This window comes from Microchirus variegatus (assembly GCF_963457635.1).
Source record: "Microchirus variegatus genome assembly, chromosome: 1".
Classification (NCBI taxonomy): Eukaryota; Metazoa; Chordata; class Actinopteri; order Pleuronectiformes; family Soleidae; genus Microchirus; species Microchirus variegatus.
In genome coordinates, this window is record NC_139802.1 from 37,758,598 (window position 1) to 37,820,595 (window position 61,998).

The 61,998-nt window shown below is 42.3% G+C and overlaps 1 protein-coding gene across 2 annotated transcripts; it reads right to left on the reverse strand.

The window, feature by feature from the left end:
• Nucleotides 1-2,436: 2,436 nt before the first annotated feature.
• col5a1 (procollagen, type V, alpha 1) lies at nucleotides 2,437-55,725 on the reverse strand. Of its 2 annotated transcripts, none has more exons than XM_083890626.1 (64): nucleotides 55,549-55,725; nucleotides 54,381-54,543; nucleotides 45,046-45,177; nucleotides 43,701-43,808; nucleotides 43,192-43,617; nucleotides 42,194-42,901; nucleotides 42,045-42,101; nucleotides 39,925-39,966; nucleotides 39,310-39,372; nucleotides 39,146-39,220; nucleotides 37,438-37,530; nucleotides 37,038-37,094; nucleotides 36,866-36,919; nucleotides 36,636-36,689; nucleotides 36,434-36,487; nucleotides 36,266-36,319; nucleotides 36,130-36,183; nucleotides 35,720-35,764; nucleotides 35,039-35,092; nucleotides 34,620-34,664; nucleotides 33,331-33,384; nucleotides 33,198-33,242; nucleotides 31,840-31,893; nucleotides 30,936-30,980; nucleotides 30,597-30,650; nucleotides 29,732-29,776; nucleotides 29,312-29,365; nucleotides 27,108-27,215; nucleotides 25,573-25,626; nucleotides 24,844-24,897; nucleotides 24,020-24,064; nucleotides 23,807-23,860; nucleotides 23,128-23,172; nucleotides 22,978-23,031; nucleotides 22,834-22,887; nucleotides 22,673-22,726; nucleotides 21,845-21,952; nucleotides 21,255-21,344; nucleotides 20,687-20,740; nucleotides 19,942-20,049; nucleotides 19,745-19,852; nucleotides 18,307-18,360; nucleotides 18,141-18,194; nucleotides 17,945-18,052; nucleotides 17,792-17,845; nucleotides 17,526-17,633; nucleotides 13,958-14,011; nucleotides 13,638-13,745; nucleotides 13,467-13,520; nucleotides 13,318-13,371; nucleotides 13,185-13,238; nucleotides 13,019-13,072; nucleotides 12,819-12,926; nucleotides 12,347-12,400; nucleotides 12,206-12,259; nucleotides 11,860-11,967; nucleotides 11,538-11,591; nucleotides 11,411-11,446; nucleotides 11,234-11,287; nucleotides 10,843-11,110; nucleotides 10,368-10,480; nucleotides 8,091-8,159; nucleotides 4,550-4,783; nucleotides 2,437-3,553 (listed from the first exon to the last, which is right to left on the reverse strand). In XM_083890626.1, exons 3-64 carry the CDS (start codon nucleotides 45,157-45,159, stop codon nucleotides 3,407-3,409), a joined length of 5,553 nt encoding a protein of 1,850 aa, XP_083746752.1. In that variant the 5' UTR covers nucleotides 45,160-45,177; nucleotides 54,381-54,543; nucleotides 55,549-55,725; the 3' UTR covers nucleotides 2,437-3,406. The 2 variants fall into 2 exon arrangements, with proteins under 2 accessions (XP_083746752.1, XP_083746751.1); XM_083890625.1 differs by lacking the exon at nucleotides 8,091-8,159 and adding an exon at nucleotides 8,219-8,287.
• Nucleotides 55,726-61,998: the final 6,273 nt, after the last annotated feature.

Below are 61,998 nucleotides of genomic sequence, written 5' to 3' on the forward strand. Positions count from 1 at the left end.
ATATTGATCACAATATAGTCCAAAAAAAAAAAAACATTTTCCCTGTCCTCAACTCCACTACGCCCTGAGCAAGGTTTTTTTTTTTTTTTTTCAAATAACGAGACGCATGACGTGCGGGACGAGTCATCTGCACCACTTCTCATTTGATCAAAGCTTTGGAGGTTTACAGATCGTAAGTATGTTAACGTGAGGGAAGGTTAAAACAACAACAACAACAAAAAAGTCTTTATCATTATATATCATCATCATGTCATGCAGAAATGCATATTTAAGTCACTATATCGCATTGAAAAATGCATCAAGCTGAACTCACTTTATATGTTTATTATGAACAGACGTCTCAACCGTTTGGTAGAGGCCTGTATCTGAAATAATGTAGGGTCTAATTAAAAAAAAATATATATATATATATATATTGACAATAGATTGTCGTTATCGTTATCATAAGGAAATAAAAGGGTTACAAAAAAACAAAAATAAAAATAAATAATTTTTCTTTGCTTTATTCTTGGTGCGTACCTTAAAGGGTTAAGCGGCTCTCCTCAGTGAAGTCTGATCATGAAATGCAGCCGTGGAGCTTCTTCCTCGTGACTGTGGAGCTGAAATTGTTTTGACATTGACACATTTAGGAGTCTTACCTGTTATGCGGCACAAACAACAGTTTATTTAGCATTTTCAAATGTTGTAAAATCCCGTCCTCGGCACACACACACACGCGCAGCTCTCTCAGACTCGAACACAATCAATCTATGTGATGTTAATTACATGATGACATGTTTAACATGACCAAGTGAGAGACTCCATTAAATGTTTTGACCTCTTTTGTTTTTACCTGTGTGCACGTAAAGAGGGGTTCTCTTACACTTACACTATGGTGTCATTTAACATTTATTTTAAATAATACAATAAATATACTACAAATGAACATTGGCTTCGATAGAGTTACAAGTTCATCACTTTTCTCTCTCCACTTTTTTCACAATTATGGACATGACCATTTTCTCCCCCCCCCTTATTTTTATTCATCTGTAGCATTAATAAAACGTGGACCAGAGATCATGTCGCTCTACAAAAAATCATAACAAGAGAAAAAACTTTACAATTTCATGCATACAGATAGGTTTTAATGCTTCAAAAGACATACAAGAGTGGATGGCCACAGTAAACTTGAATTTATTGACATAAAAACCAATATATCTTCTATCCTCTTATCCTTACACAGGTTTGACAAAACTGTGAAAACAAAACAGACAGACAAACGGACAATCTACAAAATAAAACAAAAAAACAACGGCAGCATTACTGCTGGTTCTGGAAATGTACAAAAAAAAATAGTTTCCTACTTTGAGAGCAAGGTGTTTAAATTTGGGTGAAACTGCATCACGGTGACAAATCGAGCCAAAGATTCTACAAGCGTATTGACGTTATCGTAAAAAGAAATGGTTCAAGTCACATATTTGAAGATTTAAAATAAAATAAAATAAAATAATAAAAAAAAAAAAAAAAAAAAGGCAACAAGAGAAATCAATGTATGAAGGGCTGTAAAAATTCTGTGGTAGATACTAGTGGTCATAAGCATAGAGAGTGCATAGTTTGAACAAAGAGCATAATTACAATACGGGCAAAGATAGTAGACCAACAAGCCATGAGCAAACTCTTTAATCTGGCTAATTCGATTACCTGCCTCTACAGTGGACAAATCCATACAGGGGGGAAAAAAAAGAGAAGCCTCTGAAAAGCTAAATAAGTGTGATAACCTTTTTTGAAAGGGATCAAAAGGTTTGCATACACCAAACATGACACTGGACTGGAACCCATTCCTCAACTCCATCAGTTCGATGATCCAACAGCAAGAGCCAAAACAAAAAAAAACAAAAAAGCAGCAAAGCCAACAGCACCGTCTCAGTTTTTTTTTTTTTCCTTTTATCCCAACATTTGGTACAAGAGTCACACACGCGTACATAAACCCCCCCTACGTTTGTCGCCATGCTGCCGAGATCTGCGAGTGGATATGTAAGGAAAACGGCATGCAAACCCCCCTGCTGGACATTCGAGGGAAGCACAAGATCCACCTGCATCTGATGTGGTGGTTAGACAAGGGGGATAGTCAGGGGAGAGAGGGGGGAGGGGGGGCTGCTGGTGATGATGAAGTATTACTACCACAAATCTCCTTTCATTCAAACAACACAAACTAGAAAAAAAAAAAATACATAGCACCACAGAAGAGAGAAAAAAATAGCACCAGGGTTTCGATTGTTTTCCTTTAAACAAAGAATAAAAAAAATGTGACAGCTCCCATTGCATAGTTAGATAGTTCAGGAAGAAACAGAAGCTGTTTGTATTAAGTTAATGATTTTTTTTTTGTTCAGAGGGCACAACAAAAAAAAGGAGGAATGTATTTTTTTGTCTGTTATGCAAATCAACCGTCACATAATATCAGAGCTTGTTTTTGTCTTTTATTTCCATTCCGTTCTTAAATTACAACAAGATGTGCTCCACAACTGCAACAAGACAGGACTTCCCAATTTAGTTTTTTTTTTTTTTTCCCTACTTTTTTCTTTTTCAATTTACAAGTCGAATTTCCTCACTTGAAAAAAAAAATTCTTACCATTTTTAAGTTTTGTTATTCCCTGTATCATCTCTTACCTCACAATTCATTAAGTCACATGCACGTTTTGAAGCCAGAAAGCAATAAACATTATCAGGAAAAAAAATATACAGAATGTACTTACAAACATAAAAATTATTTTTTTTATATATTTATATATTTATATATAAGATCCATTCCGAGAGAATGGGAAGGGGGGGGGGCGGGGACAAGTATGCACAAACAGAGCTCCGGTAGTGGACGAGCAAACAACCCAACAAAAGACTGGAGAGTGGAGGGGAAAAAAGCCAAGGAGATGAAGGAAAAAAAACGTGAGATCAGAACCAAAGAGGAAAAAAAGAGCCCAATCAGATGGGAGTCCGTGACAAAAACTGACCGCCTGGAATGGCTGCAGCTCTCAGGATCGCCTTCGTTGTTTTGGATGGGAGAGTCTAAGTCGAGTCAGATGACATGGGGATAGGTGTGTGTGTGTTTATGTTTGTGTGTGTGTGTGTGGGGGGGGTGTGTTGTGTAGGGTTCAGGATCTGACATCCAGTTTCAAAACTTGCATGTGATGGAGAAGGCACACTGAGGTTATTTCGTTTTTTTTTTTTTTCTCCTCTATTCCTAAAGAATTTCACTGTGTTTCTCAACTTGATTTCATTTTACTCATACTTGTTGCTTTATGGAAAAAAAGTTGCTTTATTTATTTTTTTTACAAACAGAATTGTCCTATTCTCAATTTCTCAATTATTCTGAGAAAACAAACAAAAAAAATTTATTTTTTCTTTCTCCATTTGCTCAGTAAAAAAAAAAGTCTTAGCCAAGGAAACAGACGGGTCCCACTTCGAACCCAAACTTCTGCGTGGAACCGCCAAAATCGTTGAACATGAGGTCCACAAATGGCACCTGTTCCACCTTTGGTGTGTTGATCTCAAGTACCGTCTTTCCATAGCCCTTTTTCAGCTGCGGAGAAAAGACACAAGGGAGAGTTGCTGTGAGGAAACGAAAGCATCAAACTCTTGTAAGGCTTTGAGTGATTGAGAAAAACTTGTTCATTCAGATTACCAGCCACACTGACTGAAATCTAACCGATTACAGATCAAGTACAGTTAGAAATTAGGGTTCCAAAAGGGTCCTTCTACAAGGGTTGAGGTTCTACCTGGAACCATTTGCTTCTGAAAAACCCTTTCCCGAAGAAAGGGTTTTTCAAGGGTTCTTGGAAACACCAATGGTTCCAGTAAGAACCATTTTGATCCAGAGAACCCTTTTAATTTTCTCTGATTTATCACGCTACACCAGGCAGACAGCGGCTCATCAGCAGCAGCTGCGCTGTCTGGAGTGGGGAGGTGGGAGTGAAGAGGCTGTCCTCACGGTGGGTGAGACATTTTCAAACGGTCCACCGCAGAACATGTTATGTTATACTGAAACGACGAAGTCGGTGTCCATTCACCAATACGCGAGCACATATTTATTTTGCATTAGCATGCTACTATTTTGCCGCTAACTAGGCGAACCTGTTTCCAAAGGCAAGCTTGCGAGGCTACAATTAGCATTAGCGGAGGGGTAACGTAATACAAACACTGTGCAACCTCATTAGCCACTGGTGTAGCTGAGAGTCACAACAGCTAGCTACGCTAATGCTAATCGAAAATGAAAACATTTACGTTTATCTAATGAGGTTGCACAGTGTTTGTATTATTTTAGCCTTTACGTTCCTTATCATGCATTACCATAACTGACAAATATTCTTCAGCTCCCACTATAGGAATACATACTCCCTACAGGCACTGCACTAGTATATCTGATCAAAGACCACATACAAAAAAATTCAGCCCTGAAAAACCTGATCAATGGAAAACACTGAATAAGAACCACTTCAGTCCGGTAATCTGAATGTAGCCTACGACAACAAACACTATATTCTGACTGCATACTCCACGAACTCCCTCTCTGACTTACCGCACAGCCGTCGGCCACGGCGCGGATGTAGGGATTGTTGTCGTACGACATCTCCTCATCGTTGGAGCCCAGGAAGCGGATGGCCTTGTCGTAGCTGTCCTGGTCCTGGTCGTGCCAGGCCGTCGACTGGTAGCAGTTGTACGTGATGTTCTGTCTGGCCGCCGCACTCAGCAATCGCAAGAACGTCATCTGCACCACGCCGATCGGGTTGCCCTCGGCGTCGACGTAGGAGAGCTGCAAAAAAAAAAAAAAATGAAAAGGACCTCGGGTTGAGTTGAGCAGCAGGAGAAGGCCGCAGTGTTGAAGAGTGAGTGAGCCGAGGGGAAGGATGTCCTGGGGATACTGAGAAGATTTACTGAACACGTCTACGCTGTGCGGTGCTTCTGTGTCTTGGGAGTCATTTCGGGGGTTAATTTATGACGAGTCATTTCTTTTTCTCCTCTTTTACCGCCGTGTTGGGATTTCTTTCCGTTTTCATATTTGCGATGGTGTCGGAATAAGGCGGTGTCTTGGAAGGGCACACGATTTATACCCATGCTCTGTGGCAGCACAGACAAAACTACCAGAACTTGTGCATGTGGGATTGAAGTGGTATACAAACAGCACAACGCTGCAAATCAGAGCACAGCGTATATTCAACCAAATATGTTTTGTTTGTTTGTGAGCAGCATAACTCATTTGAATTTTCTGGAGATTTAAGTCGGGACCCGAGGAAGGAATTATTTGATTTTGGAGATATGAATGCAGATCCAGTTTCAGGAGTGTATTGACACTATGAAAAACTGAGCAGCCTTTTTTTGTGTGTTTTTACTTCTCCTTACTGTCAACATACTCGAAGGAAATCCCAAAACAGCAATGCTACAGTTCTCTCGGTTGTGTGGTTTCCTCCCACAGTCCAAAAACATGCAGATTTGGGAATTAGGGGGTTGGAAGGTCAGGCAAATTGGATGATTAGTTGTCCCTGTGATGGACTGGCGACATGCCCTGTCATCTGGGATTGGCACCAGCGCCTACCGGGACCCTCGTGGAGGATAAATCGGCAGAAGATGGACCTGTTCATTCATACTGAATGAACACTGTACCTTTTATTATACTTTAATAAACATACTTTACTCAAAAGGTATATGAACATATGATATTTATGTTGGTGTATGGAACGGTGTGGTATTTTTATTTTTTTTATAGCTCCGGTCTGTGGAAGTAATGCGTATTAGTATTCTATTCTATCCTGGAGACTTGTGGACAATATTGAATATTACCAAACTGCCTGTAGCATAGAGGATAAACATTGGCCAGTCTATATTTCTTATAACGGGGGAGGTGTTACATATCGAGCAGATGGAAAGCTGCAGATTATTGCTGAGGGCTAAAGCCTGTGAGCTGTACTGATGTGCATACATTAATGTGGTAAAAGCACAACTAAGGACCAAATTTAAACCCTGATTGTATAATTATGTAAATGTGTGAACAAATTAAAGTAAAATCACGAGATGTGATTATTGTAATAGGAGATATTTTGCAGTAATGACGCGCTAATTATGCGGTAATTAACATAATTGACCTAGTATTTTTTCGCATTTTGAGCTCATAAAAAAACGAGCTGTATCCCAGTGAAGTGATTATGACACTTGTACGTTTTGTGTGTAGCCCTGACTGATGGGGCGGCAGGTTCAGAAGCTAACCACGGTTGTGGGGTTTCGACGTCTATCCGCATACCAACCATCAGGAATCCGTGAGATCCGCACGGTCGCTCCGTCTTTCGGACAAACGGGGACTTACTCAGAGCAGAGCGCATGCAGCATCCACGCCATGCAGCCAGAGGAGCGTCTCGACTTTGTTGTCGTACAAAAAAACACACATGCATATACAAACCCATGTTTACCAGCACTCAAAACTCCGATTCTCCATGTCTGATTTTTTTTTTTTAGAATTAGCCAATTAATCACAGTTTCAGACATTCTTCTGTGCGCCATGTTTGAGTGTTGGCATTCTTAGAAGTTAAAACCCAATGACTGTGGAGTCCCATGCGTTTTCTCCTCAACTCCACCAGTGCCCATCTGCTCCCTCCCCTCCCCACTCCACACAGTGCATGGCTGTAGCCCGACGTCACCAAAGAAACATTACCTCTTTATCATCACAGCCGCAAATCAACAGAGACTGAGTTCCCAGAAGCCCCTGGGTGGTGACTGAGTGCCTGACCTGTTTTGACTCAAAAGCTTTTCTCTCTGCCAGATCTAAGCAGTGTTTGAGGGAGACAGCAGTAGGAATGTTGGTGTGTGAGTGTGTGTGTGTGTGTGTGTGTGTGTGTGTGTGTGTGTGTGTGTGTGTGTGTGTGTGTGTGTGTGTGTGTGTGTGTGTGTGTGTGTGTGTGTGTGTGTGTGTGTGTGAGTGCAGCTCAGTGGGAATTAGGTTAACAACTAAAAAAAAGTGTACAGGGGAATTGATGTATTCCCTTGGAGCTGATTTAAAGGTCCAGTGTGTAACATTTACGAGGGTTTACTGACGAATTGAATATGCCACACTGAAGTATTTTGATGTGTATAATCACTTGCATATGTATTTAAGGAAAGGGTTCTGATTTGACTAAGTCTGCCATTTGCATCAACATGTTACTCCTATATCTCAGTGTGTGACAAAAGGAGATGATGCCCGAACGCTCCTTATTGATCTTCGACAATTCCTATCCAAAGCTCCGTTTTAAATCATGTCATAAGCTTTTTTTTTTTTCTTTTATCAAAGGTTTTGGGAAATATGTGATAAGCACATTATTCATTTTAGTCAACTGCTTAATGGGTTTAAACCACTTTTGATTTGCTCCTTAACTACATGCACGGTTAAGAAAACTGCCCAAATGGACAGAAGCTTACTACTAATATATAATATACTAATACTTGCTATCACATGACTATAACGTAAGTTTTACAAACTGAAAAACAAATTAAACTCCCAGGCATCTCAAAATGCTTCTTGACGACAACATCCTGCCTGGCAGGCAAAGGCCACTGTAGTTCCCTAACATTTGGGTTGAGTGGAGTCCATTTGTTGCGATCTATAGTCTTACCATCACAAATGATTTCACACAGGACCTTTTTAATGGCATGAGCAAAAATGCCCTGTCTATGGATATGATGCTTCTGAGTCATGGGAGAGTTGAGGCAAACAGTCACTGTTAGAAGATGGTCTCTAAATGTAGCAGAGGTGCCGAAGAGTAGATAATACAGTCAGGAATTTCTGCAGCAAAACGGCAGTAAATTGTTTTTGCATTCATTAAAATCCATTAGTATGTCGAATCCTGCCTGCATGGTCCACAAACCTCTGCTCCATTTCCCGGCGAGAGCATCACCTGTGTTTCTGGACTGAGGTTGAGTGCAGCTCGTGCTGAATCATGCACCACAATAAGATAACGACCCAACAAGCAAAAGTGCCCGGTGCATATACCGTACATACTCTGTAGGGTAGAACCAGAACCATGCAGAGCCTGAGCCACACAGAGTCCTGGCCTTAAGCCAAGACTCTGGGACCACAGGCAGGGCGCACTTACCAGGGAACCTCTCTTGAAGTGACTATACCATGTGCCTGGCGAGTCTTTCGGCCATTTTGCCATTTTGCTCTGCAAAATATAAGAGGCATTCAGGGAAGGGAAAGGGAAAATCAGGAAGTCTGGCTTACCAGTTTACCACGTTTGAATTCACTGAACCAGGAGCCCGGATTCTCCTTTACCCAGGATGTGAGCCTAGTCTGGGGGCATGGATCAAAAAGAAGCAGAACAGGGGGAGGAAAAAACAGCAGTGTTAAAGAAAGGAGAATGATCTAAAGCAAATCCATCCCCACACTTTTTTTTTTTTGTCTTCCCGCTTGTCCTCTCTGGAGTCCTGAAAACCTGAAAAAGTATTCAGTGAGATCAGCAACACCAGGAACAAAAAAGGAAGAATCAGTAAGCCATTGTGTTATTTAGTGCAGCATAAACTGGAGCTGACAACAAATTGCTGCTGAAAAATTCATGAATACATAGTGATTATTTCTGCGATATACTCACAGTGGAACCTCTATCCCTGCTGTTTAGTGTTAGCGGTGTGTGGACTGTAGTGGACTGAACTTTGTTAAGCCATTAAGAGCTGTGGCAGGGCAAAGCTCCGGTCTGGTGCATGACAATGATGAATTTCATGATAAAGTAGTAGGGTTGGATAAAGAACTGTCATCAAGTGCTTAATGTGTTAATGAATGACTGATGGGGATGAGATCACTCATCGTTGGGTGGCATACATTAGACCCATGTCGCCTACAAGGTGACCTTTAGTTCTTTTTTTTAGAGGAGGAAATTTACCTTTGCAGTGACTTTCTTTTTTTTTTTGTTTAGAACTAATGATTTCATGTCTGGCAACCTAACTGTGCTTCTGTGCCGTACCTGAGCAGTGCAACTCTGTGCTCTTATAATAACCCAGCCAATCAAAACATAGGTGTTTTTTTTTTTTCAAACTGGCATATCTGAGAGCAGCCCACACTAAAAAGTCTGCTTCATTATTCTGAGCTTAACCAAACTCCTGCTCCTCTGCGGCTCAGTGAGAGGGATCATTAAAATGGCTCCAGTGCTGTGCTACTACACAACCCCCCCACCGACTTGTCAAAGACAGCGTTTCCAGTGTTTCACCACTGTGCTGCTCTCCTCTACTCCTGCCACACTCTTGCATAATGAACCCCCGAATTCCTCTCAATGTGCCTGTCACCTGCCCAACTGTAAAAAATGGCATTGAGACGATGGAGGCACGGATGAGTTGGGGGTGATTATGGTTGAATGAGCGAGTTGTCTCCACGCAGTGTCGGAGCTAAACGGAGATTTGCCTTACTGAGTGTGTGCATGTGTCAAGTAAAAAAAAAAAAAAACAGTCCTAGTGGGTGGGATATACAACAACACACCAGTTAATATTATGGAGTCTAAGTATAATATGGGGGAAAGAGTAGAATCCATTTTGAAAATCCCATTGAAAGTTATTTATACCATGTGCATGCATTAGCACCAGACATTAAAAATGAGTATTGACATTTATCCATAAAGCACTGTAATCTAATAACAAACTACATGAATATGTTTAACTGTTATGAGTAATGTCTGGGATGATTGGCAAAGAAAATGCATATTTGTGTTTTTAAAAGTGCTGTCCAACGAATATCGTAGTTTAACTTGATGACGTCAGCCAGTAATATTTGCTTCTTGCATTACGTTTAGCAATGTTGTGGTTTCCATATCAGCCCATGCGTGCCTCATCTGCTGTTTCTACAATTTCTCGTGAAATGTGGTTCTCTGAAGTGATGTTTCAGTCATTCAATTTCCAAACGTCATCCCGTATTTGCCGAATCTGATTGCATTGCACTTATTCACATTTAAATCTTATCGTTACGCTACCTTTTCCCATCTCCCTTTTAAAATAAAAGCAGATGGAAACTTGTCTACTGAGTAACTGAATAAATAAAACCTTTTATGCTGTGTGATGTCCTAAAGTCTGTAAAAATAAAATGTCACTCACCTGAGAGTCCTCCGTTAAACAGGAAGTTAACGGAGGATGATTGCTTGTTTTGTTTATGCAGACCTTGAAAACCTATCAATATGCATGGTGCTGCAAAGAACTGAGGGACTAGCAAACATATACTGTGTTGTACCATTTGGCACTTTATACTGTATATTTATGTAGCTGTTAGAAGTATAAGTCTCAGTCTTGCAGCTTACTGTTGCCTCAAATTGTATGTGTGTGTGTGTGTGTGTGTGTGTGTGTGTGTGTGTGTGTGTGTGTGTGTGTGTGTGTGTGTACATGACTAGACTTACCCCTTCAGACTTCTTATCTGGGAAGATGCAGCTCTCGCCACCTGCTGTGAAGTTGCAGTAAACCTTGAATGAATCCCGTGAGCAGCCCTGGTTTGGATCGACCCAGTATTCACCTGAAAACAGGGGGAGAGTACACTTTTACAGACTCCGTCAAGATCATGTCTGACATCGGGTGACCTGTGGTAAAGATTCAGGTCAAGATAACAAACTCCCTTTTTCTTTTTGCGTAACACAAAAGTGTTAAAGTAACACAGGTCAGAGGTATTTTAAGAAACACCCATCCTGTGTCCTGTTATAGTTATACATTACGACATCATACACAGAGATGGAAGAACTGTATCTAGTCCATTATGTAAACGACTGCGTATGGAAGGGAGACAGAACCTGACTATTTTCTCAAACTTTTGGGTCTATAAAATAGAGTGGACTAGACAACAGATATCATGCTTCATTTTAGATGGAATGTGATACAAACCATCTGGGAAATCAGGGTGGCAGAGCTGCAGGTCCTTGCAGGTACGTGCAGGGTTCATCTGTGTGCCCAGTGGGTGCTTCATCTGCTCGATCTCCAATTTCAGCGAGTTGAGCGAGCCAAAGATTTCCTCCATGCCATCGTCGTAGTCCTTGTAGTTGGCATCCACAGCGGCGGCGTCCATCATCTGGCTGGCGTCGATGTTCCTACGCATTCTGCCCTTCATGGACCCCTGGATGGGGAGTGGGTGGATGACATCGCCAGGAGGACCCTATTGTGGTGAGAAGAAAGGAGACAAATGGTGGTGATTGTGTCAATTTCCACACATAAAGACTGCCATTTAAGAGAACATGCAAAACCCATGACAACAATAACCATTCGGGTGTTAACTTACAGGAGGGCCAGGAGGTCCAGTTGTACCAGTCTCTCCCTTTGGTCCAGTTTGACCCTGATGAGAACAAATGAAAAATTTTTAATTTTAAATTTTAAACATCAAATTAATGTTTTTTTGAGTCATTTGAGACGTTAATCATCATTTAGGATGGGAAGTGTCTTTCACTGAAACACTTACCGATGAACCTTTAGCACCTTTGGGACCAGGAGGACCCTAAAGAGACAGAAGTTGACAGAATAATCAATGTTTGCTAATGCTACATGTTATTGAGTTAGACAAATTCAGACAATGAGCAAAGCCTTACAGGTAATCCAGGAGGACCAACGGGGCCAAGTGGACCTGAGGGACCAGCAATACCCTGAGGAAGAAAGAGGAGTGACTCGGTTAAGTGCTGGAAAAATAAAAGATGCATCGTATCGACGAGCATGAGTATTATTAACACCAGAGACTACATTTTTACCCTTTTTGCTTAAATTAAAGATCACAAACAGACAAAAGTAAAACATCAATAACTGCTGGTGGGGCACATTGTTGGCAAAAAAAGGTTTTAAACTGCTGCAGCACGTGCAGTCTGTTTGTGTACAGAATTGAAAATCCAGTGTTCGAGTAGGACATCTATTGCTTACGTTGTCTCCTTTGAGACCGGACGATCCTGAAGGACCAGGCAGACCCCTGTCTCCCTTTTCTCCCTGTTCACCTGGGGGCCCGATGAGACCAATAAGACCTGGATGACCCTATTGGCAGAGAGAAGAAGTCGATAAGTCAAAAAATATGCCCTCACAAACATTAGCCTCATATATCTCTCCGGCAACACCCTCTAATCATTTGAGTAATGATCTGGTTGCTGAAGGCAGAAAGCATTTCTAATCAATCTGTAAGTAAATAGGTTCATTAGTCTCTGTTAAGGTATTCACTGTAGCTTATGTTCCACAAAATATTGAGATGAGAGGAGAAGGTGCTGGAGTGTCTTACCTTTTCTCCCTTGACACCAGAGTCTCCTTTCAAACCAGGTAAACCAGGAGGACCCTAGATGAGTAACGGAAGAAAACATGGTCAGATCAGGTGTTTGAAATGATGGGAAATAATCCAAGCCAGAAAAGCCTGTCTACTCACCATAGGTCCAGGAGGTCCATCTGGGCCTGGAGAACCAGGAAGACCTTGCTCACCCTGCACAGAAAAAAAACAACCATCATCTTGCATGAAAATTCCAAGTTAAGATTATCTAGCTAGCATTATCTAACATACATTTGGTCTAGTGAAAGCTAGAATAGCTACTACAAATGTTTGTTTTTGGTTCCACTATCCTGATCTGCATGATTTTATTCAGTATTGACACCTTTTTTGTGAAGAAAACACTACAAAATCCTACTACTTGAATTAGAATGTTATAATTTCGACTTTCAATGTATTTATTTCAACAATCTACTTTAGTTAACTGGTGTTTTGAATTAGCGTTGCAGAACAGTGTCAATGTTAGCACTTTAACATAGTCAATGGGATATTTAACGTTAACATTGCACGTTTTCTCCAATATCATCCATGCGCACTTGTTTTTACATGAACAATTTAACAACATTTTACTTACAACTGGGCCAGGGATACCCCTGAGACCTTCAGAACCAGGCTTTCCAGGTGATCCTTGAGGGCCAACGGGACCAGTTTTTCCTTGGGAACCTTCCAAGCCAGACTCTCCCTTTCACACAAAAAACAAGGACCCACGCCATTTAATTCTTACTCTTAGTTTTCTTGTCTTTTTGACATTGTTATGTCTTGTAAAAGCATTACCTTGGCTCCCTTCTCCCCTTGTCTTCCCTCAGGTCCTGCTGCTCCAAGAGGGCCCTATTAAAAATAAAGACAAACAGGGATATAAATATTGTTAAAAAAAACAACAATTCTTGACATTGATTTAAAAAAAATCTATTTCGCGGAGCGAGAACAGGTTGGTACTCACTCTCTTTCCAGGTGGTCCAGGGGGACCAGACTCTCCGGTGGGTCCAGGTGAACCCTAGTTTAAAATTTCAGAGGGTTAGAGTTAAATCAAAATTATGACGAGTGGCACAAGGTACCAAGAGAAAGACACTTACAGGCTGACCAGCCTCTCCATCATCTCCCTTGTCACCAGATGGACCATCTAAACCCTGTATAAGAATTGAATAGAAAGTCAGTCACAATAAATGTAAAGTAAAACAAAAAAAGATATGTTTGCACAATTCATGACTCATGTCATACGTACAGCAGGACCAGGCTCCCCAGCAGGACCAGGGTCACCAGGGAAACCACTTGGACCCTGAAAATGATCAAAAGCTGTTATTTTTTATTTTTTTTACAGTGGATATGACATTTATATTGAGGTCAGTATGGTGCTGTGTGAAGAATGACTTCCTTAACATAGTAAAGAGCTTACTGGGCTGCCTTTAGGACCATCATCTCCAGGGGGACCCTTAGGACCAGGAGGTCCAGCAGCACCGGCTGGCCCAGACTCTCCCTTTTCACCTCGCTCTCCTCTTGGGCCCTGGAATAGCACACAGTTATAAACAAACAATCCCGAATCAGAGAAACTTCCTAGTTAAATATGGATACATTTAATAAAAAGAAACTAATTTTACTTTATGGTCAATATATTATAAGAATAATAACTCATTCTAGCTATTGGTCAAACATGATTCAGTAATTAGTGTTCTGCTGGTTCTTATGATTTAAAAATGTAGAAAAGAGAGAACTTACTGGAGGTCCGAGTTCTCCCTGAGGACCTGGCTCTCCGGTCTCACCAGCATCTCCCTGATAAGACAAACAGACAGAAGGAGGAGTGAGAGGCGGGAAAGATATTAGGGGTAAGACGGTCATACATTATCAGGTAGGTGATTTGTTGATCCAACGTGGTTCTAAAAATCCCATCATTTCCAGCAGCTATCACTGTGCCAATGCCCTTGTCACCCAAATGGGGTGGAAAAAAAAGATGACACAAGAGATTCCAATCCATCAAGTGCAGGTAGATTGGATGTTGTAGAGAAGAGGGCGCTGACCTCACTGTTCTCCCTGGGCCCCGCACATATATCTTGCCCTCTCTCGCTCGGCCTTATTGGATAGTGGCCCAGTTGACTCACCTATCGTTACTCACTGTCACATGAGCCTACCGTCGTTTCGTGTGTGTGTGTTTTTTTTTTTTTATACTGCAGATGCAACCCGCCGCAACTTGATAAAGGAACACCATGAGTATGTTTGGCCGCATGTTTAAAAGAGATGGCACCATATCTTTAAGTGACATTATCTCAAATTGTCTTGTTAGTTTTGGAGTTCCCTCAAATGCGAGATGGTTCATCTCAAGGAGCTTCTTCCAAAGCTTAGTCTAACAAAAGAAAACAAACTTTTAAAAGTATGTAATTAGTCCTCCTGAGAGTCGGACTTGCACTCCTCACATAATGGGAGGTAATGGGTTGGGGAGTCAAATTACTATTGCATGCATAAGCTGGTCTGGGCACTCTGCACATGCTCCATAGTTCCAACTTCCAGGCTCTGACCTGAAATTAAAAGAAGCCAATCCACAGAAGAGCAAGAAAAATCTAATAAAATCCAAGCTGGTACATTTTTTTGGTCTAATGAGACCAAAAATCCTCAGCTACCTCAAAGAATTGAATATTTCAAAGTTGATTGATGGTAAGAAGACTCAAAATGACACTCGATATGCTAAGAAGTTGCCGGCAGCTAAACTGGGATCCAACTAGTACTAACAGGCGTAAAAAGGGGCGTATCGCCACCTAATGTAACGGAGGCAGACGAACTTAATTCCAAAATAGCTTTGACAAACACAGGCAATATGCTGTAAAGTGACATAGAAAAGTGGTATCAAGCTATCCCTTATGAAGTCCTTATAAACTCTTGAATATGAAAATCTATCTATTCTAAATGAGTGTGGGTGTTTCCCAGAAAGTCTCTCACTACTGTCACTCCAAGCAGTTGTCTGTTTAACAGCATGACTGATTCTCCAGTATTATAAATGTACTCATTATGCAAAGTTGTATCTCAGAAGCTGTGAAAAGGCCGTGACTTTCTCCTTTATATAACAAGTTGTTCGTGTCCACCACAGGGGGGAGGCTGGGAGAATCTGCTGAGAAGCATGAAAGACAGCTGCTCATCACTGTTATACGTCCGATGAAAAGGCTTGAGCGACACCGCCTGCCAACTCCCTTCGGTGGACTAATAAAATTGCCAGATCAGCTGAGGCACAATTAGCCGAAGGAGTGCTGCGTTTGTTCTCACAGGAGAAGGACAGGCTATCTGCAGGGATATTATGAAGGAGCAAAAGGCGAGAAAAAAAACAAATCATAGCGTCACTTTGCATATGGAGAGTGAGCTGAAAGTGCACAGCACTGCAGTCCGGCAACTGCAGAAGCTGCCAAAGCAGGCCTTTCATAATGAAAGAGCAGCAACAAATAAGAGTGGGAGTTGATTTTTATGAGAGTCGCCTTTTAATGCTGCATTTATCATCTCAGAATTTGAAGAACGACGCCGCCGAGTATTTAGATTCTTTCTCCCCTCAGCAGCAGCAGCAGCACTCTTGGAGAGATAGAGAAGGCAGCCTGTCCATTAGATCTGCTGTACGTCTGTCACTCTGCAGGAAATACATATCATCATGTCCTTTTAAAAGGGTATCATAAATAAGTATGTGAAATATTAATGGCTGCATGAGTGATCCAGTGTCTTTACCACATAGCACTCAAACCGCTGGCAAGTGGAATCTGCCCGAATTGTTAAATAAAAACCAGTCTACTGGATAAAAACAGTCTCCCACCTGATGCTGAGGGAGTTTAGAATAATGTGCCGGCTGCTATTAGTTAGGATTCATGACACAAAGCTGACTTTTGATGTCAAATTTGCATTATAATCCTAACAATTGAAAAAAATGAATTCACACCTACGGAGTCCTTTCACTCTGCTTTTCTGGAACGGTTTTACTGATGCAACTTGGAAGCGGGATGAATACATTGTCAGCTGAATGAACACGCTTCAGAGTATGGAGTAGACGCACAATGGCCACACAACAGCTCCTCTCATCCATGATGGAATCACTGTGGCTGCATCCGAGTAGTCACGTTTTGCCCGGTGAGGTTTCTGAGCGACACGGGGCAGGAAGTATCTCGGCTAATAAGATCGGTTTCACATTCTCCAAAACACTAAGGAAAGGGAATTAATTGCTTCCTTTCATATTTCCTTTAGCAACGGATGCACAGGACCAACCACTGAAAGGAAAAGCTGGCTCTAATCCAACATGGCCTTATTTAAAGCAGTGGCCAGCCAGATGATAATCAGTATATTAACCACAGCAAAGTCTGTTTAAGGAATAAGAGATATGATGGATTTTGCGGTTGGGTGTTTTTCGAATAAACATGGTTAAAGGCTGATGCATGACCCATAGGATAAAGTTAATGTAGGAAATCATAGGTGTAAATAATCACATGGATAATTAGCTTCCTCAGTGTCAGGCTACATGCTGGTTTACTGTCAAACAACAAGCAGTTGTTGATGTGTTTCCTGCTAAAACATGTCACAAATGGCTGATATGCAAAAGAACCCATTAGCGTCACATGATCGTGATAAATAATATTTATTTATAGAGCACTGATCAAAGAAACAAAATGGAAAAAGGGGCTGTTGCAATAATCACGCAGGTCGTGTTTGTTTTTACGTTTGTGACTGGTGGCAAATCCCATTCGTTTTATTAAATCACTTTTATCCTCCGTAATGGATTGTTTTACTTTTATCCATTAGTGTGTCATCAGAGGAGACCCTTCATCGTTTAACGTCCACGTTGTGAAGTTAAATGGTCTAAGCGCGAGTGCGGATGAATTCTCTTGACACTATGGTTTTTGTTTTTTTTAGGACACGGATGGCATCTCCGGGAGAAAACATTTATCTGGATGAAAATCACAGATTTATACTTCAATCAACATGCAGTATTCACAAAAACGTCCTCGGAGACAATAAAATCATAATTTCAGTGGGTTATATGTGCAAATTGCTTTGGTAGACGGTGATATCATTTTTTTTGTTGGCTGTAGACTTGAAGTGAAATTTAAACCTGTTTACTAAAGTGATCAAAATCCATTTAGTTAATTGCCCATCAGTTACTAAGAAACAAAAAGTAAAGCGATTCTCTGTGACTTTACAAATGGCAGGCAGGAATTACAAAAAGAGGTGCAATGTCCTGCATAGGCTGCCTGAGGGGATTAGACAGAAATTCAAGCTGCGTCACACCCACGAGAGTGATGGTGTTACCAAAGAGACAGAGACGTACCTTTTCTCCAACAGCACCAGGGTTTCCAATACCACCAGGAGGTCCCTGAGGGCCATCAGCTCCTGGAGGTCCGGAGGGTCCTCTGGGACCAGGGGGGCCAGGTGGACCCTATGGGGGAAGAGAGAGAGTCAATTTCATGTGGGAACACAGCACTACACACTGAGTTTAATGTCGACTTCACACAGGTGCGGTTGGAGAAGAAAGAGCAACACATGTACTGTATTGAATAAAAGCAAAATTTGCTCAAAATAAAATGAGCCCCTCACCATTTGACCAACGTCTCCAGTTTCACCTTTCTCACCAGGTGGTCCAGGCAAACCCTGAGGAAACAGACAAGTGATTTAATGATATTGTCCCAAGTCTTTTTGATTAAAAAAAAAAAAAAAACATTTGACAACATTTTTCATCAAGGTCCACACCTGCAGCCCAACTGGGCCTGGAGGTCCGGGGAATCCTCTTGAGCCTTCATCTCCCTTCTGTCCGAACAGACCCTGCTGACCCCTGGGACCTGGCTCTCCATCTGCACCCTGTGGCCGATAAAGGGAGAACAATCAAGAGATGCACTCAAACACTAAATGATTTAAAAAAATATATATAAACGATCTTAATACTTACAGCAGGACCAGGAGCTCCAACAGGTCCTTGAGGACCAGTAGGACCAGGTGGACCCTGCAGAGAAGATGGAACAAATTTAAAATGATAGTAGATAGTTTCTTATATCATTTACAATTATTTATTCACAATCAAATTGCATGAACTATTGAAATGAATACAAACGTACATGTTCTCCTTTGTCTCCCTTGCTTCCTTTCTGGCCTGGTTCTCCAAGCTCTCCCTGAGGAAATAAATGATCACCATGTTAGATGAAAACAGAAACTGGGCAATACAATGTGGGCTTAATACATTTTTCCTAAATGAAATTTGAAAGAAGCAGTGCATTGTGGTTGTTGTTTATATTCACTATAGACACAAAGACAACAAGATTATCTAAATCCACATTAATCACATACTATTATGAACAAATAGTTTGATTTCAGCTTCTTCAATGTAAATGTGTTCTTGTTTCTTTGCTGCTCTTTGACAGTGAACTGAACTGTATTTCATTTGTGGACAAAAACATTTGAGAATGTGGTTATGCTGAGGTTTTGGAGAGCGCAATTAATGTTCCTTACAATTCTGACATTTTCTGGAGCAAACGATGAATTGATTAATACAAAATAATCAATTGCAGCCCTTAAGACTTGTCAACCAACCTGAGGTAAAAGTGATATCTCACCGTGTGTTATGCACAAACATACTGACATACTCTCTGTTGAACTCGTATTGCAATTATATTCAGATAATAGTCAGATAATTATAACAGAGCCTTGATAAACGATAGTCAAAGACGGAGTTGATTCTGCCTTTTGAAAAGACGACGTATTGCTCAGACTATGAATATTTCAATTACATCACTCCTCCCGACAAATATAGCTCACATGTGAAGGGGGCTTATTGGGATGATGAGTCACTGCTAGTAGGAGCCAAAAAAGAAGCAATAATCAGTCCCACGTCAACCGTCCACAGTTTCGTTCAGCGCCTCCACAAGATGTGGGTGTTTTGCAGAAATAACGCTTATATCTGCCAAAAACCAAACACATTTTACTTTTGGGGTTTTAGTCAGACAATGCTCTTTGTGAGGCAGCATTTGCGTCTTAAATAAAAGCCTTGGAGTAATTGTTTCCCTGTGGATGGGACTTACGATGAGAAAAAGGGTCTGAATGTGTGTAAATATTAGCATGCAAGATCCTTTTTTTGTGTTCTGTGTATTTGTCTGCAGCGCGGGGATATTTGTGAGCCCAGTGAAGAACTAAAGCATTTTTGAAAGGCGTAAGAAATGATCCTCAGAGAATCAGTTTGGCGGATCTTCCTGCAAATGTTTTTTTAACGGGGGGATGAGGAGTTATCCTTGCCTCTGAATACTAAAGGGTCACTTTGCTACACACTGTCACTGCCACCGAAGTCCTCCCCTTCCATCTCTCTGTTTATAAACAAGGATACGCAGCAGCACCGAGGCAGCTTTGCCGTTTGAAGATATACTAATCAGTGACAACAAATTCCCCTCAGAGCATTTAAGGCCACGAGGAAAGAAACAAGAGCATCTCTGACTCAGATCTCTGCTTAGTTAAGTGTCTTTGTAAAGTCCTAAGTGTGTGTGCTTGACAGAAATAAAAACACACCTTGTCACCATCCTCTCCAGGTGGTCCAGGAGGTCCTCCAGGTCCTGGCAGACCAACAGGTCCCTGAATACCATCTCTTCCAGCTGGGCCTTGAGGTCCTTTCTCTCCCTGTAATGTTTATTTTTTTGGTTGTCAGTCGTGCTAAACGTCCTCGTGTGTTCTAATCCACATTGTAATCTATGATGTGAGGTTCTTACCGGTCCGCCTTTCTCTCCAGCAGGTCCTGGAGGTCCCTGAGGGCCAGGGCGTCCAGGAAGACCTGTGGGTCCAGCTGGGCCAGCAGGACCACGTTCACCAGGAGAACCCTGCAGCACCACGGGCACAGCGGCATTTATCGTTATCAAAAATGAAAGAGCCAAAAATATCAAAGAGCTCTTTATTGTTATTATACCATTCTACAAAGAAATTAGATGCAATCCTACCAGTGCAAAATCTGCTTAAAATAACACTTAAACTCTAAATGCATTTAGTATCAGATAGAGGTTGACCAATTAGGGTGATCTCAATTTTTCAGGCTGTATTTTATTCCTGCTCAACTTCACTCATCAATTATTAAACCACACTCTTCCATGTACAACTCATTCTCACTGCAGCTCCCTTCTATATCTTCAAATCAACACAATGTATTAAGCGAAATACTGTTTTCAAGGAAAAACAGCATACAAACCAAACATTTACTACAATATATTAATAATGGATTTGTGGATACTTACGTCAAAATGCACTTTTGCAGCATTTATTAAAAATTAGAAAAACAATTGATGCAGATTATTATTTTAAAAAATGGCAAAAACTGACTTAATCTGTCAATCTCTATTGTCGGATATGTGATGCATTTCCTGTGTTTTATGTAAGTTGCAAACTACATATCATTATAGCTAGAGTCTGGAAAAAGAAAGGTGAGAGCATGAGTGACAGTCAGAAAGAGTCATTTGTACTCACAGCAGGGCCAGGTGGGCCATGAGGACCCTCATTCCCCTTCAGGCCGTGAGCCCCCTGCAAAACAACAACAACAACAACAAAAATAAAGGCTTTAGAATACAAACACATCTGTTGGAGTAGCACACATCCTGCCTTCCAGTGGACTCCCCATCTTCATACAGACGCAGCGTGGGATTGAAAACCCTCCTATAGTCCCCACAGTGGAGAGTGACAGCACACAGGATCAACAGTGATTTACCAAAGACTGCTGCTCAAACCATCCACTCACAAAGGAACGAGTGTATCGCATCATTTCAGCAGCCCTGAAGTTCAATTAAATGCCAACGAAATGAGTGTGGATTGCAGTTAACTAGGACACAACTTTGAAAAATAAATAAATGGCTTGCTGTTCCTTCACTGAAGCCCACACAAGGATCTGATATAACATGTCAGTTTCTTGAGGTTCACTGAAGTCATTTAAGCGTTTACTAACACAGAACAGTTATGCAATAACCAAGCTGTGAAAGATATCGCAACATTTGTGAGAAGCTATTATACTTTTGATTTGAAATGGGCAGACGATACTCACCCCAGGGCCAGGTAGACCTCTCTCTCCGGGGAAACCTCTTGGACCAGGAGGGCCGTCCTTACCGGCTGGGCCAAGAGGACCAGGGTCACCCTGTAGGGTAGAACACAATGACGTTAATTCTGAGTGCTTGTTAGGGACAGCGTCATTCAATGTAACACTAAGATGACACTAAGTGGGAAAACAATGGATATATTGTGATTTCTTTTTTTCTTTTTCTTTTGGGAAAGGCCATTTTCAAAATCATTTCCCCCTAGAAAACCAGTTTACCTCATAAAACATTGGTTCCATGAACACAGAGTAGACAAAGCTAAAAAACAACATTTCTTCTTGGCCTGATTGTATTGATTTCTTTAGCAAGGGCAGCTAAATGTGTAAAGAAATGTTGTGTACCACTGTCCTATTCAATGAAAAATAAAAATGACTATTGGATCTCAATACTTGGGAAATTGGCACACATGAATTGTGACAAAAGCATCACCCCAGCACTTTTATATCAACAAACACTTATTCATGTTAAAGTAATAGTACAGTAAAGTATTGTACTGGCTGATGTTAAAAAAAAAAAATAGAAACAGGGCTTCTGGTTTCACCTTGGCTCCTTCTTTCCCTGCAGCTCCAGGTAGACCCTGCTCACCAGGTGGGCCTGGGGGTCCAGGGTGGCCCCGATCTCCCATTGGTCCAGTCTCACCTGTTGGTCCCTACGATTGGGATTCAAAAAATATGAAACTTAAAATGATGGGTGCTACAACAACAACAACTTTACTGCAGAGGAGGTGTGAAGCTGCAAAGCTACAGTGAGATGGTGGCAGACGGGACACTGTGAGCAAAATCGGCAAAGTCAAATCCAAAAAGGATGTTCGAATTTCTCGTGCTACTGAAGAAAGAACATGGTCACGAATAATTCATTCAAATCCTATTTATGTGTTCAGCGTAAATACTGCACAGCTCTCAAACAAGATTGTTCTCCACATTGCCGATGTTTTTTTTGTTGTTGTTGGACATAGTGCACCAAACGGTAGTAGACATGGCCGACACCACAATCACCATCACTTAAGCAACATTAGGAACTCTCGCTTTGCAGTTAACCATGACGGAGACTGCTCTAATAGCGACCTCTGATAGCACCAAGCGTCAGGCTTGCCAACAATCAAGCATTACAGCCGACGCCTTGTGTGACTCCACTGTAAATCATATTTTATTCGCTGCATCTGCTTTCATTGCACTTGTATGCAAAAATGTATTCAAATTTTTAATTAGATTTCATATGCAATATTTCAAATTAAAACTCAACAAAACAGGTTGATGGAAACCCATCTAAGACAGAGATTTGAAATAACTCAAATGCTGATTTGCAACCAAATCTTTTCAACCGTCAGTCAAAAGCATTACTGATGCCTGTGAAGGGATGGTCGACTCACCTGAGGTCCCACAACACCTGGAGGACCAGGAGGTCCACTCTTGCCTTGGAATCCCTGTTTAATACAAAGGAGAGAAACGACAACAAAAAAAATATCAATCGACAATTCTTGTCGGTTGGGACAAAAAGTAAAGAGCTGGGTAATCGGAGCAGTTTACTCACGGTTTCTCCTCTCTGTCCGGGATGTCCTGGCAGTCCGTCTTTACCTGCAGGTCCCTGAGAGGAAAAAAATAAACGGCACATTTCCATGGTTAAACTGGATGGGATGCAGTACAAGTGTCGTGTATGTAGTGAGTTTAGACTTACGGGAGGACCCTTTGGTCCGGGGAAACCTGTTGGTCCCTGAGGTCCTGGCAAACCCTAGAGACGATTAGAGTCAATGATTAGACACAACGCTTATAGACACTGTCACATGTTAGCAGGCTAAAATGGCCATAGATGATCGATAATACGTACCCTCTCACCGGGAGGTCCTGGTGGGCCATCATTTCCTGAGTTACCCTACAGGTAGAAAAAGAGGATATAAAATGGTACACAATATATCTATAAAGCAAGTTGTGTCTGTGATGGGCATATCTCGCTGACCGTTAGTCAGATCGCCCTAAGACTTTGGATATGGGTTGAGCATGGCCCAATGGGAGAAATTGTAATTTTCCCTGATATATCACGCTACACCAGGCAGGCAGCGGCTCATCAGCAGCAGCTGCGCTGTCTGGAGCAGGGAGGTGGGAGTGAAAAGGCTGACCTCGCGGTGGGTGAGACATTTTTCACACGGTTCACCACAGAACATGGTGTTATATACTGACACAATGAGGTGTCCATTCACCGATACGCGAGCGCATACTTATTTTGCATTAGCATGCTATGCTACTACTTTGCGGCTAACTTGGCGAACCTGTTTCCAAAGGGGCTATGATTAGCATTAGCGTAGGGCTAACATAATACAAACACTGTGCAACTTCATTACGACGCAAATGTTGTCATTTTTTCGATTAGCATCGCTAGCTGTTGTGACTGTCAGCCAACTGAAACATCTTCTTCAGCTCCCACTATTAGAATACATTTTCCTACGGGCACTGCACTAGTATAGAAAAAAAATAAATATAAATAACTGTCAGTGAAATATTTCACTTACCTTTGGTCCAGCTTTGCCTGTTGGTCCTTTTGGCCCTCTCTCTCCTCGAGGACCCTTGGACGAAAAGAAAAAGGTGATTAAAATCACATAAAGTGAGAATTCAATTAAATTTGTGACCTAAAAAGAATTCCCAGGTTGAACCCTCCCCACTTTCAATCAGGTGCCAAGTTTTGCCATCTGTATATGAGCACGAGTCTGCTGAGTAAGACTAACCGTTGGTCCTCTCTGTCCGCGTGGGCCAGGCTTTCCTGCTGTTCCCTGTGGACACACAGAACACACACAGTGATCAAAGGAGTACCGCTCCCATCCTTACGAGGCTGCATCCTCGATCAGAGTTTAATATCACGTTAACAGACGGCAACATTTGAAGGACGATTCCTCCCGAATTGGGCCTTTTATCATCGATTACAAATTGCCTTTTCCAAAATGATCACTTCATCATCACTTAAGCTGCATCCATTACTCACTCTAAATGAGACAGTTTTAACAAACAATACGGCACAATATAATGATGCAATTACAGAACCTGCATACAACATTAATGAGAAACCACTATTAAATCTCTAGTGTGGCTTTTAGGTTTCTAAACAAGTACCGTGAAACCCTTTTAATAGCACTGTTTTCCTTTCTGTCTGGCAGCTTGGTTTCATAAGCTTCACAAATGTTTTTTGTGAAGATTAAACGCTTTGCGCGCCCCGTGCTGCATTCGCGGTGACAAACCATTATTCTTACAGGCAAGCTAATGGCCCATCCCTTAAACGGAGAAAATGAAACATTGCTCAATGACCACAAAGTGATAAACAATGCTTTTGGTGGTATGAAATGAGTTGTGTAAGTGGCAATGAAGAGTGAATGCAATCGTCTTTCAGTTCTTGGTGGTGGTGGGGAAAAAAAAAAATCTTTATTTTAGAGCCATGCAACTTCCTCCAGGTTGATAAATCTAAATCTGGGACAGGAGAATGTCTCCACTGCTATGCCAGTATCGATCCAACCCTTTGTAGGAATGAGAAGAATAATAAGAAGTCAATCTGACATACCCGAGTTCCTTTCTCTCCATTGGCGCCAGGGAAACCTTGGAAACCCTGAGATCCCTGTGTGCAGGACCAAAAAAAAAAAGGCAATTAATCATCTGGGAGTAAAAAAAATCCTTTTAATATTAAATTGCTTGTTTATTTACAGAGATATCCAGGGCTTATTATATGCAACAGAAGACCGGGGTGCACTCTAAATACAAGCTTTATTGTTGTTGTATCAGGAGCTGAGTGCTGACACCAGAAAGCATATTTAATTCCCTTCCCTTTGATCAGGGAGCTTAAAGCCATGTCCAGTAATCAGACTGTGGCTTAGCCTCAGAGTCGAATGGATGAACTGTTCAAAAAAATTAAACCAAAGCAGCCCTTACATGTTTTGTACGCACATTGATTTGATTTGATGCTCTTCTGATTTGATATTTAATTGCAATTCTTCTGGTAGATTTTTAAGGTTCAGTTATAATTCTAATAAATTGTTACTGGCATCATCCTTGTTCCATGTTTTTCATTGTTCGTTTTATATTTTTGCAAAATGTGCTGTTGCTCATTTATGCCAGGACATCCTTGGAAAAATAAATGAATCTCAATGGATATTTCCTGGATAAATAAAAGTGAAAAGCAAAAATGTTACTGAGCAATACCACATTGATTTTAACAATCAAATTTGACCAAATAATTTTATTTTTTTTACTCCACTGAAATTGGTTCATTCTTTTTAGTTATGTTACCACTTACCTTTGGTCCTTGTCTTCCTGGGTATCCTGGCAATCCAGGAACTCCAAGTTTACCCTGTAAATGAGAAACGTGTTTAGAGGATTTAAAGAGGCAGATATTGATAACTACACTATCATACACTTCGTAGTCAATGTCACATTTGATTCAGCAGGACTTAAACATCCCGACTCTTCTAATGTAACTCGAGCTCCACCAGTCCTGGTTCCTACAGTTCCCATAATGCAATGTTCAACAGCTTGATAAAGAGCATTTATTCAAACTATGCAAAGGAACATCCCTGTGAATTCAGCTGTATGCTTTTTTTACGAATACATCTAAATATGAAACTATATTTGTTTATGTGACTTTGTACACGAACAATCAAGTAATTTGTTTTGAAAGTTTGTTGCGTGATAAGCGATCATTTATTAAGTCGAGCTTCAACTTCGGTATATTATTCAATAGAGCGTTACCGTAAGAAATACCATCAAAATATTAACCACTCTATATGCTAATGCGAGAACAATTGGAAGATGTGAATTGCGTTCCAACATGTGTGTATTACATATTTTTAATGGACATTAGAACACTGAACGACCAAAAACAGAGCAGTAGTCAAGAAAAGAGTGAAAGATGGTTAGTTTGACTGATTTGTCAAAGCATTAAAACCAGCCGCAGTCAACTATCAATCCCAGGTCAGATGAGCTGCTTGTATATTCCGAACTGCAGCCACTGTGTGATTTGTGCATCACATTTCTATTTGAAAAGTATGCATTGTTGATAATGAACATAAAGGGCAATCGAATTATCAGTGGGAGGTGTGCAATGTTGTTTGGAATGACGATGTTGTCTACTTAAAACAACACAAGTCCTGCTTTATACTCCACGAGTAGTGAATGCAAATGTTCCCTTCAGTCTTATCACAGCAGTAAAAGCTGCATCAATATAAAGACGAGGAGCAGCATTTCGCAAGAACCTGCTCAGAGTGCGGATGCTGGTTGTTGCAGTTTGTAAATATATATATAATGGCTCAGCTTTTATATCGTGTGCGATCCACACACAAACTGTGTACATCTGTGCTGTTGATGTACAGCAGCGACAATGCAAATAAAATGTACATTTCAGCTTCACGATGAGGAGCGATGACACACTTAGTGCACATCATGGCTCGCGAGTCGCTACATCCCACTCGCGTTATTTTGCAAATGATATCCAACATCTGTTTGAGTTGATAGCTTTTAGTGAGAGGCCGCATTACATAGAACAATGAGTGATTGTTTTTTCTTCCTAACAAGAAAAATGCGTTCAATATTGTCTGCGACACTTTTCAATAATGAGAGCTGAATGCATTTTATTCTCCCAGTTGGTTTAAGAGCAGCAGCAGCAGCAGCAGCGGTGGAAAAATTGGTTTTTCGGTATCGGTAAAACAATTTTCATTGTTAAGCCCCGCTGAGATCATCGTCCTACATCAAACTATGCCCGATCATACAACACGACACAAAGCTCAGTTAACAGAAACACAGAGAATAGTGAGGAACAAAAAAAGAAGAGCTTACCTTCTCACCGGATGTGCCGAGAGGACCGGCATCTCCCGGGAGACCCGAGCGACCCTTTGGTCCCTCTGGACCGTCCTCTCCTCTGGGTCCTGCTGGTCCGAGCTCTCCCTGGAAAACACAAGAAGCACATAGCAACAAATATTAACTGACTTATATTAGAACCATTGTTATGATTAGGTCTGACCACACACTTGTCACTGAATCTCACATAGTAATCCTGAAAGGTCCAGTGTTGTGACATTTAGAAGGGTTTATTGGCAGAATTGAACGTCCTACCCATGAGTATGTTTATATACATATATATATATATATGTGTGTATAATCTCTTTTAAAAGGAATTTTATGTTCTTTAGGCAAGGTCCTTGTTTTACCGAGGCTGCCATCTTGCCCTACCATGTGACTACAGAAGCCCCAGTTTCATTTTGAAACCTAAATTACACATTCCTCCATTTACATGAGCCTGGAGCATACACAAATAAGTGTTTACATCCTTTTTGGCATGCGAAGGCTATCGGTGTTCTCAGTTTATTGCAATCTGCACTCTAACCAGTAGATGTCACTAATTCTTAGACACTGGGCCTTTTTAAAGGAGACTTTGTTTCCCTTTGCATTTAGGGTCACAACAAATGGTTGAGATTTTATTTTGCCTCTTACAAAAAAAAAATGTCTGTTCATTCTGGGTGACTCACATCGCCCTTTCAAAACAGAGTGTGAAGTTGTTTAAAGAGTCAAGTCAGGCTATGTTCTCTCCCTTTGCCGCCTGCCTCTCAGAGCAGTTAGCCGTCCTATTATGTCTTCTCTCCGCAAAGCGCGCTGTTCTTCAAGCAGGACACATACTAAATGATGGAGTACAAACTTGCTCTGACAACCAGTCGCCGCGGTGGAGACCCAGTGGCGTGCGTGGAAGGTATTTAGTTAAAGGGAGCGCAAAGTGCATGTGCGCACATAAAACAGCATCAAGCAAAACAGGACTCTACTCGCACTTGCAAGCTCATCAAAGCCGACACTTTAAATTGAGCACACGCACACACGGAGCATTTTAGTCATTTAGATTCTAGTCCATGCGTGTCTCCTCCAGAGCAGAGGGCCTCCTCAAATCTTTGCTTTCATCTGAATGCGCTACATCTCCAGAGGAACCAGGCTGGAGCTCCGTGTCCCTCTCTTGGGTTTAAAGGGGGTTTAAAGTGCCATTGATTTCCCTTTCCTTTCTCCACTCGGCTGTAGACGGCCTCCTCGGGGATTGTTGGTTTGATGTTTGAAGTAGGGCCTGGTGAAAGTTATGCTCCTCACTGTAAAACGGCGGGATGCCTTGACAGAGTAAATCCCTAATGCAGTTTTGAAAACGGGAGCGGTTGATAGGTGAACCTGTCAAACTTGGGTCTTAAAGCTGCCGAGGTTACTGAGCTGACTGGAAAGGGGCATCGGGGGGATTTAGAAAGCAATCGAAAAAACCGCTCGTGTAAACACATTAACGCCGGCACACAGTAACAGCTGGTAATCAGAACAACACCTTATGTTTGCTCAGTACCCACAATTCCACTGGAGTCAGAGAGACATTGGCCCATAGGGGGCAAACGAGTAAATGTCAAACACAAGCAAGGGAAAACAAATCGGAATGCAGACGCTGGTCATCTGGGTCAGGACTCACAGATGGGTTGCCAAATAAATGTGCAAATGTTTTTCTCAGCCATTTACTTAAATATACAGGAAATAATTTGTGCCGCTAAAGGTCTCAATTAAAACAATAACCTTGGTAGATGCAGCATGGCATCATGAGAACTGTTGTCTTTTTTTTTTTGTTCCCTTGTATATTTGGACATCACGGGGTCACGCATAGTGACAAATCCACAATAAAGTGAAAATACAGCACACTGTTGTTCAGAATAATTATTTCCTGACTCGCAGTTTCATAAAGGGTTTTCCCTGCAAGTTATAGCAACATATATATTTTTGTGTGTTAAATGTAAATGCATGCATTATAGGAAATGAAATGAAAGGTTTACTTTGCTGTAAAATAATTAGAAACATTTTATTACGCACAAATTTGCTCTCATCCTGATTTAAATTGGGATTTGCGACGGTGTGTCACCCTTTTTTTTTTTTTTTTTTTTTTAAATTGGCTCCTCGTATAAACACAGGTTTAATTCACTGAAGATAATTCCTGGAGACGTGATTGACACGTACAGCAAACAAAGACGACTTACCCTGTCACCCTTGATACCCATGTCTCCCTTGAAGCCGGTGAAGCCGTCTTCTCCCTTGCAAAAAAATAAAAATAAAAAATAAAATAAGGTGAGGATGTAATGAAGGAGAGATAATTGAATCATACAGATGTAGAAACCATTTGTCTTTGTACTCATTCACACAGATATGGAGTCGAGGTTGGTAAGATCCTCCTGTTGCCATAGAAACTTGATTGCATTTTTGGTCTGTACCAGGACTTGTAAAGGATTTCACTGAGATTATCATTAGCATGAAGCCTTTCATGAAAGTCTTCCCAACACCACTGCTCTCGACATCATCAGTAAATGTCGAATCCAGTAGAATTTTTAATGATTAAAAAAAAAAAAAAAAAGGTTGTCTGGCTTTCACACAGTCTGAGTCAACAATAAAAGCATTCTTACCTTTTCACCCTTGTTCCCCTTAAGACCGCGCACACCATCGGCTCCCTGTGATGCAAGAGCAAACAGACATTACATGCCGATAGAGTGCACATCATACAAAGGAGGGGGTTGGAATATACAGTAATATGTCCCACTGTGACAGCAGGATATTCACCACCACTGTGACAGCTACAGTTTTCTCTGTGATAAGGCGTACAACAAGGTCACAGAACTTATCTGACGCAACCGATCTGTCACTATTTCGCACCCTGCGATGGATGCATTTGCAAAAAAAAAATGTGTTTCGTCTGCATCCTTCCCTTAGCGGAGTGGACACTTCTCACTATGTGCCTTGTAACACAAGGCGCTATATTAGCTAAGAAGGCTTTGCATGAGCGCCCTCCTCCCCCCCAGTGGAAGCTTTAATGACTGGATCAGTCACACCCTTTTACCAGACATTAGTGCATTTGATGGGATTTCATTTGTCACAGTTTCATCAGCTTCTAATGAAAGCAGACACAGAAAAAAAAAAAAAGAGAGAGAGAGAAGGGATCTGCCGTTTGAGCCGTCACCATGCAGGCCCAGTTTTACTAGAGCCAAATGATGCAATATGTGGGGAAAAGTTGACTTTCCTGAGCTCATCTTTGATTCGATGGCCACTTGGGAGTTTTTAAGGGGGCAATGTATCCAGTTAATACAGTTCCTCTTTGACTGGACTGTAATTAATAGCTTTATTTTGATTGTATTTTTGGCTGAGCAGACCTTGAAAATAATAATTCAACTTTTTTTTCTTAACTTAATGAGACGAGGGAAGCTATTAGACTACATGGAGAAGCACAAGAACATTATTATACTGGGGAATGTCAACGGATGACGTTTAACTCACCTTCACGCCACGGGTTCCTGGATAACCAAGGGGTCCTTGAGGGCCAGCGGGACCCTGGGGCAAAGAGGATTCGATCAGAGCTTCAAACATCAACAGCTAGAGTCATTTCTACACTACATGAAGGGCAATATATGCTGATAATGTGCAATAACAAACTATGTCATCTATACTGCACTAAAAGGACAATGTGTAATTCTCACTGGCATGACATTGTTACACACGTGTCACTGTGTATACATCACTTTATGTTATGTGTTGCTTGTGTTGCATCAATGAAGAAAAACTTCAGGTAATAACGACTACAGATATAATGGATACGGTGGCAGAGCTAAAACTTACCAAGTGTCCTTTCTCTCCATTAGGCCCCTCTTTTCCAGGGTGACCCTGTGAATGATTAAGAGAAATATTATCGCATCTCATCTCAGGATAATTACCGCCATAAATACTACAACAGCCGCCTATAACCGAAACGATTGGAGGACATATTAAACTGGAAAATTGGAATGAAAACCTTTTATAGTTTTATCCTCGGTGCACATTATGGAGGCGCTGCCGGCTATTACTGGGCACTGAGAGCCATGACTGAACCTTCGGTGCGTGCAAGGTATTGTACAAATCTCAAAGACGGCAAAACACACACACTCATGCAATACACACGTGGATGTCCACAGGAAGAAAAAAAAAATGGGGTTGAAAGGAAATTGATTTCATCCTCATGAGACAAAGGAGCTCAGCAAAACTCTGATGGGTTTTTAGTGATGTGAAAGAGGAAGGAGAAGGAAACGGACAATAGAGAGGACAGAGAGGAAGATAGTATTGAGGGCGAGAGAAAAGACTGCAGCTGATTGAAGGTGCATTCTCCAACACTCTTTCACTGAATCTCTCATTTCAAAAACCATCTCCTCAAGTCTTTCCCCCCCATCCCAAAGTACGGTAATTCATATCTCACAGCCTTTCATAGAGGCTACCTTGTGCCTGCCAGGACACAGCTGTGTCTCCTGCGCCGTGTGTGTGTGCATGTGCAAATTATACACTGTTACACATCTGCGGCGACGCTTTGTGCGTGACACTTGTCGATCTCAGTATGCCAAGAACGTGTTAAGGGGTTCTCGAGCATTAAAACTGGATGCACTGCATGTGGATATGTTTTGCTGATGACAAAGATTTTTAAAAGTAAGACAGATAGAGAGAGAGAGGGGGGGGAGAAAAGGAGAAGCTGTTTCACTCGGGTCTATCAACTCACTGGTGGACCGTCGGCTCCTGGCATTCCTGGCAAGCCTGGCTTTCCAGTGGGTCCCTGGATGGACGACAAGACGTCAAGATGTCAGGGCAAATAAGACATCACGTATGGATAAGTAAAGGAAATCGAAGGGTATGTGTCAAAGAAATAGAGTCTGTCAAAACAACAGTGTATGGTCAGGCTGGTGCCTCTGTGGGGAGGCACAGAGTATGCACTGTTGGTGCTTAGCAGGTATAGGTAGGTTTTTTGTCAAATGCCAAAAAAAAAACATCTACTGATAAACAAACTGTTTAACAGTGGAAGATAAAGCTAGAGAAATGTGTTGGATTCAATCACCGGGAAATGAAAATATGATCCATTAGAGTGGTGAGTAAAAATGTCGATCAATTTAACGGCAGGGTGTAAAATTTCTTCTCATTGCTTACTTATTTATTCTTTAACTTTAGCACCGGTTTCACACAACTATTTCAGGAATATCATTTCCTTTTGTAATCAGGGAAAACAATACAACATTCCAGCTGTTCAGTGGTAAACTGAGTGGCTGCCGCATATGCTGGGAAGATGTGATTTAGTTAGAGAACTCGATTAAAATCTGTCGGTGGGGGTTTTTTTTAGGTCTGGGCTCACATTATTGTGTAACTGATTGGCACCTGAAGAGCTGCCGAAGTACACGCTAATTGATTGGACCGTGATTGCGAGGTCCCGGTCTTCCCCCGCAGAGTGCCTCGGGATAATGTATATTGTGATTTAGTCTTGCACAAATAAAAGTGAGGAGAATTCTATTCGAACTGACAGAAACTTTGTTTTCAGCTCGTGTGAACGAGCGAACAAACGGGGTGGTTGTGACTCTGGGTGTTAGGGTGGGTCGTCTTCTAACCAGGATGTCAAAGGTCGGTCACCTGGCTTGAGTGGACATGGTGTCCCTGCAATGCACTTCATCCTAAATTGGGCGTGGTGGCTGTGTTAGCAGCGTGTGACTGGATATTTAATCAAGTTATCAGTATTTTTGTTTCCTTAGACCATAGACTCTATAGTCTAAGGTTTTGAAACCTCAAGATTTGCAATTTGACTGGGCCATGTCAGTGTTTGAAACCTGGGTTTCACACTAGTGTCGATTCATGTGCTGTGCTTTATTATCCATGTTCCTATTAATGGGAACATCATTTACAAAACTGACTCCTTCAAGATCTGACATAATGAGACGTAGGCTAATTTTCCCAAAGACTTCAATTCAAACTGTTATTTCACTACAGTACCTGGTGTCCGTCCCTAGGCCTCACCTTTCAAACCAGACACCGCGTGCATTTTATTTAAATACAGTTTACTGTAGAGACGTGACACAGTCATCAGTGGTATCTCACCTTCTCTCCCGGACCGCCGATGGCTCCCTGTGGCCCTGGAAGTCCCTACGGAGGAGGCACAAAATGCTAAGAACATTTCGTTTTAATGGAGGAGAAGAATATCAAATGTCAAGACGACCTGTTTAACACTGACCTGCGCGCCTGGATTGCCTTGCTGTCCAGGAGGTCCTGGTTCTCCTTGAGGACCCTGAAGAAGACATACAGCTCATTTTTAGAAAAATCTGATTATAACTGCAAAAACAGATGACTTGATTTACATGAGTAAAATGTCCCATGTGACAGAGAAGAGTTACTGTTACTCCATATGGTCCATAAAAATTTAAAATGTTGCGGGAGACGGATAGAAATTTAAAGCTGCCCAACAGCGAATCGCTAGGATTATTAGCTTCTGATAGCTAAATAGACCATAACATTTGAACAAATAGCCCAATATCTTGCTCTGGCTCGAGGCAAAAGACATACACATACATAGTACACGTTCGCTCACCTTCCCTAATGAAACAAACCGCTGAGGCACAAAACACTAAACAGCTTCCCTCTGAGAAAAAACTGGCTATCAATTACGCTGCACCAGAGAGCAGACAAGCTGCCTTTTTTTTCAGGTATTTTCTCATTATGGGCAGACGCTACCCCGAAATTGACCTGCTAAAATACAACTATCAGTGGCGGACTGCTCAAATGGATCTAAATACAGCCAGTCCATCCTTTTGTATCTGCTAAGTGTCCTCTGATTGTAAAGCTGTGTGAGTGTTTGCGAGTTCAGAGAAGAGACAGCGAGAGGACTCGAGAGGCAGTATTGTGGATTTGGAGGGTGAAATAAACACTAATGGATGATGCTGGTGCATTTTCTGGATTCCCTGTTGGCTGTTTATTGTGTTTTCTTTCCATTTGGGACTTAAATGCTCTCTGATACTTTCATATTTGTCGCTTAAAACTGTAAACGTTTCATGGAAACATTAACGAATGACCGCTTCAAGCCGCTGTCAAATGAGTACACGATTAATCCTAGCCCCACACGACCCTCTCTGTGCTTCTCAGTGTTCAGATGTGGTTATTTGTATTATGTCAAGACAGACAAATGCACCACTGTGCTATTGCTCTAGTAAAGCAAGGCGGCTGTAAGCAGGTTGGGGTTTGACTGATAACAAAGAAAGATCCAAGAAAAGTTCTAGTGTTGTATTGTAGTGATCAAAAACCCAGTCGTTCAGCAGTTTGACGTGGCAAGAATTGTTTAAAACTGCTGAATGTTACACTATCCATCCGCTGCTGTATACATACGAACACTCCCTCGTTTTCAGATGAAGGACGCAGCATACAAACGATGCAATATTATCTGTATGCCGTGTCCTTCATCAGACCAAACTGAGCAGAATCAACAGCAATCGAGGTTACACACATACAGCTTTAATCAATTTTACTCACAATGTTTCCTTTAGGTCCGGAGTGCCCATCCATACCAGTAACACCCTGCAGAAAACGAGATGAACACAGTATTTAACAGTCACACTTAATGGATCTCTATATACCTGCTATCGCACACTTCAAATCAAGCCGTTTTTAATTAAATTGAAACAATCCAAACAGCAGTGGGTTCAAGCATCGCTCCACTTCACATTTCTCTGATATACTGAATTTTAAAATCAGTGATGTGCTCTACTGTGATGTATGCTGTTTGATATGTGTTGGGTAATGTATCCGCCTGCAGATGCGCTGTCTGCAGTGTCTTTCTCCCCTCGTTGCCTACGAGATGATAAAAAATGGATTCTGCTCTCCGTCTAAACAGTAAATCTGAGGTAGCATCGCTGAATATGAAAAGGTGAGAGGAGGAGACGGGCACTCACAGGGGGGCCAGGAGGTCCCTGAGGTCCCTTTGGTCCCAGCAAACCACGGGGTCCCTAGGAAAAGAAAAAAAAAAAGGAAAAGGGTAATGACACTGAGAATGATATCACGTCTGTGAAAGGATGAATTATTAAACACGCTCGGCGAAATCAAGTTTCAAATTTATACTTCAGGAAGCGACGCAGCTTCCCAACACGTCCTTGAGGATTGTGCAGAGTCATATTTTTCAGGGGGAAAAGTTAAAAGAATCTGTCTTTTTCTCTTCACTATACATTCATGGCCCACAGCTATGCCTATCAAACAATGATTTGAAATTCTGTGCTTTGCCTCACAGCTACAGTTACCCAAGAAGACAAATTGCGCCAGCAGTGTGAATTCAAACCAACACAGCACACCCTAGTGGACAGAATAAATCATAACACGAGACATAAAGGGCTCTCTGATGGCCTGTCCCTCCCCTCCATGGGGTAAATGTCTGCCTGAGAGAGTGGGAACCTTTTTTAACAAGCTTGATGTGAGCTGCTTGCATTTCCTGCCTTCTATGATTATTTTCTGCAGATGACAGCTGGACCTGATGAGCATGTACTTCCCAACAATAGAATGAGCGAAGCACGCAGACATTCTCAGATCTATCATGCAGCCTCTCGGAACGAGACAGAATGGTAATGCGTGTGATCACTCACTGATTCACCAGGAAGCCCCCTGGGTCCGATCTCTCCATCATCTCCCTGGGAAAGAGAGAGAGCAGGTCAGAACATGGAACAGACAGCGAATGATAACAGAGAAGTGTGAGTTACAGGGAGGGGGGGGGGGGGGAGAAGATAATGGCACAGAAAAAGCAGAAGAAGAGGAGATTAGGTTTCATTAAGTAATGAGGATGGAGAGGGGAAATTAGAAGCAGACAAAAGTGGAATGGGATAAAAATTGATATTGAGGAGGATACTGAGAGAGAAAGGGGAGACGGGTAGAGGTAGAAGTCAAATTGAGACTCTGAAAAACAGGTTTTGGTTAGAGGAAGAAGTTCACCTCTTCAGTATAACCAAAGGGAAAGAAAAGAACAGTGTGATGTTGTATTTTTTTATTTTTCCCTTACCCTCTCTCCGTCCTCTCCAGGAGAGCCAGGAGGTCCAGATGGGCCAGATTCACCCTACAGAATAAAAGACACATTATAGACACAACTATGGCACACGTTAAAACAAACATACTTGCCACCACCAGAAACTGCTTACTCTGTGTCCCTTTTCACCAGGAAGTCCAGCCAGACCGTCAAATCCTCTGTCTCCCTGAAGAGCAAGACAAAAAAAACATGTTTAATGAAATCTGGGGAATTGGAGAAGTAGGAATTTGAAAATGGCAAAACAGTAGTGATGATCATGATGGTGGTGAATATGACGCACCTTGGTTCCCGTCTGTCCTGGCATGCCTCTGGCACCATCAGCTCCAGGGCGGCCCTATTTATGCAAATAAAAAAGGAAAATCATTACAAAATATATAGACTATTTACATTACAAATGACTTTAAAAGTTAGAAACCCAACATTATCTACAGTATGAGTGTCAGACAGTATATGTTACACCCTTTGCTGTTAGCAACTCTTACCCTTCTGCCAGGCTTTCCGCCCGGTCCAGGGGATCCCAGTGGTCCACGTGGTCCCTGACAGGAAAAACATTTTATAACTTTTATAATTTTCTTCTGCATTTACCCTCTCTGCAACCATCCTGAAAATACACAACTAATAGTCACATAATATTTTTATAATTATAATATTATTGTGATAATTATTCTATACTACACTAGATCAATAGTGTATCAATTTAAATGTCTTATACCTGGGGTCCTGAGTCTCCAGACTCTCCCTTCAGTCCTGATACACCGGGTGGGCCCTAAAAAATGAAAGAAAAAAGGGATGTTATTCTGTACAATGGATGACATCAACTCTTTACGAAACGATATATTGACATGCAAGTATATGTTTGCCTTGAGGTGATTTGAAATACATACCAGAGGACCAGGTCTGCCGGTCAGACCCATTGGGCCTGTAGGACCGCGCATAGCCAGCTGAAGACGGGAAGGAAAAGATGATGAGAAAGATGGTACCATGGTAAACTCGGCAGTATTAGAAATTCTGTTCTGCTCGATGCTGCAGGGACGGTACAAAAGTATCTTGGTGCATTTACCGCTGAGTGTAGGCAACATGTGTTTCATACGATAATAACTACAAGTGTGTTCTGTTTATGACTAGAAATCACTGCAAAAGTGCTACAAATACAAATATACACGTGTGAAACGGCCTAAAACAATGGAAAAGTAGAAGCAAAAAATATGGCAATAACAAAATCAAATCATCTAAGGAATAGACTCATAAATAGTCTCATGCATGCATTTATGTCGGAGCGGTTACCCTAGCCTGTTGCATGATTGCTTGCATTTGGGACTCCTGTGCTGATACACCAGGTCCCTTCTGTCCAGAGTCACCTCCAGCGCTGAATCTGAACTAGGGAGGGAATCACAGGTTTGGTATAAGACTTCATTTAAGTGAGAAGAAACACAGGCAAAACACAAACAGAAAAATCAGTAAAAACATCTGGTGTTGCTTAAATACTGGCCAACCTTGCAACAAATTTAAAAAATACATTTAGAATATTTGCATGCATTTCTAACAGCAACATCATTATTTCCCATTGTGCATCTATGCAGCAGATGTTAAACTAAGCAGAAGCAACTTGATGCCAAAGCGGCATTATGGAAGGCCACCACCTCTTCAGCCTTGAACTTCAAGTTCTACTGGCATCTGGTGGTCATACTGAGGTATTGCACCATAGGAGAAAATCCAGGCATCTTGGGTTGGGCTACACATAGCTCAGTGCTTAAGAGAATAACTGGCTGGTTGGTTTTACGGATGAACACGCTAATAACATTCAGGATTTCACCATCATTGTTATCAAGAAATCAAATGCAGACAGTTAATTCAGTACAGCAGGGCTGAGTCAGATCGGAATATGAATAATAAATCCCTATCTGTGTGTCTGCATTCAATTGTCTTTGTCATCATCCTTTTCAGGCTAGTATCACAATTGAATTTTTTCACTAATGTTCCTGCACATCATCAAATCCTGAACAGAAACGTTCTGCCACATCAAGCTGTTAAAAGGACAGGCAGAGAACCAGAAAAACAAAACTGGAGTGGGAACCACTTTCATGCCTCATTTTTTTTTCAAGTAGGCCATTTAAAAAAATAAAATAAAATAAATAAAAAAAAGGCATTGCCAATGTTATGGTGATTCCACAATTCCAGTGCTTTGAGCAAAAATGTCCTCTGGTGAAACAACAATGCATGTTTCTCGTTAGACTCGGAGCTCAGGGATCAAGTTTCAAGCTGTGCGCTTTGTGCCAATGGACACACCAGAACAAGTCGAGTTCCTGTCCAGACAGAGCTTGCCAAATGGCTCACTCAGACAGCTCTGTGCGCCCCTGAAATCACAACTTTACATCTGCGCAACTAATCAGCTCCAACAGCATCGGCGTCACACCGCGTCTCGCAAGAACAGGGAAAAAGGGGAAAGTACAAAAAAGGTAGACGGGCAGCAGGAAGTCGTCGGGACAGCTGTCTGCAGTCAGAACCATTAGATGCAGCTGAAGCTACAAAGAACCGTCTAAAGCTCGATAACTTCCAAGAGGGCCACTCGATAGCCTGAATTCTGACTGAGGAATGTAGAAAAGTGTCGGTTAACACGAGTCCTAAATAGGTAGACTTGCATTCCTGGATTTAAAGCATCACCGCAGGTGGTAGAAAAGGGGGCTATCTCACTTATTAGACACACCACAAGGGGTTGCTAAAGCACATATTTACATTACAAAACATTTACAGTCAGACATCCATCAAAAATGCTTTCAAAGGAAACCCCCTCTCATTCCAGGAGACTGTGTAAACCACAAGTCAAGAGTTATTGATAAAACAGAGGAAGACGCATCATTCTAGGCTTTAAATGAGGCCAAACAAAGGAATAAAACTACTCCGAAAATGCTTTGCCGCTTGAAGCACTTAAAAGCGGTCTGTTTCCCTGTTTTTGTTAATTTAACACTTTTGTTAACATCTGTAATTTACTTACAGGCAGCATCAGGACAGTACCAGGGGGTCCTGGCAGACCATCAGCACCAGGAAGACCACCACGACCAGGAGGACCCTTAGTCAAACAATAAGACACATAAGTACACAGATATATACAACAAACACAGAATCATATTTATTTAACACATAAGAATTAACAATTACCCTCTCTCCACCATCTCCAGGGCTGCCTGGTGAGCCAGAGGAACCTGGGGGTCCGGGTAGACCCTGTTGAAAGCAGAAGATCTCATTTGACTCCCATACATACATAAGAGAACAGTCATATTTGCTCCTCTAAAGGTTTTTCCGCCTTTATCTTGCAAAGTGGTCACACATGGGAGAAAGGAATGCATGAGGCAATATGGGAGAGCTGTAAATCCTTTTGTGGGGCGCTCTTTATTTGTTTACAGCTCCATGCTTAAATGGCTGGTCTCTGTGGGACTCCATCTGCAGGGTGTCAAGAGCAACTGTGTCTAAAAAAAAAAAAATCTTCCTAGATAAATAATTAAGTTTACCAACATCTGGGAAAGTCCCTTTTTCTTTGAGGGAAGCGTTTTGGCCACTCCCTTTGCATTAGAAATCAAGCAGCCAGGGATTTCCAAAGACGAGCGTTAAACTTGATTTCTTTTTATACAATTAACAGAGTGAGCTAATGGATGACATCAGTGGTTATCTGCTTTTATGTGCGGATAGAGACTACGGAGAAAATGCCTTGGATTAAAGGGCAGGAGAAGAGATTGAGAGGCTTGGATTGACATCATTTCTGACAGATTGACTTACTGTCGGCCCTTCAGGCCCAGGCGGACCCTCCACCAGCATTCCCTAAGATAGACAAACATGGAAAAACAAATAAAAAATAAAAAGCATTAATCCCCAAAACTTTCTCATGGCCTCATTCATAAGTGCACTCTCTCTTTCACACACACACATCCATCCTGTCTATTAATACACAGCTTCAGTTTGAGGAGTACACGGATACATGTCCCGACACAGCTGCCTATCAACTTTCTCAGTCTTTTCTAACTAAATGGACATTCCTGCTTGTCATTTCATTTCACTTATGCTTGTGATTAATACACAGAGTGCAGCGGGATGAATGAGTGCACAGATGCCCCCCAGGTGCTCTCCTAACCCGGGCAAGCTTCGGGAAGCATACGTCTAAATTAAAGGTGCTATATGTCCACCCATCCATTTTTCTACCACGTTATACTCCATGAGAGTCAGAGGGCGTGCTGTGCAAGTGCTATATGTAAGACATTTAATATATTAAGGCATAATGATCATCATATGTCAAATTTAAACACTGGCTTCACTGATAACAGTGGTGCAGATTGTCTATCCCTCCCTCCGTCTTCTGTATATTCCACATGAGGGTCAGAGGTCATAGAGTCACAAAATACATTTTCATTTCCAGAGTTTGTGTTCTTGTTTTGTTCTGTTGTGCGCGACCAAATATGAAGCTTGTAACAGCTGTTGAGCGTTGGGAAACAGTGACCGATGCCGGACCAAAAAGAAGCCGCACTACCCCTCTCAAAAATGTCTAGACCGGAGGAGAAGAAAGATAGGGTGGATACTTTACTCCTGGTCAGGGCAGCAATACGCTTCAGCCAAAGTTAACCAAGTCTTTCTCATAAAATTGTTGGTGAATATCTAATATCTAATATAAGTGCAGCATCTTATTTCTGTCATTTTGGAAAATTTTGTAACCACGCCTCTGCAATGTTTTCATTCGGGATTGCAGTAACTGTATAGCTTTGAAGTATGTAATTAGTTTCCAACTGGCAGATGAGATCTGCACAACACCAGTCAGTGTCTGTGCTTTAAAACACATTTAATGGACTTACTGAAGTGTATTTCTACCATATACACTCGCTTTAGTGAAAAACAGCCGGCCACCTCAGTTTGGCAAGGACTTAAAAACACATCTTTGCAGCTCTGCGGCGACAGAGATATTGCTTTGTTTGTTTGCGCTTGTGGTGACACTTTGGCTTCCTGCTTCATTGTGAGGACAGACACCCACATATTATCCAAACTCGTTTAAAAAATGTGATCTCAGCCTTTTAATTTTTTTTTTTTTTTCGACCACTCCAGCTGTGCCATCAAACTTTTTTTTTATTTCATAAAACTAACCCCCCCCCCCCGATCATCTATGACATTCCCTGGGTTATGCCTACATTTCGCCAGCTGAGTATCTGCATTTTTTTTGCGTGTTTACAAGAGACAACACATTCAAACTAGTTGACAATGTATTTTCAATACACACACACAAGTAAATGGACATTGAGGGAAATAGGAATGGAGTTAACACAGGCTCTCACACATAAACATGCAGACACTCACTCACACAGGCGTGTATACTCGGTGGAGCTCAGTGACAGTTGTTTGAAGTGGAACAGCTGTGGCTCTATAGGAAATCTAAAATTTCTCAAAAGGAGTCATCCTCATGTCGACAGCGTTACCTCTGCATGTGAGGAGCTGAACCGGAGGTGGATGTTTTCCACCTGTGTGTGTTTAAACAAATCCTAAGGTTTGTGTGCGACAGAGAAAATCCATTCTTCCTCGCTTTTGTTCTGCTTGTATCTGCCTCCCTCCATCTCACCATGTTTACACACTACCCACGGCCTGTTTACAGATTATTTACACTCCCTGCAAGGCCTTTCGTGAAATGTTTATGCTGAAGTACTGATGGTAGAGCCCTGCCTGTGGACACTATGGGAATGTTCTTGTGGGCCCTTAAGAGTGTGCTTGGGCCTTCGGGTTCTCATTCAAAAGTGAGGAGTGAATATATGTTGAGATGGGGATCACACATGTATCTGCAGTTACAAACATACGCCAATGTGCACTCACGCATACGCAGTCATCTGTTGCCTAAATATTCAGTTTAAATAGTGGCTACTCACAGGCTCAATAACAGCAGGTTCTCCCTTCTGTCCCTTCTCACCACGAGCTCCGTCGACCTACATGCCAAACACAAAAAGAATCAGTTCCACCTCCTCCTCCTCGCTATATTTTAAGATCATGTCCAGTGTGTCCTTCCAGTATATCTCACCTGTCCGTAATACTCGTCAGTCTCAGCAGGCAGAGGTTTGCGGTCGTAGTCGGGGTAGTCTTCATAGATGTCTGTATCGTCAAAGTCTGTGATGTGCTCCTCCGTGAACTTATCCAGATCGCTGTAGTCGCCCTCGGCCTCGGCGTCCACGCCTGTTCCGGTGGCGGTGGAGCCCCCGGCTCCGGCGCCAGCTCTGCGTGATCCACCTCCAGTGTTGGAAGATCCACCCACGGAAACGGAGCCTCCTCCAGCAGACCCGCCGCCGATGGTGATGGTCGAGCTGCTGCTGCTGCCACCTCCACCACTGACGTGAACTGTGCTGCTGCTGCTGCTGCTTCCACCTCCACCTAGGTCAAGTGTACCGCTGCTGCTGCTGCCACCTCCACCAAGATGAACTGTGCTGCTGCTGCTGCCACCTCCACCTAGGTCAAGTGTACCGCTGCTGCTGCTGCCACCTCCACCAAGATGAACTGTGCTGCTGCTGCTGCTGCCACCTCCACCGAGGTGAACTGTGCTGCTGCTGCTGCCACCTCCACCGAGATGAACTGTGCTGCTGCCGCCACCTCCACCGATGTGAACGGTGCCGCTGCTGCTGCTGCCACCTCCACCGAGATGAACTGTGCTGCTGCTGCTGCCACCTCCGCCAGTGGTGTAATGGCTATCAGAATAATCGTATCCATCGCTATAGTCATCAAAGGCCGATACCACCTATAACAACACAGACATAGTTACACAAATGAAAGAAGCATTACGTTTAAAACCCAAAGAATGAGCCCAACTGTATTTATAATAATTATCAGTTAGAAATAGGGTGCATCTTCTGAAGCTGCAGCAATGGACATTGATGAGATGTCATTTTTTGGACGAAATTTGAAAGCATTCACATGGTGGGCCTTAATTTATGTATCTCTCACATGAGTGGAGTTAGCTTTTTATCGAGCAATAACAAAGAACACACCATTTATCAATGATGTACTATATACTTTATGTCAACTTACTGATGTTTCATTAATGGTGATTCTTGACACTCCTGCTTCTGAGGTGATGACCTTCTTTTCAATCCCAGTCCCTGTACCGAGGTCAATCTTCCCTCCTACTCCCAAATCCAGTTCACCCCCGGTGCCGATGCTGGTGATGGTGACGCGGCGGGTGCTGTCGCCGTCGGGTGCCGCTGTGGACTCGTCGTAGTAGGACCCGTAGCTGCCGTAATTGTCGTAGCTTTCATAAGGATTGGCATCCCCCTCCTCGTATCCACCATCGTCATCGGTGGTAGTCGAGGAACTTGATGAGGAGCTACTGGATGAGCCGGAGGAAGAGCCAGCGGATGAGCCCGTGGAGATGGCGGTCAAGATTTTTCCACCAGCACTGCCTCTCACAACCTCCTCAACTGTGGTCATTACGCTGTCTCCGTCTGTTTCTGTTCCCTGTATGACAGAATGTAAGATTGTAAGATTGCATATTTGATTATTATATAAAATCCATCCAGGGCCAAACCACATGTACATACCTTGTCCTGTTTGACAGTTGTCTCATAATCGTCGGTTGAGTCATAAGGCTTGCCATCCACGTCGCCATAGTAAGGGTATTCATAATAGTAGTTGTCCTCGACCTTGTCCTAAAGAAGACACATTACACAGGGACTGAGACAGTGTGACGTAGAGCGCGTTAAAACCCAAAATCACTATCAATTATTAAAAATATGATTTTTCAATATGATCCACTGTTCTGCTGCTGCCAACGGCCTGATGAATGTGCGGCAGGCAGCCCATCGATCAGCAGCACACAGGAATGCCTTTAACTTGCTGAAACCTTGCACTGCATCTCCCTGTTGTAACATGTTATGTCTGAATGACAAATTACTTTCCACAGCTTTAAAAAAAAAAAAAAAAAAAAAAAAAAATCTGTCACCCTACTTTTAGTCAAGTTTTTGTATACCTCTTAGGCAGAATGACAGGCCCCAGCTAAAAGAGAAAGGTCACGGAGAAGAGCTTGCTGTCCGTTTTGTAACGCTTTGTCACGCCTTCAATTAGCATGCACGTGGCGTATTGGTATTCAATGTGGAAAGCAGCACGGTGAAGTGTTGCAGGCTTAGGCAGGTACCGCATAACTCCTGAACGCTATTAACTAAATGCATAGCCTGATAATGCTGCGCTTTCGCAGTCAGCCATTTTTCTTCTGGCAGAGTGCACATGTGTCTATTCAGCACAGAATCCAAGATCTGATCTGAGTGTGGGAGACAATTATAGATTAAGGCAAATAAACATCCTTGATCGGGGTTAATCCCGAGAATGCTTAGTGGATCGTTTATGATAAACGATGGAAATAAAACTACAAAAAGTACATTTAGTAGGCTTTCAGGGGTGGACAGTAGGTAGGGCTGGACAATTTGGCCCAAAACATTATCATAATAAAGTGTAAAGTCAAATTGGTCAATATGATTAATGTTCACAATTAATGTAATTTGATTTTAACGCACAGTAGGTATTTTCTGACACTGGGGATCTCTCAAACAATGACATAGCGAAGAAGGAAATCAGAAATCAGAAAAATCAGAAAATTAAGGATCTCTTTGGTATGGGCTGTATACTTCTGCCTTTTACTCTCACTTTTTTTACTCTTCTTTAATTACTTCCTTTTAGCTTTTATATTCCATTGTGAGTTTTACATCTTCTATATCTTTTCCTTTGTCCTTCTTGAACGTTGAAGAAAGCAGTTCATTGGGGCTGGAATGTCTTATTGAGCAGAAAAGAACAAATACATTATACTGGTATATACTATATAAAATAACCTAACTGTAGTTCAAGATTTTTTTTTACACATTTACAGAGGTTGATAAAGGTTGTGTTACTTACAGTATTATCTGTGTTGGGGTCCTGGTTCTGGGGCTGATCGGGCATTGGCACTTCACAATCAGGGCTGTAGTGCTCACAGTAGTCATAGGCAGCACGATGGTCTGCTACAATCATTAGTTGCTGGATGTCTCCCTGGAAACCATTAAAAAAAGGAAAAAGAAAAACAGGAAGTCATGAGACTCACTGGGCACAGTTACAAGTCATGCATATAAACAAACAAGCAACAACGACCAACTACAGTGACAGACATGGCAGATCTCGCCAGTGGGAGGGGAGGGGAGGGGGGTCGGTGGTGAAACTGAAGCAAAAACAAAAGATGAGGGAGAACATCTGCACGCAGCTTTATCACATCCAGAACAGCCCTGAAACTAGGTCACACCAGGGGGAAGCTGAGGGTGACTAAACGATGAAGAACTTTGTCCGAGGTCCAACGAGTGTCGTTTCACCACCGGAGTGTGAGACACACACGAGAAAAGTTCACAGCGAACAGTGTTGAATTACGACAGAACATGGAACAGCTGACTTAATGTGGCTTACACAAATAAAAACACAACCCCGAGCTCTTACTCTCTCTCTGATTTTTGCGCACACACACACCCACACCCAGTACATCTTCAACAAGATGAATGACTTTAAACGGAACACATAAGACCCAAGACCTGAATAGAACATGAGTGATTCTACCCCTGAGCTAATTGTGTTAGATGAACAGATAAACTTAGCTTGTGCGACATGGAGAACAAGAGCAGACCTGCAGTTAAAGATAGCTGACGTACAGGTGTGTGTGTGTGTGTGTGCATAGTGAGCCAAGGTGCAGGCAAGGCAAAAACGGTAGCAGAGGTGATGGATTTAAAGACAGGGACAGAAAGAAAAGAGGGAGATAAATGGAAATGCATGAGAATGATAGAAGAGCAGGGGAGAACAAGGGAGGGAAAGAAAAGGCTCAGAAGGATCCCCGGGCTACATAGGGAGCTGGGTGTGGGTGCTTGCCACATGTTTCTGAGCAAAAACGCGTATGGCACCGAAACCGCTGTATCGTACTGTATCTATGCAAACACGGTCCTAATCACACTTCCAAATCCGGTGATGTCATCCCCCATCAGTCAATCACAGGGTCAACTGGGCGAAAGGAAATATATTTTCAGGGATGGGGGGGGGGGGGGGGGTGTATGAGATTCACAAAGCCATGCAACTCTGGGAACAGAGCGTGCAGTGTTTTTGATTATAGCCACTTGCCAAAAGTCTGAAATCGCTCAACATGTCCTTCCAGCTGAAATTCTCCAAGGATAACTTTAGCTTTTTTTTTTTTTTTTTTTTTTACAAACAAGAAATGGATTGCATTTGTGGTGTAACCAGCGACAGTTCACCAAGGAGCCCCGATCACAATGCTACGCTCAAACACACCACAAACACAACTCTTGTATTTGGCGTCCTTTAATAACCATTACAAGGCACCTCACAAGATGATGTTTCCTACACTGTCCTTGGCTTTTGCTATCGGTGGGGTTTATGGGGGATGGGGGGGGGGAGGGTGCGGGAAAACAAATCCCAGTGCTTCCTGCGAGACAGAAGGCCTGGAGTAGCCATTACACAACTCGGCTATGAACTCAGAGCTCCCAGAAAATATTCAAATCAGCACCATCTGAGCCATTTGTCAAAAGACACAGAGTTGGTATCAGTTTGACAAACTGGACTGGTCCCCCTCATCCTGGCAGGAGCACGGTGTGTCACAGCTGCACTGAGAGGGGGATGATGGGAGTTCACATGAAATAAGGAGTACAACAAAACAAGCCACGCTGTCTCTGGAAGAACACCGCAACCGTTTTTTCCTATTCACATGTCGTTCTTTTGCTTTACTTTTTTTTTTTTTTGCATTTCCACACTCATTCCCAGAGCAGCCACAGGAATGGCGGCGTGGATCCTGACCATGAGTGATCCTAGTTTCACCAAGGCAAAACAATTCATCATACACATATAAGAGTAAATGGGAACGTCTCGTGATATATGGGTCATATTTAGGCAGAAAAAAACAGATGGCTTTGGCAAAAAGGTGGAGGAGAAAACAGATGAGTATAAGTTGGATTGGATCGGGAGCCTGAGGTGTGTTGCAAAAATTCATCCATCAGTTCCAGCCGTCTGAAGTTTTATTCTGTTTTAAAAGGTCTCGGCGGTAAAAAAAAGAAAAGAAAAAAAAAGTGAAGCCAAGCACTGAGCAATGCACAACAACCAGATGCAGATGGGTATTCAAAGATAATTTAGGGGGGAAAAGAATGACTTTAAGAGGCATTCTAGCAACTTAGAATTGGTCTTTTTTGGTTAGGTTTGGAGAATGGTGAGAGAATGAGTCCAACAAAGCACTTTTTTCCATTTAATATGGTTCAAAATTCAATAACAGTCTAAATCCTAGGTTACAAATATCTATCTACAGTGTGTACAACACTTTCTGAAGTCTCTCTAAAGCTCCTCCTGACAATAGCAATGTGCACCTTAAATTTATTTTCCAACAACCATGCCCAAAAATCATAAAAATATGATTTTGCCTCATGATTTAATTTCTCTCCTCCGTCTTCAGAAATAAATCAGTTCTGTTTGCAGTCACACGGTGCATTAGCTCCCACAGGCACGTCACACCTTCACAGTAAAGCTTTGTCAGAGTCTTGATGCACCGTGACAACCACAAAAAAAACAAAAAAAAAAACATTTCTGATTTCCTGTCTGCCGAAGCCAGAGCTGCTCGTTTTCGCTGCACTTCACCAGACCAGACTGCTGTGCCAAATGTTATAGAAGCCGAAAGGGGAACTGTAAATATTCCTGCACTGTACTCCAGCTCTGAGCTGCTGCCAAATTTCTCATTTAGTATTCTGGCAGGAGGATATTTTCACGGTGGCAAAAACCACACGGTGAACGGAGCATCAAGGATTCAGCCAACGATGGGTTAACCCCAACACTTAAAAGTAAAAAAAAAAAGAAAAAGAAAAGAACAGAAGCTGATATACAACACAAAGTAGACCAAAATACACTATGTGATCAATACACAGCACCACCAATCCCACACCCAAACAGAGCCGACTGAAAATTGCAGCATTACAGAACTGCATCCAAACCCTTAGGAGAGCATTAAAAAAAAAAAGCAATCAGCTCTTATATTTGAGAAGATACGGTGACTTTTTTTCCACTGTGGAGCATCATGTGGTACAACACAGTGGTACTTAAGGCAGAATTTTCAGACAATAACAGGCCTGCTGCTGTCAGCATCTCCCTGAACTCTGCTGAAATTATGACTCCGCTACTGGCCAATTCTCTCCTCGTGTAGAAGTGTGGCTGCGGGCAAAAGGAACACCTCACAAAACATAATTCACATTAAACCATAGAAGACACTTGCATGCACGGGAGGAAATAAAAAAAAAAGTGCATCTTATAACAAGATTACAGAAATGTACAGATTTTATTTGTTGACTCTCACCCTGTTTGGCTCCCACACAGTAATCCCTACTGGATGTTCTGTTTGTGTCCAAGTGGGGGCAGGAGAGTGCTCCACTGAGCACAAGTTCAAACATCTGTCTCCATCTAAACCTCACCCACGATCATGAAGGGTGGACTGAGTTCATTGTTCTCTGATTAAAAAGATATGATGCACGGGACTGAACGGCAGTATAGAGCTGCATTTTCAAAACCCATCACAACATTATGATTGGTGTGTTACTGCCGTGCAAAATGAAATACACAGGTCTCGTCTTCTTTTTGTTATCTTCCACACATATTTAAGTAAACTATAGCCAACGAATGCTTTTTAGAGATTTAGGCAGCACAGGATTAAACAAACATGACAAACAAATACTTCTTTGTGTGTTCTCTAAATCCCCCGAGACAGCTGATACTGGCTGTGTTTACGTTTTTTACAACTCGACACAATACAAAGACGGCAGCTTAAAAAGATCAAGTCGAGTTTTTTTTTTCTTCCTTCATTTAAGTTGTCAGCGGAGGAAACTGGGTAGGAGGGCCCCCACTGCAGGGCAGGATAAGATACCGGGAGGTCCGAGCTCTGGCTGTATTTTAATGTGAACTACTTTCACAGCGTATTTACACAGTCACCCATGAGCACTTGAGCCAGGTCTTGGTCCCACTGCCAGCCCACACCGGCACACTCGCAGTTGCAGTTGCAGTTGCCTGGGCGTTTTCCAGCCTGACCACAGAAACCAAACAACACGCTGCAGAGGTCAGCGCACTGCACAGCGGCCATAAATCAGCACGGACACGCACACAAAAAAACTGCACAACAGCATAGACGCGACATTGTCAAGTTACATACGAGCAACGATGTTGCGCGGAGCACGCGTAAACATGCCACCAGAGGAGTTACACTCAACAGATATGTAATTACCTTTACCGCACATCAAGTACTTTTTTCACCCACATGCACTTTCCCTCCGCCAGACTGTTTTAGAATACGACGGCTGCCAAGAGCAACAAACCCGTCTGCCACCCCCACTTATCCGCTACGCGGCACAACTCGGCTTTTTTGGACCCTCTCTAGGTCTTCTCTCTCCCCCAGCGCCTATCACACTCCCCACTGTATAAGATTTTAATCCCACACCTTTGGGAACTCAGAGCAGCCATATTCCCATTTCCCATTCTTTTCTGGGTAGTGGAAACCAGAGCGACTCGCCTAACAGTCGTAGTTTCTGAGTGTTTGGCTTGGCCATTCGCTGAGGTGCTGAGGGCACACTTCAGGGCTTGCTGACACAGTAAAGGAGTAACGGCGGCAATAGGAGGGGGGCGAAAGACAAACATCTGACATGAGTTAGGGAAATTCTCCTTATTATCCATGGTGGAAACTCCATCCTTCTTGAGGCTACTGAAGACGACGTCCCATTCCAGGAAGTGAAATGTATAGAGGCAGTGTGCTTTGACAGTGAAGCATGACCAATACCTCGGACAAGATGATGCACAAATGCAAGGCCGTAGTGCAGGATTTTGGATTGTATACTTTGGATGCATCATATTTGGTGATTTATATAGACTCTTGAGATTTAACAGCCATTGAAAAAAATGACATTATGGCCATTATTTCACTGCGAATTACGCAGTGTTCAGTTTGCAGCACTCTCGCGCTCCACTTGTAACAGCACATAATGAGTGATGCTTCAGTGCGGTATGTGCCTGGATACATCTGGATATCTCCAGATCTAGACAGATTGCAGTTGCACATATGGGGGTCACAAATCACTGTCAAATGCATGACTTCTCCGCTGGCTCGAGCTTATCTGTGCATGGGAAAACACCGTATTGTCTTAAAAGTTGTACAGTCTGCAGCAAAATAAGGAGGAAAGAGCTGGATGTTTGATTCTGACATTGAAGCATATACTTTTCAAGGTTGCTCGCTATACTGTATGTATTTCAATGTCTGCTCTGCGTGGTCATGAGCAGTGTTTTAGTGCAGTCAAGGACCAATGGCCCAAGTAGGGTATTTCTGCTTACTTGGCAATTTCTGACTCTTAGGAATCCAAAGAATCAGGTAAGCGTGTGCGCGTTTGTGGTGCTACTGCTACTTAGAAATAGTATAGCAGAGGCCCAGTCAAAGCGTTGAACCTCCAAATCCACAGAAACTACACCAAAATAAACAAGAATCTGGAAAATCTGCATCCATTTTTGTCAGGATGGTAAATCAGGGGAATGTCTTTACCGTAGATGGCCAAAACACATGAACAATAAATAAGGGGGGGAGGCTGAGTGGCTGGCAGGAAGAGCTGAAGTTTGTGTAAAACTCATCATGCAATCACAATATTAACAAGCATCAAGCTCATGTGTTGAATGTTTTTTACTACTTTTTCCTGGCTGCGGCTGCAACCTCCCGCTTCATCCAAGCTCCTCTTAAATGCCTCGCAACCCTTTGCCCCTCTTCCTCTTATCGTGCTGCTTTTACTCCCTCTCGCTCATTCCATTTTCTAATCCTCCAGTTTATTTAACCTCCCACTTCTTCTTCAGAATCCCATAAAGCTTTCTCAAATCTTCTCTCTCTCATATATATATATGTATACATATATATATATATATATATTATCCTTCCTCACACATGCACAACCCACATCTATCAGCAGCTACCAAGGAAACCTCTGGATGATGTCACGTGGCATGTTTGGCTGTTCCAAGAATGACATCAGAGGGAAGAGAGCTCCTCATTCTTTCCAGGGGATGACCTAAAGTTTTTGGCTCCCTTACTTCGACCTACTGCTCCTCCTCCCACCTCCATCCTGATCATCTTGTTTTTCTCGACACCAAAAACCTGCTGCTGATGCACTCCACGCCGACTCTTCTAACATGTATACGTGTATATGTAGATATGTGACACGAGCTACGTTGTGTGTTTGCTCACATTATTACTACATGGCAATGCTCCACATTAGCTGAGATAATAGAGGTCCAGACAAGAACCGCTGTGTTTCCATGGCTCCAGTTTGGCCTCTTCGATTCACTCGGGGGGTCCCCTGCGAATTACCTGGCTCTGAGTGAGGCCAAGTTGTGCTTTTGTCCTGTTCGTGCTCCCTCTGACAAATCACAGCCATTTATTTCAGTGCTACTTGGAGCTAACGGATGGGCACTGAATTAACTCTTTGGGAGGCAACAGTGTACAGAGAAATCAAAAGACATGTTCTGCATTTGTTAAACAGAGCCTTTCTCAAGACTAAACCACACACAACGTACATACACTCAGTGTTGACGCTTAACAACACTGCAAGAAGCCATAAGCTGGACATTGTAAGGCTCTTAAAAGATCCACTCTGTAAGAATTAGTGACATCTAGTGGTGAGACTGCAGAGTGTTACAAGCAAAGGACTCATCCGCTCACCCTTCTCTATCCCCGAAGCTGTCGGGGAAACTACAGAGGGCTTTACATACAAGAGAGGATGTCATTCTTTCGATGTTTGCATTCCACGTTTCTACTTCAAAACACCCACACTAGCTTTGTTTGCTGCAGAACATGGCTACACAAGAAAAAGTACATTATGAGGCTTATTCTTAAGCTGCAAAAAAACAAAAGATTATACATCAAGAAAACACACTTATGGGTGGTAAATGTTGCACACTGAACCTTTCATCGAGTACGTTACAGTTACTGTAAAGGAACAGATGAGCAGTGGTGGTTAGCAGATGAAATACCTTCATGTCTTGTCACATAATCACCACTAAACTACATCTAAAACCATTGGTGGCACATGCCACATTTCTCTTTTGCAAACCACTAAGAAGAAAAAAAAAACAAGCACGGTACTTAGAGGGCAGATGCCTCACGCTGTGACCATGCAAACCATGTCAGAAACCAAACCACAAACCAAACCACCTCAGCTTACAGAGAAGTTTACTTCTCTTTTCACTGCTGTATGTAAAGAAAAGGGTCCAGGCTAAGAAACACAACATTTAAAGACTAAATGTGTCTGAAATTCATGTTTAAAGAAACAATACTTTATGCGAGAAATATCTTAGTGTAAAATATCTCTCTGGAATTGAATTGATGGTTCAAATCATTTTTTTTCTTTCCTGTCTTGCTTGATTTCCTGACTGGAAATTGCATCCTCCTGAGTCAACTGAACTAAGTGGCCTGCTGGTGAAATCAATGCGTTGTTCTTTTTGTGTGTGTGTGTATTCATGCTCACCACCTCTTGGTGGTAACTGACTCTGGCAAAAGTCAACACGGGATCAGACTAAACTACAGAGAGGGAGACAGGAGTAAGGGGAGGAGAAAAAAGGGGAGTGCAGGCTGAGTATAATTTGGAAACTATGTGGCATATTTTCCATTTTCTACACGCACTGGAGCCTGTCCTGTCTCCCAACTGGCTGACTCCACAGCAGGGGGGGGGCTTTAAAACTTTTTTTTCTCGCAAAATATCCGTCTGTTCCCACAGTAACCGTTGGGACTCTGACGGGTCAACGAGATTTCAATCGCTCCTCCGTCGCCTCACCCTCATGACGAGTGCGCTACGAGCGACAGTAGAATGAGAACGAACCCGAAACAGTGGAGGAATTTGGCACCGATTATGTTTCGGGGGGGGTGATTAAGCCAACTCGCACCACAAAACATCTGTACGTATGTCTTATTAAATCATGTCATGATCTAACACTGCTTCAGTCTCCAGTGCAAGGTTGTGATTAACAGTTATGAGTCTCTTATAGGGCTCTCCCCTATAGCTTGGCAGATCAACTTCGGGGATTGAAGTGGGGGAGTGATGTCATATTTCGTTCTTTACGTCCGCGCTCGCTGAGCAGCAGAGAGGTGCAAGGTCAGCTGGCTCAGCATCAGTCACATCAGTCAGCCTCTGTTACTAATTATTATTGAGGGCCTCAGCCTCACGGACTAATCCCTCCCCTTTAAACAAGCACAACTCTGACAGGACAAAGACAACACTATTCCTTGTGCACATTCTGTGTATGTGTGTTGTTATACAGGCAGCATCCAAATTAATCTTGTTCTTTCAACTGGTTGAAATCAGGTAAGAATGAACCAGAGAACGCTTCCTGTCATATTTACCTTTCATCTCCTTCCCCAAAAAGCCTTTAAACAAATACAAACGGAAGAAAGGGACAAGGAAAAGCCCTTATTCTAATAAAATCCACTCATTGCTTCTTAAAAAAAAAGCTCTGTAAACAGAAGTGTCAGCAACCATTCATGTGCAGGGATCCATCCCAGACACCACAAAAAGAAATATCACGGTTTGACTAATAGGCTTTAGCCACAAGCGAGGCTAAACTTTAAAACAGCAACAACAGATGCGGAGTTTGAGCAGCAAACAAATGCAGCGCAGATGGGGGGGGGGAGACCAGAATACCAGAAACATGAAGTTCTTTTTGTGGACGATGTGGAATATCTTGCACCTTAAATTAAATTTGATTTGCAATTTTGGAAAGAAAAAAAAAAGTGGATGGCAGAAGTTGGCGAATCAACACATCTATGAAGGATGTGGCCACTGCCACAGTCTGTGTTCTGTCCACCATGACATGGAGAACGGGGATTTGGGACCACCATCATCTGCACCACAGCCGCCATATGTCATTATTATCTGTTGAATTTAAGAATTTCTTTCACTTTGATTCAAAACTTTAAAGTCAAAGTTGGTCTGAGGGTGACAGGAATGCTGATCTGTTTAGAACAGCCTTGAAAACAGCATATAAATGGAGATAAAAAAACGATAATAATTCACATTTCCCACGTTGGTTCCAGCTCAAGTTGGTGGAGAGGCATATGGACACAGCTGAATGGAAATACTGGTGAATATCGCTGACAAGAATGCCTCTCAGCAGGCCTTTAAAACAAATAAATAGATGAAGAGTACAATGCTTACCTCAAAGACTTCTTCATCAAGTATTCTAGTTCCAAATACTATAATTCCTTTGGTATCGACGATGGGGTTGGGGCTTCGGAGCAGCTTCTGGGAGGTCTTCTTTTTACAGTCCAGAATGAGGGTGATGGTCTGCTTGTGCACACTGATGGCCACTCGATGCCACCTAGAGAGGGAGGTGAGGTTAATTCACACAGGTACTGGGTTACACACTGCCCACTTACACACAGATAACTTTTGTGTTTGGCTTCAAGGTCAGCCTGTCCTTTTTTTTTTTTCTGGGGTGAAAGACTCTCATTTTAAATTCAACAACTTGATACACACACACACACACACACACACACACATACACGGGGTGAGTGATTTAGGTACCGTGTTTGATTGCGTGCACTTTTTCCTGACATGCAAAGCGATTTGATTTGAGATATAACCTTCCAAGTCAAGCTTTGGTTCAATTATCACTGTGTATGGAGCATTAGCACATCAAATGAATAAGTTATATACTCTAATGCAACAAGATATGAATTATTACTTACATTTTTTTTTATTATTTTTTTTTTAATGTCATAGCACATAGAAAAAGAGGACAAAACATTTTAATTTTCTATTTGCAAATGTCCAATACATTTGTTCTTTGGCTTGTCCTCATAGGAGAATCCTTTTTGGCTCCAGGTAGAACCTCTTTCCACCTGGAACCCTTTTGGAGGGTTCCACCAAGAACCCTTTTAAAATCCTTTATTCAGGAAAGGGGTTTTAAAGGGTTCTCTGGATCACAATGGTTCTTACTGGAACCACAAGAACCCTTGAAAAACCTTTCTTTTTTTTCAGGAAAGGGTTTTTTAGAAGCAAATGGTTCCAGGTAGAATCTTGTAGAAAGACCCTTTTGGAACCCTTATTTCTAAGAGTGCAGGGAATAATACTATGATAAGAATAGTAATGCAGAGGATGTTACACAGAAGAAAACATGGCAAAATTCAGGCCAGCACATTTGCTGGACTGGAGTTTATGCTCTAAGAATTACATTTTTTAAAGTTCATGGATGGTGGGAAGACTCGGGATTGACAACGGTTAAATGGGAACTGCCTATACAAATAAGCTTAAAGAGGAAATATCGCCACCTAGTGTAGCAGAGTAGAACACACGTCATTCAATAAACAACTAGTGAACCTACTTTCCATCAGCTAGGTTGACTCCTCTGAACAGGGGATAGTCCTCTGGGCTGGGTTTTCCTGTGCTGTCCTCGTAGAGGAACACTGGAGACCGTCCCACTTCCAGTCCGAGCTGCTGGATGCCCTGTTCGTTGTACACGGACAACAGGAAGGACTGGCTGCCCTTCTTTGGCTTCACTGTGGCCAAGATGGAAAAATCCTCTGGGAACACATCACCTGGCAGGAGGGAAGGTGGATTTGGACAGAGAGCGAGACATGTTTTGGAACAAAAATAAGTAGGAGCAATGACAATCCATCATCGTGAGAGGAAAGAGAGGACAAGGAAAGAAACACTACTACAATATTTGTGTTCAGGATGTCATGATCATATTTTTTTTTAGGAGACAGAGAGCTTTTCAGTGTCAAAGGGGAATAAAAAAGTTTTATTGTTTGTACTACTAATAGAAACAATGATAATTCAGACTAGTGATAAAAGCAACAAAGAGGAAGAAAGACAAGTTAGATATAATGACAAAAGCATGTGATCCGGAGAGACTTCACTGAACTATCCTTCAAACCCTTCCTCTCCATTTCCCTCTTCTCCCACAGCCGATCGATCTAACAGACACTGAGACGCTGCGGCACAGGGTTGGAAAAGTGGGAATCAAAGTCCAGTTTTCATAAAGGGGAAATAACTAAAGGCACATTTGTGGAAATGGAAATAAATAATTTTGTGTTCAAACACTAAAAAAGTTGCAGGAACGGACGTGTTCTTCCGTCTGCATGGTTCCGCTATGCAGCTTCAATTACTTCCTCCATTTTGCTGAAGTGTGTGGCACATCTGCCAGACAGACTGCGTTAGTGGGGGCGTTCTCAGGACCCAAGTATGAGAACGGAACTTTCCAAGTGGACTATTGCTCACTAATGCAGAGGTCACACTCCACTTGAGTCAAGCGCAGCTTTCTGATCTTTTAGATTGCCTCTGAAGACAGAAGCAATCTTGATTATATCACAATCTCCAGTCATAGGAACCTGGATTATGTTTAACATAAGCAATAAGGACTCCGATAGCTGTTTCTCAGCTTATGCGGAGCAGATTTCCAGACAGCCGGAAAAAGCAGGGCAGAGTTTGTGGCTGCAGTGGTTTTGTAGCACCTCGTGCAGAAACTAAGCCCCCCTAACTCTGCTTTTAGGGGTGGAAAATGCAAACACTCGTGTGACAAGGTGGCCAATCAGAAAATATGGGTGGAAAAAGACAAATCAAAGGGAATGTGGTGTGGAAACCTGAGGTTGGGAAGAGAAAGTGGAAAAGTCGAGAGGGGGGAAAAGAAAAACAGAAATTTGCCACTATTATCCATTTACTCCTTCTTTTTCTTGTTGTCTTTCACTGAGTCAGCATCTGGTTGTCTGTTTGCCTTCCTGCCTTCTCTATCATCCCATCATTAATGCCAGGCATTGAACCACATGCCTGGAGAACCACATGCCTTACGTCTTAAGGAATTCAGCTTGGCATCATATGAAAAAAAACATTGTTTTAATGGACAGATGCTCCGGGGAGACAGTGGAAGGCGGAGAGCGGGAGAGATGCAGCATAAGAAAGCGAGAGATGAGACAGAAAAGGCTTCAGATGGATGGCGGACACATGATAACTGTAGCAGGAAGAATGTGAAGTTTTTTTGGGGTTTTTTTCTGTAGCCTTTAATGGAAGAAAAGTGGGAAGGATCACAGACCAAAAACCAGATGAGCGAGCATTTGTCACTACATCCGGTTGAACATGAGCCATGTCTGGTGCAGAGACGATGACTCAGTTTTGGCTCAAAAACAGGCTGTTTGCATGGGGTTCAAAGGTCAGCTGCGGGGCAACAGGGACTCCATGCGACAGAGGAAGAAGAAAGACCATATTTTAAATGTTAAATATTTCTGAGTGGGCAGAAATTGTGGTGTCACGCCTTCATTTATTCAGCAGTTGCTGGCAGATTGTTGACCACTGCTGGTAGGGATGGGAATAGGTTTCAGTCTAAAACGGGTCAAAATCAATGGAGTATTGGATAGATAAAAATGTAAAATACAATACAATACAAAAACCCTATATGCCGCGCGTCAGTGTGTCTGTCTGTGACAGGCATATCTTGCTGATCATCAGTCAGATAGCCCTCTTTGGATATGGGTTGAGCATGGCCCAATGTTGTGAGGAATTAAAATTTTTGCTGATTGATCAAGCTGCACTTTTGCAGATTTATCACACTACACCAGGCAGACAGCGGCTCATCAGCAGCAGCTGTGCTGTCTGGAGCGAGGAGGTGGGAGTGAAGAGGCTGTCCTCACGGTGGGTGAGACATTTTCACACGGTTCACCGCAGAACATGGTGTTATACTGAAACGACGAAATCTGTGTCCATTCACCAATACGCGAACACATATTTATTTAGCATTAGCATGCTACTACTTTGCGGCTAACTTGGCGACCCTGTTTCGAAAGGTAAGCTAGCGAGGTTACGATTAGCATTAGCGTAGGGCTAACATAATAAAAACACTGTGCAACCTCATTGGGAAAAACTCAAGTTTTCATTTCCGATTAGCATTAGCGTAGCTTACTGTTTTGTGACTGTCGGCCACTAGTAAAATGTAAATAAAAATCAGAAAAAGCATTTTAGCTGAGTCATGTTTGGTCTTTTTATTTGGTTTTTTTTTTTGGGGGGGGGACAATATTTGTTACACAGTTGTAGAATTATGTCTTTGAAATTACATAGTTCATAAATTGCCTCAATTGTCTATCGGGCTAATATCGGTAGATACCCGAGTTTGTGATATCGGTATTGGTACCGGACACCAAGTAAGTGCTATGGTCACATCCCTAATTATAACTGATAACTTGCACAAGCAGCCAAAGAACAACATGAAAAACTGAAATTTTAACCCAAATTAATCTCTCTGAAGTGTTTGTGGTGTTAAGGTTTCTCGTTTATGGATTCATATTCATCACTGCCACCACAAGGACAACAGAGATGCCATGGGAGAAACTCCACAATAACACAGAGGAAAGAAGATAGATGTTCACAAATATATACTGTATATATATATATTGTTTTTTTTTGTTTGTTTTTTTTAAAGAAGAGGGAAAAGGGAAAGACTAAATGTGTGCACTTTTACTCCCTCACTCTCTCCTCAGGACCTTATTACATCGCGACAGAGGAGGGAGAGAGGGGTCATTGAGAAAAGCTCGGGTTTCTCTGGAATGTGTCTCTCAGGCTGCTACTTAGGCCACCAGATGAGAGATAACTCATTCTTCATTTAGTGTGTGTGTGTGTGTGTGTGTGTGTGTGTGTGTGTGTGTGTGTGTGGACTGAAAAGGCTGGTAGTTTACAGTGGCAGCAACTCTATCAGCATCAGCCTGAAGAGGTCTGCGAAAGTCAGGGACTCCAAGACAAGCCCGACCAGTCAACAAACAATCTTTTTTAGAAAAAAAACTTCAATATAAAAAAAAGTTTTATAATACATTTAAGGAGACAGAAAGAATGGTTTGCCATCCATTCTTGATGGCCGCAGTCAGGGAGAAAGAAAGGGACGGACACTATCCCAGGCTACCATCTGTCAGTGTGCATGCAAGCAGCTAAATGGGCTCGAAAGTTTTGTGTTGTGTAATTGGTCATTCAGTCATCACTGTGTCCAAATCCCTCCACCTGTATAAGACACGCAGAAGCAGCATTCCAGCGGAATTGCACATCGCTGCGGAGACAAGTGTACCTGCCTGTGCAAAAGCAACAGAAACGCGGACAAAGGATAAAGAGGAAGATGGATGTTGCACTGTGCGTAGAGGAGGGTGACCCAGAGTGCAACGGGCTCTGATGGAGCAGACATGCCAAAATAAGATCTCATGTCATTTGACAGACTGGAAAATAAGCAGGATGTTGGTCCAAAAGGAGTGGGAAAGTTGCACTTCTGCAAATACAGATGTGTTTAAATCCGGCTTATCCTCACATTTCCATATAATATGCATGATTATGTGACTGCATGTCATGCAACTGCATAATTTCTCAATGATAATTCACTAAATCCTTTCCTAGGACTATGGACTTCCCAAGGACAAAGGACTATGTCACTCCTGAGCCATGTCAGCATGCAATATGAGTGATTTAACAGCTTGGGGTTTTAGCTCAGCTCTTTGAGTTCCACTGCTTGCAGTGGCAGAAAGATCTAATCAAATGACCAGGGCCATCTCGCCACAGCAGTCCAGATTATAACAACACAGAGGCTGTGCGCTATTGTGCTATGTGTGCAATAACCTAGTTGTTGTGCCTGTCACAAGGGACGGGTGGTGGAGAAAACTCTTCTGTGAGGCGATTTGAATTTGCATATTCATACTCAAACAGGCTGCAGAGCAGTTAACACACCTAAGATATGGGAAGCACATGGAATAAAAGTGTAAAAGAAAAAAAAAAGGCTGACTGCTCCATTCTTCCCTCCTTATCCGCACAATGGAGGTAAGAGAGAGGGACTCTTGTGTTTCCAGTGCCTCCATAGTCTCAAATGAATCATCCCTTCCACATGTTTGCCTAATGATTGCATGTCTGCACTTGCTCTTTTCCAACACATCATCACAGACTGTCTGTGGTTGCGGGTCACAGGCCAGTGTGTTCTCAATCAGAGCTACTGTGGCTTTTATTACTAGCACGACAGTCATGGCAGAATGAGCTTGCTTACATGCCTTTTGTTTTCTTATGCGGGCTCTTATTTAATTTGTACCTTCAGGATGCAGGATGTCGCGTTGATAATATAGGCTAACTGGACCTCCAGGCGTTGGGCCAAAGTCATAAATCAGTGGCTAAACTAAGTTAAGGGGGCGGGGGGGGGGGCGGATTAAAATGATCTCACAAGTTTAGCTGCCTTCTGGAATATATTAGCTGTATATTCACCTAGTGTTGAGTGTGAAGGCATCACATCACTGACACTGGCTTTCAAGGCCTTCAACCAACTAGTTATTCTGTTTGCACCTTCAGAGTCCGCGGTGCCTGTTAAGAACTCCTCCAAGTTGGTTTTCTTTTATGCACACTGTTATTTCGGATGATCCACAGGAGCATGTGTGTAATTATAGAATCTGCTTCTGTGCAGAGACTCTCATGAGCTCTGCTGATACAGAGAGCTTCAAAGTGGAGAGTATTTCTTTGATTGGAGAGCATGATAGGACACGCAGGCTGCAGGAGCCCTGTGGCTCTGCTTTAAGCCCCAAAGTAGAACCATGATATGGATCAAAGGTCCACCAAGGCCAGCACAGCATTCGCGAGGACCAGGACTGGGGCTGCCAAGCATAGCTCACAGGAATGGTTATTATTTCTCCCTCTTTTTCTGCATCAAGACCACATCAATGTTCTTTTCTGTTGTGTTTTCCAGCTGCAGAGAAGCCAATCTATATTTTAGAACTTGGTTGTCTGGGTCACATAAAATATGGTTTTGATTTTTTTATTTTCTTGGGGGGGGGGGGTTTGTACCCGGGGAAAGAAAAAGAGCACACAAAAAATGAACTGAGGGTGTCTCAGCGGGCAGCTAAGATGAAATACAAAGTGGAAGAACACTGCGAGGCAGCAGCGGTGGAGAAGAAATGACAGAGGGAAAATGATGGCGCTTGAGGGAAAATAAAGAGGAGGAGGAGGCGGAGGGAGAGAAGCGAGGAAAGATTGTCAGAGAGGGATGAGAGAGCGGAAAGTACTACTGCAGCTCACCATAGAGCAGTAACCCAAAGCCACGTCAGCACAATACAATGAGGCGAAAGTAGAACCCCAGACTTCCCTCCCCTCTACCACCCCTATTTTCACTGCTTTTCCACTCGCTAGCTCCTCCTACTGAATAAAATATTACAGGGCTGAAACGTGTATGCACCCACTGTATTTCCAGAAAAGGAATCACCATGCATTATCACGATTTTGTGTGTGTGTGTGTGTGTGAACTAAGCGTGCAGGGATTTCTGACATCTTTACAGTAAAAAGGGCTCACAGTCAAATATTTAGACGTGCTGCGTATGTTTAAGTGAGGATAAACAGGGAGTTGAAAGATAAAAGACATGCAAGAGTCAGGCCATAAACTAAAGGTACAGTTGGCATAAATAATGACGTTATAGGAGCCAAAAAACCTCTACAGGGAGGAGGAGGAAAACCAGAGCAGACTCGGTGGGGAAAAAGTACAGTTTGCTCTCCAGACATGTTAAAACTTTCTTTTACTCCTACTTCGCTATGATGTGGTGCACGAGGTCATAAAGCTGACCAGATGGCAAAGCTCTCTGTGTAGCAGGGAGACAATGATAAGTGAAGGATCTAAGAGAGAAGCCACAACATCTGCAGTCTTTGAGTGCAGTATGGAAAGAAAAAGAAAAATTAAAATCGGATTTGAATGGCTTTAAGGGTTTTGAGCTGTTTTGTTTCATGTCCAAAGATAATAATCACAAAGAGATGCTTTGAGGGATACAGGGAGATGAAGGTATTA

Excerpts from the sequence above, each read along its gene's own strand:
- col5a1 (XM_083890626.1), bottom strand. The coding sequence starts at position 45,159 with ATGATTGTAGCAGACCATCGTGCTGCCTATGACTACTGTGAGCACTAC. Across the intron at positions 35,765-36,129 it reads CTGGAGAGGACGGAGAGAGG|GGAGATGATGGAGAGATCGG; the intron begins GTAAGGGAAAAA and ends TCTCTTTCCCAG. Across the intron at positions 25,627-27,107 it reads TCGGCACATCCGGTGAGAAG|GGTAAACTTGGAGTTCCTGG; the intron begins GTAAGCTCTTCT and ends TCTCATTTACAG.